The sequence below is a fragment of the Lycium ferocissimum genome, chromosome 10 (genome assembly GCF_029784015.1).
Source record: "Lycium ferocissimum isolate CSIRO_LF1 chromosome 10, AGI_CSIRO_Lferr_CH_V1, whole genome shotgun sequence".
Classification (NCBI taxonomy): Eukaryota; Viridiplantae; Streptophyta; class Magnoliopsida; order Solanales; family Solanaceae; genus Lycium; species Lycium ferocissimum.
In genome coordinates, this window is record NC_081351.1 from 18,121,531 (window position 1) to 18,184,739 (window position 63,209).

A 63,209-nucleotide genomic window follows, 5' to 3' on the forward strand; every position below is an offset into this window, starting at 1 on the left:
TAACGCATATCATTACTAGATGAAAGTTGCGATAAGATCAAGCAACGGAAAATACTATCACTCAAAGTGGACATCAACCAAATTCATAAACCGTCCAAACACACCCTTTTTCAACAAGTCCAATTGAGAGACACTCAAAAAGGACAAAATCAAACTCAAAATGAAAATCACCACTCCACATGCCACCTCCTTCAACCTGTTCAAACTTAACCAAGGGATGTTCCTCCTATAAAAGAAAATTAATGTCAACAACCAAGAATTTACATAAGAATAAACCAAAAATGAGAATGAAAATAATTAACATATACCATAATACAAAATCAGCCCCTAGACTGGTACACAAATATCTGCATAATAGAATAAAGAACCAAAACACATAAGATTGCATAAAAAACCAACATTATTAACAAAACAACACCAAAAACACATAAGATTGCATAAAAAACCAAAATTATTAACAAGACAACACCAAAAAACCAAAACACACATAAATTAACTTAATTCATAAAGTTATGCCTGAATGCATAACTTCGCCAAAAATAAGAACTCGCCGAACCCAAGATATGTTGCCTCAGACAAACACAGTCTTCATGAAAAACCAGGTTACTAAATGACGAGTGTCTAGAGTATATATATTTTAACTCGTACTCTATCAAATAATAGTATAGAAAGATGTCAAACCCACAGAGATTGGTTTATCTATTCTACGTAATTTCATTCTTGTTTTAATTATTATTTGAGAAAATCGAAGAGTTGGGGGTGAATTAACTAATTAATAATTTAAAAGAGAATTAGAGAAATTATTCCTTTTTGGTTTTCAAAATTATAATAAAAGGTGTTGGGTTTCTGACTTCACTTGATATATCTATTATAAAGTAAATTCTTTTATTCTTCCATTTCTATTTCTCAAAAATGTATACATGCCTCTCACGATTACATTTATATATTATTACTTAAGTTGATCAATTAATTGCACTTCTCTCGGTTATACAAATTAATTATCAAAATAGTAGTATTAAAGAACCAGAAATATATGCTTGAACTGAAACATGCTCTTTTTAGTAAGTCCCTTTCGGTTACCTTACTTGCTATAACTAATTACTACACTATCCGCCTCTCTCGATTACAAATAAGTGTAAAATTAATTATAACATAAAATAGATAGATGTTACTAAATAAATGTTAACATCCATCAATACCACAATTAACTATGTTACTTCTTCCACCTCTCTCGATTACAGAATTAGTAAAATGTTAATTTGTAGTATAAATTAGATAGACATTAATAAATAAAATAACATCTAACCGTAAAGCGAGATAAAAGTTAATTAGAAAGCTTCAAACTCAAACATGTGAAATTGAGGAATAATATCTACTATTATATAGAAATATCAAGATTCGTCAGTCTCCCAACACAAGAAAAGTTACTCCATACTGGAGTTAGTACCGATAATGAAAATATCTTTGACTGGAGTTATTACCGATAATGAAAATATCTTAGTCCATTAAATAAGAAAATAGAAGAAATATTCAAGAAGAATAATTCCGCTATTTAATTAAAAGCAGGAACTGGAATACTTTTCAACACCGAATAATTAAAGAAATAGTAGGAGAAGAAGGCTTCTATGAATGGAAAGAATTATATTTGCCTCTTCTCCTCCGAATTGGTGTCTGAATTCCTTTCCCCATTTTTTGTATCCCAGCAGCTAAAGCAATCTCTATTTATAGTCTTTCAAGGTCATATATCTCTAGATTTGGCAACTTGTAGCTTGTAACTTGCAATTTGCAATTGCGTTAACTTTAAATTGGTGTTCACTGCAGATTGTCTCCAAGTTGGCAAATTGCAACTTCATGTTTTAAAATTGGTTTCATGACCTACAAATTCTCCTTTAAATAATAGCCCACTTGCTTTAAAGTTGCATGTGTATGGCAATAGGCTATAACGTATAGTAGCCTCTCTTTTTTTTTTTTTTTTTTTTCCTTTCCAGCTTTTCTTTTTCCATTTTGTTTTTGTTTCAATTTGACGGGTCCCACACTAAAGAAAATTTGCACAAGTGGTTTCCTCTTTGCAGGCTTCCTTTTCTCTTCCTTTCTTCTTCATTTTGATATCTTGAGTTTATTTATTAGATTATGGTATTTCCTGCATATAAAACATGAAAATATTAATATTAAAATTAAATAACAACTTAATTTATATATGTATTTTTTCCTCATCAAATACCCCCACACTTAAATATTTGTTCATCCTCGAGCAAAGAAAATTATTAGTTATAGTGGCTAAATATTTTAAGTAAAATGATGAGAATTTTTAGAAGAGAAGAATTGACTAAGATGATCCCATGAGTTCGGGTAGGGGTGTACATGGACCGGGTTGGTTCGGATTTTTTACAAACCAAACCAAACCATTTGTGTCGGGTTATTAAATCTATAAACCAAACCAAACCAATAAAAGTCGGGTTTTTCGATATCAATTTTTCTCGGGTTTTTCGGGTTTTTTCGGGTTTCTCGGGTTTTTCATAGTATCTAATGAAAAGCACGAGGCAGCTGCTTCTAAAAAGAGTTCTAGTACAAAATATCAACATATAAGATGGAGGCAAAACAACGTTTGAAGTTTTAACTTCATAATATAACTAAAATGTCAAATGGCCGTAAAATGTCGATGTAGCAAAACAAAAATCCAAATCGGTGCAATATACTACAAAGAATCGAAAGGAATCACTGCAAATCTTGAAGATTGGGCAAAAATCCAAATCACTCCTCCAACTGTGAAATTTGACAATTGAAGAAATCGAAAAGGAAGCATGTGCATTGCCTAATAATGAAGTGTAATTCAAGAAGAAAACTAAATCTAGAAAAGATACTAAGGCAAACAAGAAAAGATCTAAATTGAGCACTAAATCCGTAGTCAACCTCCAATGTCCTTTGCTAGTAAGCCTTTAAACAATAAACAAACAAATAAATTCTAAACTATAGGTCATGATAAACTTTTTCTTAAAGTTCAAAATCCAATTTAAAGTCCAACATGATCCAAACCGTAATTGTTTAGTTCTCTACACTTCTATGCCAATTCTAAAACAAGATAAATCATTTATATTTCGTACAAATTTCGATGCCAGAAAATCAAGCAAGCAAAACTCTTGGATTTCTCGCACTTATACCCAAAAAATAATATCGGTAAAACCAAAGAGAGAAAACAATTGCACCAACAGAAAACAATATCGAAAAACACAACAGAGAAATAACGTGCAAAAAGGAAAACAATATCAAGAAAACCACAGAGAAAAAAATTGCACCAAATAGAAAACAATATCGGTAAAACACAAAGAGAAATAAGTGCGTAAATCCAAGAGGTTTGCAGTGCAGAAAGGCTGTGGTGACAACTTATTGATATACACGAAATATATACACTATGTAATTAACACACCAATTCTCACACAGAGATAGTGCATCGTGAACGAAACCGGCTAATCAATGCTCAAAGTAGTCTCCATACTCGCAAGAAAAAAAGAATAAATTAATAAGTAAAAGAAAAGCTGGCTAATCAATGCTATATGTCCATGATTTCTTTCTCCATTCATAAAAGAAAACCAACGACTCTTTGAGAAATAAGTAAAAGAAACCATATATGCATTTAGGCATAGATTCCAAATATTTTTGCTTCAAGCATTACCGAGTGCTGTAACCGATTTTCTCAAATATCCACTTTTTAAACAAGTATTATATGGTATTGGAATATTGGTGCAATTCAGTTTCTGCATGGAAGAAGGAAGCCAAAGCAGAATTGCATATCTGCTGACTGCTGCAGTTCATAAGTACCATTGAGCAGGATAAAAAAATAGGGTCATGCATGCAAATATTCATCAGATGCTATTTGACAATACCTTCATCAACTTGCTCAATGTTCTGGACTTCTTCCAAACCGTCCGTGAAAATTGTATTCTTTAGAAGGTGATCGTAGCCATTGTTGAGTACAAATTAGAGCTTCTACTGTTTTTGGCGATAAAGAACTCCGGTAAGAATCAAGAATTCGACCACCTGTACTAAATGCCGACTCAGATGCAACCGTGGAAATAGGAATAGAAAGAACATCTCTCGCAATTTTTGAAACAACTGGTATTTACTAGACGAAACTTTCCACCAAGACAAGATATCAAAATCTTTATTCTTCACCACATCATCCATCAAGTATATCTCGAAGATCAGCTTTTTTGCAATATTTCCTCGTTTGCCAAATGTTTCTCCCATTCGATTTCTAACAAATCATCGGTTTCACTCATGCTAGTATCACCTCCAATATTGTCATTAGAAGAAGCATCAACGACAGAGTTATTGTAAGAATCATACAAACGCGTTAAAACACTTGCCACATCTTCCGACTTTAATCTTCCCAACAATGAACCATATGCTTTGGAAAGAGTGAAGTTCACATACTTCATCTTATATCCGGGATCTAACACAACAACAAAGCAATAACATATTCATATCCTCAAAATTTCCCCAATATTTCTCAAATTTACTTTTCATCCGTCCGCCATATCAACCAAAATAAGATCTTCGCATGTAGAATATTTTTTAATAGAACTTCGAAGAGTGAAAAATTCACGGAGAAACAGTTGGAAGTAACATACAAAGTCCCCGAAAATTTTGTGTGGTCCGGTAGAAAAGATCAAGAAACTTGACAAAAGCTCTCACATTCTTCCAATTTTGCGATGGATTTCCTCTTAATGCACTTATTTCTCGACAATACTTTTGGTATTTATGGTCATCCGTATACATTCTTGTAAAGGCTTTTTCAAATTTTATAGCTGTATTTAACATTGTATATGTCGAGTTCCATCTAGTTTCAACGTCAAGACTCACAAGACCATGAGTGTCTATCTTAGTTTTTTCAACAAATGACTTAAAAGAAGCAAACCTTGAAGGAGAAGATCTAACATATTTTACCGCATTCCTTACACGAGAAATGGGTTCAATTTGTTCATCTAACCCTTCTTTTACAATCAAGTTCAATATGCGAGCACTACACCTAACATGTAAAAATTCATTTCCAAGTATTACCCCATTCCAATCATCCATTAGCACCTTCAAATGCTTAATGGCGAAATCATTGGTCGCATTGTCTATGTTATTTCAGTAAACAAGTTATCAATGCCCCAACCCAATAAACATTCCTCAATTCCCTTAGCAATAGTCTCGCCTTTGTGATCTGGTGTTGGAAAAAAATTCGTAATTTTCTTTTTTAAATTCCATCGGTCATCAATCCAATGTGTGGTGACAACCATATAACTCAAATTTTGGAGTGATGTCCACGTGTCACTAGTAAGGCAAACACGTTGGTCCTTGATAAGATATTTAAGCTTATCTTTCTCTTCTTGATAAATCCTCAAGCAATGCCTTGCAACAAGAATACCGAGAAGGTAGTTCAAAATTTGGTAAGGTTTTAGCCATCAATTTCCTAAAGCCTTCTCCTCTACAACTCTAAATGGTAAGCTCATCAATAATTACAAATTCCGCAATGGCCCTCCTAATTTCATCTCGCATTATACACTACCCTTTCATTAGAACCGAAAGCCCTTCGTCCACCCTTCTTTAATAGGTTTTAATGTTGTTTGTCTCTTATCAACGATTCTAAAGGGAGATTTGTTACATTTACCTAGATGTGACCATAATGTAGTAGTCCCATTCTTGCTTTCGGCAGCGCAAACGTTTTTGGACAAGAATTGCATTTCGCCCCTAATTTTACCTCCTTTAGCTTTAAATTTGGAGAAGTGATCCCAAATCTCTAAGTCTCTACCACTATTCCCATTTAGAAGGTTCTTTAGGAGTTGTTCTTTTTTGCTTTTTAGGAGGAGTGCGTCGATGAGGAATGTTCTTACCTTGTTGTTGTTGAGATTCGTGGCACAATCGGAGGGTTGTTGTCAATCACTAGCGATTTAGTTCCAGAAGTTGTAGCTTCCATCGCCAAAGACAATTTCTGTATATAATAAAAAAGTTGTAATTTGTAATAAATCAACAAATTGATAGCAATATAAATAAATTTGTAAAACGTTAAAGCTAATTAGGAAAAACAAGAGAGCTTACTAAAGACATGGCTACTTGAAACCGTAGTTAGAAAAAGCCAAATCTAGGCAAACCCCCCTCTCCGGCTCCAAATATAGGTTCTAATTAATTGCACACAAGAAGCTCATAATTAAGTAAACATCACTAATCTCACTCCATTCAGATAAATTAATAAATTAACATCTTTGCACTAAAAAAGCGAATTGAGTTTCGTTTGTTACATTAACTAATGAAACTCATGACCACTTTAGCATAATTAATAGACGAAAAGATGCGACCTCTCTCAAGTCTCCATGTAAGGCTCGAGTGCAAATGGTCTTAAAATAAAAAATGTTTCGTTATCGATTAACACGTCAAGGGTTCAATCCCTGCTAAGTTCAAACCAATAAAATAAGTACTAGTCAAGAGGTTTACGGTGTAAAGTTGAGTCTTGTAGTAGGGTTGTCGATTTGAGAGGAAAGCAAAAGAGGGATCTAAAATGAGAAAAGGAGAAGATGAAGTTTGTGAAATGAGAAAGGGATTTGAGAGGAAAGCAAAAGAGGGATCTGAATATCTGATTTTGGGAGAAGGGTTGTGTACTTGTGTAGCCGAATTGGGGATTGGGGCTTTTGGGCTTCTGATGTGTTCATTTCCTTAGACTTCTGGTGTGTTCATTTACTTAATGGGCCTTTTTTTTTGTATATTATTTAGATGGGGCAATTCGTTGCACTGCCCTTCTTTGGGGTGGTCTTTAAATTTTGCCCTTCATATATGAAATTTTTAAATTTTGCCCTTCGCTAAATCCCATGGGTTTCGAGTTCGAACCCATTATCCAAAATTTTAAAAAAAATTTGCAAGGCAGTAGTTTAAATTTCGCTATGCCCCCATCGGCATACAACGTGAAGGAATTAAGCAAAGTTATGCCGGGACCTGAGCATACTTATGCCTTGTAAATGCACTTGGCATAAGTATGCGGTTCAGATAACTTTGATAATTCCTTCACAAGTTTATGCCGGATCCCATATAAAAGTTTGCCCTTTAAAGTATGCCCCATCGCATAAACTTGTTAAGGATTTACCAAACTTATGCCGATGGGGGCATACTTATGCCTTATGGGCAAACTTTGCCTTGAAGCATATATATGTATTTTTTCAAGCATATAAACCAAAGTTACATGGAAAAGTATTATCTCAGCAACCAAATGTCCATCCCGTATACAAATTCACACTTTGCCCGGCAATACAAAGTAGTTAGCAATTGTTGATAGACTTCAGAAATTTGGCATTCAAGTGCCACCTGATTGCATCTTCTGTGGGCAGACCCAAGAAACATTTTCCCATCTTTATTTTGAATGCTCCATCACAAAAGGACTGTGGTACAGATTGTTGGTATGGCCGGGGTACACTAGAAGAATAGGGGGCTGGCAAAATGAAATCAAATGGATCTCACACATTGCTAGACACAAATCAGGCCACTGCTCCATTACTTGCTGCATTTTTGGTATGCTAGTGGCATTGGTTTGGAGAGAAAGGAACCTACTCGCATTTCAAAATACTCAGCTTCTTCCCCGATAGACTTTGCGAGAGATTGCACAACATATTCACATCCAAGGCAGAACAACTTCAAATGGCGAGAGAGCTCTTGCTTCTATGAATTGCTATCCCTAGCTAAGTGTAGTTGATTGAAACCGTCGTTTTTTTTTTTTTAATGTAATAGTTGCTCCTAATTTGACTTATACAAGTTAGTGAGTAGGAATTTTACCATGTACTGGTGAAGGTCGGCTTTAACTTTGCTGTAAAAGTTTTGGATGGAATAAAATAGACTTTCAACCAAAAAAAAAAAAGTTTGCCTTATAAGGCAAAGTTTAAATTTTAGAGGCCCCCCTCCGCGTACTTTAGTTATGTTTAACTAAAAGTCCGTTTAGAGGCAGACTTTGTCTTGAGGGGCGTACATTTAGTTATGCGGCCGATCCGGCATAACTTAACTTTTTCTTAAAGATTGATCTTTGGATCCGCATACACTCCTCGCCCCGCTTGCGAAATTATTTTTATTTTATGCGAGCGGGGGTTCGAACCCGTAACTTCATGTATTCGCCATCTTTCCAAGCAAAGGGCAAAATTTAAAGACCACAAATATGAAGGGCAAAATTTAAAGACCACAAATTTGAGGGGCAAAATTTAAAGACCACCCCAAACGAAGGGCAATCCGTGCAAAAAAATGATTTAGATGGGCTTCTTTAAGTCCAAATCTAAATGTAAGAAAGAAAACAAAAATTATAAAAAAAATTAAGAAAATATTTATAAATTACATTTTAATAAATATTTTTATGTATAACATAATTTAAAAGTAGTATATCTATAATCGGGTTGGTTTGGATTCGGGTTGACTTTTTTTAGTTAAAACCAAACCAACCCTATAATGGTCGGGTTTTTTTTCCGAACACCAAACCAAACCGAACCAAACCACTAGTCGGGTTTTTTTTTCTGGTTTGGTTCGGTTTGTCGGGTTGGTGCGGTTTATCGGTTTGCCCTGTACAGCCCTAAGTTCGGGAACCTTCAACCATACTCATATTCAGTTATTGAGAACTGAAATAACAGTATTTTCTAATCCCAAGTGTGTCTCACCAAATGAAGAGATATGCCCATATTTCACAAAATATATCTATTATAGAACAAAGAAGGGCGTATGTAGAAAAAAAAATCCACTCACTCTCAACAAAGAAGTATCTCATGTTACCGGAAATAACCATAAGCTTGACTATCATGTGGTTCTCCACTAATGTAGGTGTCTTTAAGTTGAGATCATGTAGGGCTTTTATAAGGTTGTAATGTAGGCTTAGGAACGGATATGATACATATAGATAGGAGTGACTCAAATTCCCTTTAGACACTACACTTTACTTTCTCGCTTAAGCACAACTGCCTTCCATTTTCTTTAAACAATCAATCTCTTGTTTGTCATTTTTTTTTCCTTTCTTTTTCAACCTTGACACATTTTTTCTTATTTCCCTTTTTAAATTGAAGTGCCAGCATCTCTTTGTTACTCTTTTCTTTTTCCTTTTTTTTTTTTCAAATTTTCAACAACAATTTTTTTTCTCAGGTAACATCTCAAAAAGATCAACAATCTTAAACAATTATCCTTTCACCTGTTTTTTTTCCCCATAATTCACATTTAATTTTCAGCATTCAAATCAATTCTTGAAGTGCCTAAAAGGAAATAGGGTGAAAAAATAACAAGTAGTCACATTAAAAAGGCTAAAGATTAAAGCTCGGTGAACAACAAATAAGGGGAAATTCATTTAGGCTCAACGGGTTTAGCTAGGGATAAAAGTCATCAAGGTAGGTCAATTTAGGCATGGTTTAACAAGGAAGGCCTACTTTCATTTCTCAACTCAAAAACAACCTAAAATTTCGACTCAATCCACATTCAAGGCAAGTTTTAGATTTCCAAATAAGCATGAAAACTAGGTAATATATATTGACCACACAATGTACTTGGAACTAGCGAACACCGTGATTTCAGTCACCAATAAGCAAGTATGAGTTTAGAAAGGTAGTCATACAACCCATGAATGATACTCAATCAAATCCGTCTTTTTAAATCTCATGATTTTCAAATCAAACCAAGTTTAACCAACTTATTTACCAAAACAAAGAAAATAACTAAAATTCCTAAAAAGTGTTCGGTTCAAAATATTACGACCATGGCAAAGAACCGAACAAGAAAACCATGGAAGTACATGAAATAATTTATTTTACAAATAAAGCAACTTAGGTTTTTTTTAATATAAAGACACACACTTTTTTTTTTTTATGGTTTTTAGTTTTAAGTTAAATTATAACTCATAAATAAATAAAAAAAATCACAAAAGGCTTTTTTTTGGTTATAACACAAATACATAAAAGGAAACATATATATACTTTTTATTTTATTTTATTAAAACACACATACATAATATATATAATACTCCTCTACCCCACGCTTTAAATAATGTCATGTCCCCATGACACACTATTTAGAAGTAAAAGGGTGTAGAAAGGCTTCCCTGAATTTTTTTCTTTTCCGGGAGAACTCCACTCCTAACTCTGAGTCCATTCCTCTTTTCTGATTCTTGCGTCGTCTCTTGGAGTTTATTTGGCCGAGTACAACACAAGGTATTTTATCCATACATGCATTCTGCTCCTTTTTAGTTTTTCTATCCTAATCTCGAGCGGTAAAAGAACATTGCAGTGTGATCCCTAACTCCATCTTCCATTTTTTACTATGATCAGTCCATGCATTTTCCTGAAAATCTCCAATAATAAAATCCACAGAATCATATTGATCAGAGAAAATTGCCAAATGATGGAAAAAGGGGTATTCATCAACTTCATTCATGCTTTTGACCTCTACATTCTCATTTACTTCAAAATGAGTAAATTTATGTGGATCGGAAAAATAGGGTATGCACTCATCACACACGTTAAGTTTGATTCAACCAAGCCTTTATCTTCAGTCTTTTCGACTGGATCAGACTCCTCTGCTTGAGTAGTAGATTCATTCACGTAATGCTCATTTTCTTGACTTGGTTCATTTTCACATGAGGTTGTTTCATTTAAGTTTTCACCACCGTAATTTAGGGAGATTAGCATACTGGCCAAATGATTTACTTGCAGTGTTAGGTTTCTAATGGCTGTAAGGTTCCGTGCAAATTTCTCATCAAGATTTTTGATGGAACTAAGCAGAGATTCTTTCAAGTTCATATTTTCCTCTCGAGGTGGTTGATTTTCAATAGTTTGATTCCATACAAAACTTGGATAATGATTGTATTCCAGATTACAATCATACCCATAGGAATCATCACACCTTGAAACAATGTAAGATTGTTCATAAGATGAATCAAAAAAGAAAGGATTACTTGCTTGGCGTTCATGAACAAGGTGACTTCTGTCGTAATAGTCACAAGCAGCAGACTTTCGCTGATTTTATTAATTAGTGCTTCAATAACATCCTGTTTATTGAAATCACAATAGAAGAAATCACACTTGTTTGACATTCGAAACTTTGGTGGTTGTCTCCACATAACTCACAGATAATAGGCTTTTTACAATATTTTTGTACTAACTCTGCAAGTGTTTCCCTTGGTCAATTGAAATTCATATTTAAAGTGTGTGGAGTAGATTAATATTCAGGAATATTATTATCTTCAAGTCTTGCTCTTTACACTTGTCAGGTACTAGAAAACAAAATAGTAGAAGAAATAAATAATAGATGATATATCTATTAAAAAAAAAAATCTCAAATTAGTAACAAAACAATTAATCTATAGTAGATGTTAACCAATCCCCGGCAACGGCGCCAAAAATTTGACGAGTGTCTGGCGTATATATATTTTAACTCGTACTCTATCAAATAATGGTATAGAAAGATGTCGAACCCACAAAGATTGGTTTATCTATTCTACAGACGATTCTTGTTTTAATTACTATTTGAGAAAATCAGAAAGAGTTGAGGGGTGAATTAACTAATTAATAATTAAAAAGAGAATTAGAGAAATTATTCCTTTTTGGTTTTCAAAATTATAATAAAAGGTGTTGGGTTTCTGACTTCACTTGATATATCTATTATAAAGTAAATTCTTTTATTCTTCCATTTCTATTTCTCAAAAATGTATAAATGCCTCTCGCGATTACATTTATATATTATTACTTAAGTTGAACAATTAATTGCACTCCTCTTGGTTATAAAAATTAATTATCAAAATAGTAGTATTAAAGAACCAGAAATATATGCTTGAACAGAAACATGCTCTTTTTAGTAAGTCCCTTTCGGTTACCTAACTTGCTATAACTAATTACTACACTATCCGCCTCTCTCGATTACAAATAAGTGTAAAATTAATTATAAACTAAAATAGATAGATGTTACTAAATAAATGTTAACATCCATCAATACCACAATTAACTATGTTACTTCTTCCGCCTCTCTCGATTACAGAATTAGTAAAATGTTAATTTGTAGTACAAATTAGATAGACGTTAATAAATAAAATAACATCTAACTGTAAAGCAGATAAAAGTTAATTAGAAAGCTTCAGCTCAAACATGTGAAATTGAGGAATAATATCTACTATTATATAGAAATATCAAGATTCTTCAGTCTCCCAACACAAGAAAAGTTACTCCATACTGGAGTTATTACCGATAATGAAAATATCTTTGTCCATTAAATAAGAAAATAGAAGAAATATTCAAGAAGAATAATTCCGCTATTTAATTAAAAGCAGGAACCGGAATACTTTTCAACACCGAATAATTAAAGAAATAGTAGGAGAAGAAGGCTTCTAAGAATGGAAAGAATTATATTTGCCTCTTCTCCTCCGAATTGGTGTCTGAATTCCTTTCCCCATTTTTTGTATCCCAGCAGCTAAAACAATCTCTATTTGTAGAGTCTTTCAAGGTCATATATCTCTAGATTTGGCAACTTGTAGCTTGTAATTTGCAATTTGCAATTGCGTTAACTTTAAATTGGTGTTCACTGCAGATTGTCTCCAAGTTGGCAAATTGCAACTTCATGTTTTAAAATTGGTTTCATGACCTACAAATTCTCCTTTAAATGATAGCCCACTTGCTTTAAAGTTGCACGTATATGGCAATAGGCTATAACGTATCGTAGCCTCTTTTTTTTCTTTTTTTTTTTTCCTTTCCAGCTTTTCTTTTTCCATTTTGTTTTTGTTTCAATTTGACGGGTCCCACACTAAAGAAAATTTGCACAAGTGGTTTCCTCTTTGCAGGCTTCCTTTTCTCTTCCTTTCTTCTTCATTTTGATCTCTTGAGTTTATTTATTAGATTATGGTATTTCCTGCATATAAAACATGAAAATATTAATATTAAAATTAAATAACAATTTAATTTATATATGTATTTTTTCTTCATCACTAAACAAAAGACAACACCAAAAATCTTAAACTAATGTTCACAGGCAAAAATAAACAGATTCAACACATTGAAAACCAAAAGACATACAAAATAACTTCATTCATACAAAATATTACCACCAAACTTCAAAAAATGCCTAATTTTTTTCCTATAATCAGGAAAACATATAAACTTTCATAAAAACCAACATTATTAACAAAAAAAAAACACCAAAAAATCAAAACACATACAAACTAACTTAAGTCACGAAATTATGCCGGAATAGGCATAAATTCAGTTTTAAAAAATAAAAATTCTACCGGAACAGGCATATGCCGCCTCACACATACACATTCTTCATAAAAACACCAACAACCTAAAACAGCTGTTCACAGGCAAAACTTCAAAGATTCAACACAGAGAAAACCAAAACGCATATCAAAATCAACAAAAACATAATATGACATTCAAAAAACCAAGATATAACATGGGGAACGAAACTAAAGTTCAAAAAATCTACAGACACTTTAACAAAACACGTTAAAAAATAATTTTAAAACAAAAAGGATCAATTAAATATAAAAAACGATGAAGACAAAGATATCAATTCAACAAACAACAATTTAACATAAAAACAAATATTGAAATGAGCAAAAGATCCAAATTCGTACCTAAATTTTTGAACAGATAAGACAGACATAAACAGAGGAGGAACGAAGAAGCAAAAAAAGAAAAGAAAAGGGCAAATAACGAAAGAGAAAGGGTTTTAATGGGGTAAGGGTAATTTCGAAAAACTTTCATTAAACAGTGCGTGTGAAAATTAAAGGCATAAATGAGGGGCAAAATATAAAGACCAGCCCAAAAGAAGGGCACTCTGCGCAAAATCGGACAAATGCTGAGACGCTTAGACGCTAATGGGTAAACATAAAGTTTAGCCTTTTACGTACGATGTTGGCTATTACTATTACGGGTAAACTTTGATAAATTGGGCCAAATAGGTAGACTCGATGGCCGAAAGGAAAGTATTTGACTGTGAACTCAGTTATTATTGTGAGTTTAAGTTTTGTGCATTATCAGTGCACAAAATCTTTTACACCATCAAGTAAAAATTACCACAGTAACTAACTAAAATTTAGGAAAAAATACATTAAAGTATCCTAGTTATACTATAACCAAATTAGTTACTGTTTCCTATTATAACGTAAATGAAAATCTAATTTTTCCATGTTTCTCACTCAACAAAATTGTCAGAATTACTGAAGTAATTCTCCACGCCTCAATATTATTAAACTTGCAATAAGTTATTCTTCCATGCTTCAACCATTATTGATCTTGGAGAGTTTCTTCTTAAGGGTTTGCAATCACATGTTTTTTAATTTATTTCTTCGACTGCTTTGCAAACAAACATCAAATTTTCATTTTTAAAAAATTTTATTTGTAAGTTAAGAAGCATCCAAAATTGCAAATATCACATAAACATCTGCATTAAAATTAAAGTGAATTATGTGTGCTTCTATCATATTAAAGAGAGTACTGATATAGAAAAGACAAGCAAAGAAAGATAATATGGAGGGAGTGTTTTGGAAGAGAAAATTGGGTTAGATGGAGATGTTTAAGGAAATAGATGAGTCCAAAAAGTTTTTAAATTTGAGGGGAAAACCGCATAACTTGAAAATTGGGAAAAAATAAAAGAAACTTGAAAAGAATGGGTAGCCTGTAATAGCAGGTCAATTTTACCTGATGGTGTAAAGTATTTTGTACACGATAAATGTGACTGAAACTTAAACTCTATTATTATTTTTAATTTGAGGTTGTTGTAGGAACTCATAAATTTCAAATCCTGAATCCGCCTGTGATTCAGGTAGCCGGAGAAGTGCAACTAGAAATTGCTAATTTATACATTTAATTTAGGACTTAAACCATGTGACATTAAATGCAGTGTCTGAACCTTTCAATTTATGTCCATAGTTTGGGGGGAAAGGGCGTGAGATGCTAAGAGATTTAAGCTAATAAAATTACAACTTCCTATCTGCAAAGCATGATTAATCCTAGTGATTGGTGAGAGGATAAGAAATTACAAAATAGTGCTCTTACGAATTTGTAATTTTCAACGAGATTAGTTCAATGCAGCCAGATATATTCCAGATAAAGTCAACCTTATTTTGGCACCGGAGGATGTGATTTAGTCGTTTTGGAGGATCGAGCTCATCCTAGGTAAGAGAGTAGGTAATCGGTGAAGTAATTGAAGTACGCGCAAATAATTTTAAACACCGCCATTATTAAAATAAAAAAAAGAAAAGTAAAAGAATCATCTCTTATTTTTTTTTTTTTTAAAATTACATAGAGGATCATGGAAGACAAGGAGGAAGGCTGACAACAAGAATTTACCCCATACCTATTATGTGAAAAACTCTCGCCAGTACCACTAGATTGTAGTCTTGATCGGGGGTAGATACAATGTAGTAAATACGGGTTCGGCAGAATCCAGTAATTTTGGCTTAAACTTTAATATATTTAAAACTCAGTAAGCAAAAAGAGTTGTGATTCAGAACACATAAACTAAAACCTGGCTCTGCCTCTGGTCTTGGCAATAAGCCATTTTTGATTGGGTTCAAGATTAAAATACATTTCTTTGAAGTAGGTGAGATTTTAGTAATCTTGGCAGTAATGCATATTTAAAGGTTGATCTATAATATTTAAATCTTCATGGCCTACTTTCCAATCAGTTAATTATTGGATGTCAATCTATTAAGTTAATATTAATTGGATATCAATCTGCAGGGGTATTTATTGTACTTCAACTTTTTGACCCAAACATTCATTTTTTTTCATCTGAAAATGGTTCCATGGTTCTGTATCTTCACTATCTTTTCTTCCTTATTCTACTACAAATCAAGTGCTGAGCTCATAAGTTCTCTTCCTGGACAGCCTCCAAATATTGTCTTCAAACAGTACTCTGGTTATATTGTTACAAATTCCCAACACGGCAGAGCTCTATTTTATTACTTTGTTGAAGCAGAATCAGAAAATGCAGCATCACTTCCCCTTACTGTGTGGCTCAATGGAGGTATATTTCTTCTAATGACCTTCGTTTTCAGAGTTAATTGCCTGAATGGTCACTCAACTTGTGGTAGTTAGTCATCAAAGTCATCTATCTTTTTGTTTTGTTCTTCCAGAAATCATCTTCTTTTTAACCGAGTTCACTTCAATGGTCATCTTAGCCGGATTTTGTATTTTTCAGAGATGACGTGGCAAGTTTAAGTTTAAAAAATGCCCACTCACTCATATTTTCTCTCTCCCCTTTTATTCCAAAAAATGGCCAAACACTCATATTTGAGAAGACTTATGAGCGCGTAGGCTATTTTTTTACTGTCCAGTTTCTAAATTAGTATTTTAACTATTTTAAAAAATTTAACGTACCATGTTATTAATTTTCACTGAAAAGTACAAAATCCGTCTAAGATGACCACTGAAATGAACTAGGTAAAGTAAGATATTTTTGGAAGACCCCAAAAAAAAAAAAAAAAAAAAAGATAGATGATTTTGATGATAATTACTACAAGTTGAATAACCGTTTAGGCAATCAGCTCCTAGTTTTCACTTGAAGAATTGAACTAAAATTTACTCCGTCCCAATTAATGTGGCGTACATTGACTAGGCATGGATTTTAAGAAATAACAGAACACTTTTGAAACTTGTGGTCTAAAATAAATCATTAATATTTGTGCGACTATAAATCTTTTCATTAAGGGTAAAAGGAGAAGTTTTAAGTTAAAATATTTCTAAAAATAGAAATGTATCATTCTTTTTGGGACAGACTAAAAAGGAAAGTGTATCACATAAATTGACATAGAGGGAGTACTAATTTGATTGAATCCAAAATCTTAGGCCCTGGTTGTTCATCTGTGGGTTACGGTGCATTTATGGAGCATGGTCCTTTTCAACCAGGGAAACATGGGAGCCTGATGAAAAACAAGTATTCTTGGAATTTAGGTAATGTTTCTTGTTTTTTTTTTTCTTGAAAGATCATATTGAAAAAGATTTTGTACCCAAAAATTGGGTAACAGTTTTTGGTATTTTTTATGTTCAGTATCAATATTGTAGTATTTTTCTAACAAGAGTGACTGATTTTGATTGCTATAACACGAAACAGAATCGAACATGTTATACGTGGAGTCCCCGATTGGAGTTGGATTTTCATACTCGAATACAAGCTCAGACTACACCAATTGGGATGATGCTGCAACAGGTACACCAGTTCTCCAGAAATAGCAAATAATATTTGGTAATTCAATGCAATTGAAATGTTTGATTTTGCTCTTTTTAATCTTTATAGCAAAGGAGAATCTCCACTTCATCCTTAACTGGTTCAAGAAATTTCCCAAATATAGAAACTCGGATTTGTTCTTAGCTGGGGAGAGTTATGCAGGTTAACATATATGTACTAATTTATGTCGCTCGGACTCTCCAAAAGTGCTCTCGCACCCGTGCCGAATCCTCAAAAAATGTACTACTTTTGGAGGATTCGACACATCCCCGTCGACATTTTTGAAGAGTCTGAGCAACAAAACTTAACTTGCCTATGTCTATTTTGTTCCTTTGGTTGCAAAGATTCATTAACTGTTTGGTTTTTTGGTTTTAAGGTCACTATATTCCACAACTTACAGTATTGCTGCTTGACTACAACAGAAAGCCCAATGTTAAACCAATCAAGCTTAAATCAATTGCAGTAATGTTTACATTACACCTTGAACTATTTGTTGATAATTTGTTACACATTCAAATATTCTCTTAATCCGATGAATTTTGCAGCTGGGGAATCCACTACTAGATCTTCAAATAAGTGTGAAATCTGGTGAATATCTATGGTCGCATGGTGCAATTTCTGATGAACTGCTTACTATGAAAAGAACAATCTGTAATGAAACGAGGATGTTGCTGGAATCGATACATAATAATATGTCTAACGAGTGCTCGGAAGTGTCGGAACTCACCAATGAGGAGATGGGAAACGATACAGATATGGGCGATCTGCTTGCGCAAACGTGTGTATCTTCTAGTGCAGCAGGACAGCTAGGAGCCCTTGGAAAATTTGCCACAATACATGGAAAGGTATGAAATATACCTTTGGAAAAAGGTTCAAGTATATCCCTAACGTTAAGCGATTTGTCTTACATTTATCCTTCGCTTCCTGTCGGTCCATGATAGCCTCCACCGTTATCTTTCGTCTCAAATATGGCCCTCGCACTAATGGTTTTCCACCATGAAAAAGTTAGTCTAACTTGGCTAATGTGGTGGAAGCCACATAGGGGTATATTTGGACTTTTTCAATTATTCAAGAGCATTTTTCAAATTATTAGAGGTGTATATAAACTAATCTAATAGCTTAGGGGTAAATTTGGATGTTTAATTTGTCTATGTGGCTCCACCTCGGCAAATGTCAGAGCTAAGCTAGATGGCCATTAATGGGAGGAGCAAATCTGAGACGAAAGATAACGGTGGGGCTTTCATCGACCGATAGGTAAATGAATGGAAATGTAAGATAAGTCTCATACTTCAGGGGGTAAATTTGAACCTTTTACCTTAACTTTTCCTTTTTGTAATTGGAGCTAACTCCCTGAACCTATTCTTTCCACAGCTTGTTAAGAATGTAGGAAAAATTGCTGATCCATGCCTTAGTGATAGGATAAATCTGTACCTTAACAAGCCAGAAGTTCAAAAGGCACTGCATGCCAACGCCACTCACCTGCCATATACCTGGAATTTTTGTTTGGGGTCAGTTCTCTCCGCCTTTTACTTTCTATCATGCTAAAGCGTGTGCATCTCCTTATTTAAAAGCTTAAACTGTTAGACAGAAAACGCGTTTAAACATGTCTGTAAGTCAAAATCTCAAAAAACTTGCAGGCAAATTCACTATAAGATAGGTGATTTAGCGATTAACGTTATACCTCTACTGTCAAATATCCTAAAAGAGCATATCCAAGTTCTGCTTTACAGGTTAGTTCATTACTACATTTGAAGTTACTACACTCAAATTTCATCCTATCTTCACAATTGTAGGAAAGGGAAAGGGCCAGAAATATCCCTGAACTATTTGAAATAGGTCAACTTCACCCATTCGTGTGTTTTTGACATAAAAATGCCCTCACTGTTAGTCAACTAGCTCAAAATGGCACCCCCAACTAGTTGTCTAACAGCGAGGATATTTTTGTGCCAAAAACGTAACAGAGGGTAAAGTTGACCTATTTCGAATAGTTCAGGGTCTCTTTGGCCTTTTCCTTGTAAAAACTATGTAGTACTTTTTAAATTTTGTTAAAGCTGCTACTCTGTAATAAGATTGTGCATGTTTTGTTTTTTCCCCAGTGGAGACCAAGATTCAAAAATCCCACTGACCCAAACTAGGAAAATTGCTAAACTGCTTGCTGGTGATTTAAAGCTAGTTGCTTTAGACAACTATGGTCCTTGGAATGATGGCTTGCAGGTATGTGACTACATCCACTGTTTTCAATTTTGGATCATATCGAAAATAGAATATTAAAAACATATGTTTATAACAAGTGCGTTCGCGCTAGAACCTGTTCGTATGAACTCCTTGATCCACGAAGGACATGGACATCTGTAAGCCAGTGATAGATTAATCTAATCAAAAGAAGATATAATAAGAAAATCAACTTCCTTTTTTCGGATAAAGCATTAATTAAGAATTCATTCTAGGCGGTCCATGTGATAGATTAATCTGTTTTCCTTTTCCCTTCATAATAATAATAAGGTAAGTATCCAGCTCCTGATATAGAGTTGCTATTCCAAGAATCAACTAAATTCAGAAAGTTAGGTTCGTTAGGGGTGACAAAATTAGCCCATGAAAACATGATTCGCCCAATTCATTTTTACCGGCCCATTTGTTGGCTCACTCATTTTAACCTGTCCAATTCAGCTCATCTGAAAAATTGGGTTGATATTTAACCCAAATTGACCAATGAGAACTTGTTAAAATATTTTTACTTTTCGTTTTTTTTATATGTCATATATAACCATAACAAGGGAGTTTTTTTATGGGGAAATTTCATAAAAGTATACTTCGCTAACTTACATTGCAAAAATATAGCCCAAAAACACTTTTATACAATGTTTTACATTTATATACAAAAGACAGGTACATTATGTATATAGGTGTATGAAAGTGTATAATGTGTAGGTATATACACTAAAAATATAATTATACACAAAAAATACGACTTATACACATTTATACATAATTATACAATATTGTATAAGTGGGTATAAACATAGATCTGAACTGATTTTGAATAAGAATTGCACTTTTATACGAGACAGATACATTATGTATATAGGTGTATAAAAATGTATAATAGTGTATAAGAGGTGTGTATACACTCACATACACTATTATACACTATCATAAAAAAACTAACTTCAACACCACCAACGGCGGAGCAGTAGCAGTGGACTTTCTCCCTCTCCGTTCATCTCTATCTCTCCCTCAACGAGATCACGCTGGAGCTTCGGCGAAAACAACCAGCCATACCACCTCGCTCACCACCACCAGATCTGAGTGGATTTTCTAGTGATCGAGAGAGAGGAGGCGCGACAGAGAGAGGAGGAGGAGGAGGAGGAAGTGGGTCATTTTTTGTAAGATTTAAAAAGGTGGGTCAATTTTGGTAGCATCGTTACCCTAATTAACATCAAACGTAATTATTCCTTTTTTTATTAGGTACTTTAAATATTATAAAAGAACAAACAAAAAAATTAAGATTTAGTAAAAATTAGACGAGTTAGGTTATGAGCCGCTTTATAACTCATTTTCAGGCCAAGTTGACGCGCTCACTTATTGACTTAGCCCGTTTTAACCCGTTCAAATTCAATCCAACCCGCTCATTTGACACCACTAATTTCGTGTATGTGTAATTTGCAGATTGGAGGATGGAGTCAATCATTTGGAGGGCTAAGGGAAGGCAAAAACGTTACATATTTAACATTTGCAACAGTTAGGGGTGCGGCTCATGAAGTACCCTTTACTTCTCCTTCACAAGCTCTTACACTCTTTCGAGCATTTTTGAAAGGACATCCTCTGCCGCGAAGGAACAACACCATTCGAGCCCAGAAGCTGCATAAACCTATCGATCTGATAAACCTCTAATCGATTGCAATATTTAGATTTCGACAATAGAATTTCGAGATTTAATTTTGTATCCTTGTACTCTTTTCTTTTTTGATCGTGGATTTTGAAAGTTTAAAGTTATATTACTTTATAGAAACAGAAAAGGGCCAAATATACCCCTGTACTATTAGAAAAGGGTCAAATATACCCTTCGTTATATTTTGGGTCCAAATATATCTCTACCGTTATACTGTCAGTTCAAATATATCCCTCCTCCGTTAAAGTTGTCCACCTTGGACATCCCATCCTACATGAGAATGATATTTGATGAGGTGGATGCCAAGTAGCATTGCCACCTCATCACCCCTAACTCATTTTACTCCTCCCTCTTCCACTACTAAAATTTTCATCCCTCCACCACCATTGCCACCATTACCGTGAATCAATTGTCATTGGCCTGACATTTAAGTCCAGAAAACCATGACAACATAGGCCAACTGAATAGTGTCATTTAATTATGAACCTCGCAAAATCAAAGTATGTTTCTGCTTTAACTTTTGCTAAAGAAATAGTCTGAAACCTTTCCTTACCCTGATGGAGCGGCAGCTTAATAATTGTTGAACCAATGCCATTTAGAACCCAAATAAGCTATTACTGGAGAGCAGATTATGGAAAGAGCAAAACCATGAATGTGGTACTCAAATAACAATGTAAAAACATCAGCTTTGCCGATTCTTGATAATTTTTTAGGACCCAAAAAAGATAAGAAGGTATAAGATAATATAAATGAGACCCTTATGTGGACTTGTGAAGGAACTCAGCAAGTGTGTTGATGTGCCTTGATATGCCGTGGTATACACTACTGATATACCAACAGCAGTGGCATTAGTCATTAGGCTCGATTAGTTAGTTGAGTAGGAAGTTAGTTAGTCTTCTAATTGTAATTATGATGAGGCGATTAGTTACTTAGTTTGTTAGTCTTAGCTGTCACTACATTACAAAGCTAGATCAATTGTATATATAGCACACGATCATGTACATTTGAGAGTAATGAAAATATATTAGAAATTTCCCAACTGCCTTCTTCTTCTTCTTCTTCTAGTTACTGATTCTCAGTAACTTCACATGGTATCGGAGCTATGCAATTTACAGATCGAGAGGATTACTTCAACAATGAAGTGAAGAATTCGAGGTATCTGATCAAGAGGATTCTTCTTCTTCTTCTTCTTCTTCTTCTTCTTCTTCTTCTTCTTCTTCTTCTTCTTCTTCTTCTTCTTCTTCTTCTTCTTCTTCTTCTTCTTCTTCTTCTTCTTCTTCTTCTTCTTCTTCTTCTTCTTCTTCTTCTTCTTCTTCTTCTTCTTCTTCTTCTTCTTCTTCTTCTTCTTCTTCTTCTTCTTCTTCTTCTTCTTCTTCTTCTTCTTCTTCTTCTTCTTCTTCTTCTTCTTCTTCTTCATATGGTATCGGAGCCATGCAATTTACAGATCGAGAGGATTACTTCTACAATGATGTGAAGAATTCGAGGTATCTGCAGTTGCAATCAATTTTTTTTTTTCATTTTTTACAAAGTTTTTTTTTGGCGCAAAAATGACAAGTACAAATTCGAGTAGTACAGTTGCAGGATCGATGATCACAATCATTGATCATCATCATCCTTTGTATTTGTATCTATCTGATGCACCAGGATCGTTATCTGTAGAAATCACATTAACATGAATGGACAATTATACACTATAGAGTAGAGCAATGAAGCTAGCTTTGCTTGGGAAGAACAAATTGGGATTCATTGATGGATCAGTGAAGAGAACAGATTATTAAGGAGATCTCGAGAGATTATGGGATCGCAGTTGTAGTTTCGTGGTTAATGGGCAATGTGAGTAAAAATCTGCTCAGTGGAATATTGTTCAACACAGATGCACACTACATATGGAAGGATCTTAAGGAGAGATTTGACAAAGTGAATAGGTCAAGAGCATTCCACTTGCATAAAGGTATCTTCACTCTCACTCAAGGAGTTTTACCTGTTTCTATGTATTATTCAAGGCTAAAGGATTTGTGGGATGAGTATGACTCAATTGTCCTACCACCTGCTTGTGATTGTCCTAAGTCAAAAGAATATGTGGATCATCTACAATACCAGCATATGTTACAGTTTTTAATGGGGCTTAGCGATAGCCAGGAGCTAGATTCTTATGATGCAATAGACTCCAAATGTAAATCAAGTATATGCAATGATTAATCAGGATGAGAGCCAAAGAATTGTTGCAGGATCAAGCCAATTAATGCAGGATGTGATGGAGCCATCTGCTATGTTTACAACCAGGAATGGAAATGGCAATTCAAGGCCAAAGAGACCTTATAATCCAAATTCCTCAGGACTTTTGTCACATGAAAGGACATGAGAGCCGACGTGTCAAATTGATGAAATGCACCTTTCCGTCATAGAATCTGCACAAGAGAAATGTTACAAACTTATTGGCTATCCTGAAGACTTTAAAGGAAACAAGAAGGCAAATGCAGTAATAGGAGGTGACTTGCAGTTGAATGAGCATGCTGCAGTACAGCAGGAGTTGCATTATCAACCACACAACTTACTGCGGCGCCAGTAGCACAAAGAAATGCAAAAAGATAGTCGGTATTCCCTTATCAACCGCCTCAATTTATGATTCAATATTCTCCTTATCAACAGCTAGGACTGTCTCAAAGATGGGGTCAATATGCACAACCAGGATCAATTCCATATGCACCTGGTCAAATGGCTCAGTTCACTCCAAATCAGCATCAACAATTGCTTGGGATTCTCAATAGTAACAATCACAAATCAGACAAATCTGAGACTAGTGCCAATGCCAACATAGTAGGTAACTATGTTCTTGATACTGAAAGTGACTTTATTTTGAAATGAATTGTGGATATAGGTGCTACTAATCACATGATTAGTCATCAGAAATTCTTACAAAGTCAAGGTTTGATAGAAAATGCAGGCAAGGTGCAATTACCAACTGGTGACTCAAAGACAGGTGTCACATATTGGGAATTACCAACTAGGATGAGGTGATGTCCTTAGAAATGTTCTTTGTGTCCCAGATTTCGTGTTTAACCTTATGTCAGTCTCAAAGATGACAAAGAAACCGAATTGTTCTGTCTCTTTCTTTCCTAAATGCTGCAGATTTCAGGATCTCTTATCTGGGAGGGTGAGAGTGATTGGTAAAGAGAATGAAGGACTCTATATACTAAATCTGAGCACGTATGTTCAAGGAGGAAGAGCAAATAAGTGCATGGCTATCACACAAGAACCTGATGCAGCAGTGTGGCATCAAAGATTGTGTCATGTGCCCATGAGTGTCTTGAGGAAACTGTCTCTTTTCAGGAGTAATAAGCAATTTACTTTGAATAATTGTGAAGTTTGTCCCTTTGCTAGACAAACTAGAGCCCCTTCCCACATAGTCATAGTAGAACTATTGATATTTTTCACTTACTGCATATGGATGTATGGGGGCCATATGAGGTTGAAACATATAATGGTATGAGGTACTTTTTGACCATAATTGATGATCATTCTAGATGGACTTGGATTTTTCTGATGAGACTTAAATCTAATGTGATTATGCTGTTAAAACATTTCTTTATTGAAGTAGAAACACAGTTTGGTAAGAAAATCAAAAGAGTTAGCTCAGACAATGGCACTGAATTCTTCAACCAATACTGTAAAGAACTGTTGCTCAGTAAAGGTGTCATACATGAGAGCTCCTATCCATACGCCCCTTAACAGAATGGTGTAGTGGAGAGGAGACATAGACATATCCTTGCGACTGCAAGAGCAATTAAGTTTTAAGGCAGCTTACCTGATAGATTCTGGGGATTGTGTATAGAAGCTACAGTGTATGTGATAAATAGGGTTCCTTCTACTGTATTAGGTGACAAATCACCCTATGAGGTCATGTATAAGAAGTCTCCTACCTTGACACACCTGAGGATTATTGGTTGTCTATGTTATGCCACTAATCTCACCAAGTAGGATAAGTTCAGTCCTAGAGCTGTCAAGGCAATACTTATCGGATATGGGACTTCTCAGAAAGGATACAAACTTTTTGATATGGATAATAGAGTATTTTTCATGAGTAGGGATGTAGTGTTCATGGAAACCATTTTTCCTTTCAAAGGTTGTGCTCTTGATCAAAGACAGTCAAGCCACACCTCATAAACACTTTTCCTTTAATGACTTAGTTCCTAATCCTACTCCAACTCATACTGTTCCACCTGTTCCAACTATAGTTACTGTCCCAACTATAGCCGATCCCCCTATTTCTCATACCTCAGCTATTGATCCTGCCACATCACCTATTCTACCACCTACCACTCATGATGTGAGAAAGTTTACAAGACCCTCTAAACCACCCATATGGCATAAAGACTATGTCACTAAATCTGGTTCTGCAAGTTGTAATTACTCAATTGGTTCAGTCATAGATTATACTGGCTTATCTCAGAAGTATCAAAGTTTTGCTTCCCAGTTTCCTTTGGAAGTTGAACCTACTAACTATATAGAGGCTGATAAACATCCCAAATGGATAGAGACAATGCAGACTGAACTTTAAGCCCTGGAGGATAACAAAACTTGGGAGTTAGTGTCACTTCCTCCTGGCAAGAAGCCAATTGGCTGCAGATGGGTTTATAAAGTGAAATACAAAGCCAATGGAAAAGTTGAAAGATTGAAAGCTAGACTTGTTGCTAAGGGTTACAACCAGAAGGAGAGGATCGGAATACCCGAGACATTCTCTCCATGAGTCAAAATGGCTACGAAGAAGATCCGATTCTTGTTGCTAAGCAATCGAACATTCGGCAAATGGATGTCTACAATGCCTTCTTGCAAGGTGACTTGTATGAGAGGTGTGCATGACTATTCCCCGAAGGATTACGTGAGAGAAGGACAAGAATCAAGTCTCGGACACTCTTGAAGTCACTCTATGGCCCCAAGCGAAGCTTCTGTGCAAGTGGAACATTAAACTCACCACTGCTTTGACCTCATCTGGTTTCCATCAGAGTACTAGAGACTACTCTTTATTCACAAAGTGCCATAAAGACAAAATTGTCCTGACCTATGTTGATGACTTGTTGATCATTGGTAATGATGATCATTTGATCCAGGAGACAAAGAGAGCCTTGCAAGCAGCTTTCAAAATCAAAGACCTTGGTGAGCTTAGATACTTCCTTGGCATTGAGTTTGCTAGAAGCAAAGATGGCATTTTGATGCACCAAAGAAAGTATGCATTGGAGCTTATTTCAGATATGGGACTTGCAGGGTCCAAACCTACATCTACCCCCATGGAAGTGAACCAAAAGTTGACTACAACAGAGTTTGATCATCACATACCTTCAGAAAATTCAGATCCACTTTTGTCCAATCCTACAGCTTATCAAAGAATTATTGAGAGGCTTTTTTACCTCACAACCACTAGGCCTGATATAGCATTTGCTGTGCAATGCTTGAGCCAATTTATGCACTCTTCAAAAGAGTCTCATATGGAGGCAGCAATCAGGTTTGTCAAGTACATCAAACAAGCACCTGGATTGGGGATTTTGATGAACTCACATAGCCTCAATCACTTGAGTGTACACTGTGATGCAGATTGGGGTTCCTGTGTGAACAGTAGAAGGTCTATCACTGGATATTTGGTCAAGTATGGTTCATCTCCCATTTGTTGGAGGTCCAAGAAACAAGCTATCAAGCTTCTAGGAGTTTAGTCACTGAGTACAGGCAATGGCATCCTCGATTCTTTGAAGTTGTATGGTTAACAGGCCTGTTTCATGAGTTAAGAGTGGAGATTATGCTTTCTATTCCCCTGTCAAGTGATAGCAAATCTGTACTACAATTTGCAGCCAACCCAGTATTCCATGAGAGGACTAAGCATATTGATATGCCTTGATATGTCGTGGGAGGTGTGAAGGAACTTAGCAAGTGTGTTGATTTGCCTTGATATGCCGTGGTATACACTACTAATATACCAACAGCAATGGCATTAGTCATTGGGCTCGATTAGTTAGTTGAGCAGGAAGTTAGTTAGTCTTCTAATTGTAATTATGATGAGGCAGCTAATTACTTAGTTTGTTAGTCTTAGCTGTGTCTTAGCTGTCACTACATTACAAAGCTAGATCAATTGTATATATAGCACACGATCATGTACATTTGAGAGTAATGAAAATATATCAGAAATTTCCCAACTGTTTTCTTCTTCTTCTTCTTCTTCTTCTTCTTCTTCTTCTTCTTCTTCTTCTTCTTCTTCTTCTTCTTCTTCTTCTTCTTCTTCTTCTTCTTCTAAGTTCATCCATATTAACTTCACCAGTTATCATTCTCGGTAACTTCCACGGCAGATTGCAATCTTATGGGGGTGAAAGGAGTGGGTGGGGAAGGAGGAGGCAGTTTGTGAAGTGTGAAGGGATTTAGTGGTGGAAGAGGGGAGGAGTAAAATGGGTTAGGGGTGGTGAGGTGGCAATGCTACTTGGCATCCACCTCATCAAATTTTATTGCCATATAGGATGACATGTTCATGGTGGACAACTTTAACGGAGGAGGGGTATATTTGAACTAATAGTATAATGGCAAGGGTATATTTGCACCCAAAGTATAACGAGGGGTATATTTTGCCCTTTTTCAATAATACAAGGGTATATTTGACCCTTTTCCGTTATAGAAATGTGTTCTAAAACTAAATTACTTTATAAAAATGTGTAATACATTTTAGGCTTCAGTCATCGACAGACCCCTGAACTTGTCCTGATATTCCATTTAGACCCCCTAACTGAGACGTTGACCATCTGGACCCTCGAACACAAGCTAAACTGTGCCATTTGAACACATCGTGCCAGCTTGGCACATGCGTGCAATACATTGCTTTAAAAAGAGCGTGGGAGACCAAATTTTTCATTTTTAAAAAAAAAAAAAAATTTTAATCATAAAAATTAATTTAAGAAAAAATCTATTTAAATAATTAAAAAAAAAAACTAAAAAACCCAACCCATCCTCTCCGATCTGAAAACCTAGCCCATTTCGCCGCCGTCGCTCCACTTTAAAATCTATTTAAACAAATCTCCGACAAAAAGCGGCACCATTTTTTTTAATTATCTAAATAGATTTTGAAGTGCAGCGGCGGTGGCGGCAGCGAGGGCAGCGAAGTGGGCTAGGTTCAGATCGGAGAGGATGGTTTGGGTTTTTCAGATTTTTTTTAATTATTTAAATAGATTTTAAAATATATTTTTCTTAATTTTTTTTTGTTGACATAACTTATTTTTATTGGTCTATTTTTCCATATCACAGCAAGTGAAGCTTACGCACCACACTTGATCTGGACTGTGTTCAAATGGCACAGTTTAGCTTGTGTTCGAGGGTCCAGATGGTCAATATCTCAGTTGGGATGTCTAAATGGAATATCAGGACAAGTTCAGGGGTTTGTTGATGACTTTAGCCTACATTTTAAGAAGACTAAAAGAAAAAATAATATCACATAAAAAGAAACTGAATAGTATTTTGATATGTTCTCAATAGAAAAGGGGTGTCAAGTGATGAACCTAGTTGAAATATTAAATGGAGTACTTAAAAAATAGACTTTGGTGATATTAAGCGGTGTTGCATATGAACGAGTTTAAGATCTCTAGTTAGTTGTTTTCCATTGTACCAAAAAAAATAAAAGCTACACTTTACTCTCAGAATTTACTGTTTAGCCTTTTTCAGATCTAGAGTTTTTCCTTTTTCTTAAATACTGTTAAAATTACCAATAGAAAGTTCAGGTCTTTAATTTCATGAAATTTGAGGAAGAGTATAAATATTTTCTTTTTTGAAATATGTATCTTTCAAGACCCTCAAATAAAAAATAACCACAAACTATTTAATAAGATGTATCAATTGATAGTGTTCTTTCATTTCTATTTGTACTTGTTAAAAGTTATGATATTTAATAAGTATATAAGAATTTCTCATTTTTTATGATAATGTCGGTAATTGGTGTTTCGATCACATGCGCATTATTAACCAATTTTCAATCTTTTATACCATTCTATATACTACTGAATTAATGCACCTGAATTAAGATGGTCCAATCTTTCAACACGATAAGTGAAAGCTTTGGACGTTTTGCCAAAGCTTTATGGTGTAAATTTTTCTTGACCGTCCCTTGATAATGCAAGGAATTTGTTAGTTTTATCATGATGATATATAGAGTGGCTTTTATTTCCATAAAAAAATATGAATTCGAGAGGAGAAAATTACAAAACCTGAAAATGCACTTAAAACACATTAAAAACTTGCAGGAACTAAGAGAATGTCTCGAAACTAATCTCTTCAGGTATGTCAGAATTTCAAGTATTGAATTAGTCTTTCGACTTGTTGCTTCCCTAGCCAGTTGACTGAAAATTGATATCAAAATAGTGCATGATTTTCTACTTGAACTCCACAACTGTTGTCTTCTTGTATGTCTGCCACTAATTTGTAATTGATCTACATATTGTTTGTATAGACTACTAAAAGAAAACTATACAAGTTTTAGTTTTTATTCCATGTGTCAACTGAGAAACTTTTGCAAACATTCTGGAAGAATATATGGTAGTATAATTTCGTGTACTTCTGATGATAATTTATTTTAGAGGTATATTGCATGAAAAACAAATCATTGAATATATCTTCCAAGCAAAATTACGCGATGTAGCTAACTTAAACATCGTATTTATGATACATACAGATACTTCCCGAAAATTACCAAACATAGTTACACTTTGGATTTTTTAGCAAATACCCTCTTTGTAGCTTAATTGCTTCAGTTGATTCTGCTACACCACGATAGCTCAATAGCACTGGACTTCAAATTATTGGGCATCTGTTCGTGCAAATTCCTTTGACCCTATTGTTGGGCAAAACGGCCCAAAGATACTCTTAACATGATGTGATATTGTCCGCTTTGGGCCAAGCCCGCACGGTTTTTCCCAAAAGGCCTCACATCATTAAGAGTATCCAACTCCTTATAAGTAGCTTCTTTTTCTTTCCAGCTACCAATGTGGTACTTTGTTCGCACACCCAACAATCTCCCCCTCTAACTAAGTTCCACATGGCTCATTATCATACCATGGATTAGAGACATCGTCAGAGTATTTACGGTCATCGAAGCCCAAAGGCTGTGTATGTGTCTTCAAAGCTACGGGTAAAGGTCGTTGTCACAACCCCAACGAGGAGTATGACAGGCTCCGACCCGTAGGCCGAAAGTCACGACTTAACGCTTACTTGACATCACCTACCATAACTCAAAGAACACTCGCACGCGAAAAAGGCCCAACATAGAAATATCCGATAATTCAACACACACACACACACACACACACACACACATATATATATATACGCAGACCGACAAGGTCGCCACAATATAAAGTATATCACAAAGCCGGCAAGGCTATCAGAAAATATCCAGAACCCAAAACAAGGCCGACAAGGCCATACATAATATTTACATATCCCACTATGTCTATGAGCCTCTAAGAGTGTACATATGAACATATACTACAATAGCAGAAAAATACCAAAAGACAGCAAGTCCGGAGAAGTGGCACTTGCTAACACCGCTAAAGTTGGAAAGTCCTACTGCGGTCGCTCCTCAATAACCCCCCGTCGGTGCTCGCAAGACGAAATGCGGCGTCCCGTGCAATGGGACGTCGGACGGATAAAAGTAATCTTGAGTAAGTAAGGCTGGAATTAATAACATAAGTAAAACAGATACAAAGACAATAGAAGTAACCCGTCATCTGAGAATGTACAGTATACAATGCATGAGTTTAAAATCATAAGCAAGCACACACACACACACACACACACACACATATATATATATATATATATATATATATATATATATATATATATAGTATCATCATCATAACGTACCCGGCCTTTTCAGGACTCGGTGTATAAGTACCCGGCCCTTTCGGGACTCGGTGTGTAAGTACCCAGCCCTTTCGGGACTCGATGTGTAATACCAACTGATCAGTGGTTGCACAATAGGTGTCGTACCCGGCCGACTATAGCGCAGCTCGGTGTAGTAAAATAGTGCATACATACATATATACCATGCATAATAAGCCAGTAAAGTAACAACGGCCTTTCAGAGTGACATAAGGTCACAACCTCTGAATGAATTATGGAGCTCGTATCGGATCCAAGGAATTAGCTTAATGGTGATAAACATAATAATATGGTAAGAATCAATCAAATAAGTAAGGCATTAAGATTTGAAATACATAGCATAGGAATGGAGTGAAGTTGTTATGGAACGCTTATGTTCATGTTCTAGTTGGGTTCGTGCCAAAGAAAGAAGGAAACGAACACCTTACATACCTTATCCGTCAAGCCACCACTTAAAGAATTCCTTACACCGATGCTTGCCCTTCACCCGAACCTATATATCGAGAAATACATCTTTAATCATACTTTCATCATATTTCCATCAACTTATAAGCACTAATTATTGAAGACTAATTTGAGTTACGAAAATTTGGGCAAAGATCTCCCTTATATCACATACTTCCTCCAAATACCAAAACAACTCCCAAACAATACCAACAAAATCAACAACAACATCCTTAATATTCTACAAGATAAATATGTATATTCTCATCCAAAACTCTCTTCAAACCTCAATCCATAAACCAACAACATCAACACAACAAACTATAACTCTTATTCTTGTAAATATTCCAAAATCAACGTTGATAAAGAGAGAGATTCAATGATTCATACCTTATATTTACTAAAGTAGCAAGATCTTCAATATTTACTTTGTTTCCAAGCCAACTCCAACACAGAATGAAATTATAATCGAGACTACACGTTGTCCGGACCTTGATTAATATGCCGTAACTTGAATTTTACTCAAAATCCTCACTTTTTATGTGATATAAAAGATATTCTTAGTTGCTGAATTTTCTTGAAATTTTTAGAAGTTTTTGATGGAAAAAATGGGGTTTTTAACCTTTTTATAGTGGCTCAAAGTCGGCAGTACTGTAACAGCGCTGTAGTAGTGTTGTTTCTGTTATGTCAGCCTAAAATGTAACGTCCATAATTCTCTACTCCGATGTCCTATCGATGAGAGGGTTGTTGCGTTAGAAACTAGACTCGACGAACTTCATTTTAGGATTTTAAAACGCCTTAAAACTCCTAATATGCATGAAGATATACCTCTCCAAAGTTGATCCAAAATTCTATCCTTGATTCTGCCAACTTTTTTTTTTCTTCTTTCAAATTTTTGGCAAACTTGTTTTTCCTTGATTTGCTTGGTCCCAGAGTCTTCCATAGCTTATTATATGAACTTAAACCCTCGTAACCATGAGATAAATGCATACAATCTCCCATATCCTAGGAAATGCTCCACGTCTACACTTAAACAACTAATGCCTAGTAGATTTCACGTACAAGACTACGAGGTGTAACATTCTCCCCCCCTTCAAAGACATTCGACCTCGAATGTCGGAATACCCGAGGGTTAATAAAATTTCCACGGAACGTTAGTAAAGTATCTCTCGTGATTAGAGCACCTCTAATCTCCTACATGTCACAAGTCCTAATCACAAGTCCTACATGATACCGTAATCAATGACACGCAGTCATACAATGATTAGAATAATATTCCTCATCTTATTGACTCTTAAGGGGGGGTTTAAATATAACTCTTACCTTGTAAGTGATTTGCGGATATAGCAGAACCTTGCAAGAATTCTTTCGGAGTAGTATCATCTGTGACGGGGAATAAATGGGGATACTTGGACTTCATTTCTGCTTCGGCTTCCCATGTCATCTCTTCCCTATCTTTACTCCTCCATAGAACCTTCACTGAAGTCACGTCTTTGTTTCGGAGTCTGCGGAATTGTTTGTTGAGAATAGCAATTGGTTCTTCCTCGTATGTTAGATTTTTTGTAACTTGTATATCGTCAATACGCACGATTCTGGATGGATCTCCAATACACTTCCTAAGCATGGACACATGGAAAACTGGATGAACCGCTTGCGCTTCGACGGCGACTCCAATTCATAAGCCACTCCGGCCTACCCTTCGGATGATCTTATAAGGTCCGATATATCGGGGATTAAGTTTCCCTTTCTTACCAAATCGCATCACGCCTTTTATAGGTGATATCTTCAGAAACACCCAATCACCTACTTAAAATTCTAATTCTCGTCATCGTACATCTGCATAAGATTTCTAATGACTCTGAGCTGTACACAATCGTTCCTGATAAGCTTTACCTTTTCAATAGCCTGATGAACAAGGTCTGGCCCAAATAAGTTTGCTTCTCCGACTTCAAACCAACCGGCAGGGGACCTACACTTCCTACCATATAAAGCTTCATACGGAGCCATTTTGATACTGGCATGATAGCTATTGTTATAAGCAAACTCTATCAAAGGCAAATGATCATCCCAACTTCCTTGGAAATCCAAAGTACACAGGCTCGTAACATATCTTCCAAAGTCTGAATAGTCCGCTCGGCTTTCCCGTCGATCGCGGATGGAAAGCCGTACTAAGATTTACTCGAGTACCAAGACTTTCCCGAAAAGATTTCTAACTTTGCCGTAAACCGTGCGCCTCGTTCGAAATAATTGACAATGGAATGCCACGAAGGTGCACAATCTCCTTAAGATATAGCTTAGCATAGTCTTCAGCAAGATAGGTTTTTACTGGCAAGAAATGAGCTGATTTAGTTACCCTATCAACAATCACCCAAATAGAATCGAATTTGCGGTGAGAACGGGGCAATCCCGTGACAAAATCCATATTAATCACTTCCCACTTCCATGCTGGGATCTCCATTTCTTGTAATAAGCCATTGGGTTTCTGATGTTCGATCTTTACCTGTTGGCAAGTGGGGCATTGAGCTACAAAGTTAGCAATATCTTTCTTCATATCATTCCACCAGTAAAAGCCCTTGAGGTCATGATACATCTTGGTGGATCGGGATGAATTGAATACGGGAGTAATGAAATTCTCGACATGATCCCGTCCCCAAGCCCGGCACATTTGGAACGCACAAACGACCTCGATGTTTGAGAAACCCATTTGAATCCAGTTCGAAGGCTGAGATCCGATTTTGCTGCACTCCCTCCTTAATATTAACTAACACTGGATCTTCATACTGTTGAGTCTTTACATCTGAGGCAAGAGTCGATTGGGATATATTCGTAAAGCAATTCCAGTGTCTTCCGAATCTAGTAAGCGAACTCCCAAATTTGCTAAGCGATGAAGTTCTCTAGTCATTTCAATTTTTTTGTCGGCACATGCAATAGGCTTCCCATTGATTTGCGACTTAGGGCATCGGCTACAACGTTAGCTTTTGCCCGGGGTGATATAAAATCTCGGCATCGTAATCCTTTAGCAATTCGAGCCATCTTCGTTGCCTCAAATTCAATTCCTTTTGCCTAAATATATATCAAGGCTTTTATGGTCCGTATAGATATCGACATGAACTCCATATAAATAATGTCGCCATATCTTTAGCGCGTGAATCACCGCCGCCACTTCGATCATGGGTTGGATAATTTTGCTCATGTTTCCGTAGTTGTCGGGAGGCATAAGCAATCACCTTACCATTTTGCATCAACACACATCCCAGGCCGGTGCGTGACGCATCACAGTATACAGTGTAACCCTCGGTGCCTTCTGGAAGGGTGAGGACAGGAGCAGATGTCAACTTATCTTTCAATTTCTGGAAACTCCGCTCGCACGCTTCTGACCATTGAAACTTGGCCCCCTTCTGAGTTAATTTTGTAAGGGGAGGCGCTATAGAAGAAAATCCCTCTACAAATCTTCGATAATATCCAAGAAGACCCAAGAAACTTGACTTCCGAAATGGTTGTTGGTCAGGCCGGGCCAACCTTAACCCGCTTCGATCTTCTGATCATCAACTTTAATACCTTTATCAGACACAATATGGCCTAGAAAATCTACTGAAGTTAGCCAAAATTCACATTTGAAAAATTTGGCATACAGCCTTTGATCTCGCAATGTTTGCAACACCTTTCGGAGGTGATCAGCATGTTCTGTCTCCGAACGAGAATATACCAAGATATCGTCAATGAACACTATAACAAAAACAACCAAGAAGGGTCGAATATGGTGTTCATTAGCGCCATAAACGCCGCAGGAGCATTTGTCAATCCGAAAGACATAACTAAGAATTCAAAATGCCCATATCTCGTTCGGAAAGCTGTCTTCGAATGTCTTCCCCTTTTACACGTAGCTGATGATACCCTGACCTTAAGTCAATCTTCGAGAAGCATTTAGCACCCTGTAGCTGGTCAAACAAATCATCAATTCTAGGCAATGGATATTTGTTCTTAATAGTCACCTTATTCAATTGCCGGTAGTCAATACACATTCTTAGTGAGCCATCCTTTTTGCGCACAAATAATACCGGTGCTCCCCACGGAGAAGTACTGGGCCTAATGAAGCCCTTGTCTAACAAGTCCTGCACAATTGCACCTTCAATTCGCGCAACTCGGCGGGGGACATACGATAAGTGGGGAATAGAGATGGGTTGAGTGTCCGGATACACATCAATCGTAAATTCAATTTCCTTTCGGGAGGGAGGCACAGTAATTCATCGGGGAATACATCCTGAAATTCATTAACTACAGGAACGGATTGCAAAGTTGGCGGTTTAGCTTCAGTGCTCCTAACTCGAACCAAATGATAAATATATCCTTTGGAAATTATTTTTCGCGCCTTAAGGTAGGAAATAAACCTACCCTTTGGTGCTGGGGTATTGCCCATCCATTTAAGAACTGGTTCACCCGGAAACTGAAATTTCACAGTTTTGGACCAACATTCCACATTGGCATAGCAAGAGGCTAGCCAATCCATTCCCATAATAGCGTCAAAGTCCACCATTTCTAACTCCACTAGATCAGCAACTGTTTCACGACCACATATCGTAACCACACACCTACGATAAATTCGTCTTGCAATAACAGGTTCCCCGACCGGAGTAGAGACCAAGAAAGGCTTGGACAAAGATTCGGGCTTTATACCGAACTTATCAGCAATATAAGGTGTGATATAAGATAGCGTGGAACCCGGATCGATCAATGCATAGACATCATAAGAACAAATGGATAAAATACCTGTCACAACATCTGGAGACGACTCAAGATCCTGCCGTCCTGCAAGTGCATAAATACGATTCTGGTTGTTTGCGAAGCGACACCGACCTCTTCCCTACCTCTACCTCGCCGGGGTGGAGAAGACCCTTGTCCAGGAGGGCGAACAGAAGATGAAGAACCTGCGATCGAACCTGTCGGCTGAGCCGGGCCTCCTCTACCACGAGATGGACAGTTTCCCATAACATGACCAGGCTGCCCACAAGAGTAACACACCCCCATACCCTGGCGGCACTGGCCAAAGTGGCCCTTACCGCACTGATCACAACGGGGCAGTGGGGCCCTCGCCTGGCTCGATTCTCCTCTGTAAGAAGGAACTGAAGCTCTCGAGCTTCGACTCGGTCCCGCAATGGTGGGTCTATCAACGCCGCCCTGCGGAACTTGGAAGGTGCACTAACCGGCCGAAGGATCGATCTTCTATAAGAATAGGGCCTATAATCTTCACGATAAGCACACGAATAACACACAACGGACCTGGCCCGCTTATAACTGCCCCTACTCGGGTCTTGCTCAGTCAGCTGTCGGCGTTCAAGGTCCTTCAAATTCTGAGCATATGCCTGAATACGAGCAATATCCATGCCGCTTTGCAGTGAGGCCGTCATACAATCTTTAATCAAGTGAGGCCCAAGTCCCGTCACAAAACGATGCATCCCATCTTCCATTTCAGCTACCATCGCCGGGGCGTATCTAGCCAAGGAGTTAAACTTCAAACTATATTCCCGAACACTCATATTATTCTGATGAAGCAATAGAAATTCATCAGCTCTAGCTCTGCGAACCTCAGCGGGCAGATAATGATCCAGAAAGGCTCTGGTGAATTCGACCATGCGCCGCGGTGCGTTCGGCCCTCTCGATTGCTGCCAGGACTCATACCATACCGCGGCCACATCCCACGGTCTATAAGAAGCTAGCTCCCGCTGATTCTGTATCAAAAGCATGTATTACCCTCAAAGCGCGGCCCATTCGATCTATAAAATTCTGAGGGTCATCCTTCGGGTTTGTCCCCGTGAACACCGAGGGTCCAAAGTATAAAAGTCACGTACGCGGGAACTAACGACCTATCCGGAAGGCCGGCCCCCGAGTTTGAGTAGCCACCAATCTAGTCAATAACCCCCGGAGTCGCATCTCGCAAGTCCCCGTTTGTATTCGGCGGGGGGGATGGGGCCCGGAGGGTGAGGAGCCGGAGAGGGGGAGGCGGAGCCCTATCCTGCTCTTCTGCACCTGATGGAATAGAGGTAGCATGCAAGGGGGTAGCGCTCTGAGCCTCGCTATGCCCTAACTCAGCTGGCGGTACTCTGCTCGGGCCTTCCCTAGCAGTGCCCAGTATTCTGCTGACTTTCTTCTTCCTCGGAGGCATCGCTGAAAATTAAACACGAAAAGATTAGATAGTTGCATTCTTAACTTGGCTTTATCACATGATCTAGATCATGCAGAAAAGTATCTTCCTAAATGCCCTGTAGCCTCCTGGCTATAGATATGGTGCACGACATATCGATAACCCATGACTCTACTGGACACGGCTCATAGACATCCCTAGGACGAATCGCCCGATACCAATTTGTCACACCCCAACGAGGAGTATGACAAGCTCGACCGTAGGCGAAAATCCACCTAACTTAACAATTACTTGGACATCACATACCATAACTCAAAGAACATAAAAACATAGACACACACATAATTCAACACATATATATATATGCGGACCGACAAGGTCGCCACAATATAAAGTATATCATAAAGCCGTAAAGGCTATCGAAAATATCCGGAACCCAAAACAAGGCCGACAAGGCCATACATAATATTTACATATCCCACTATGTCTATGAGCCTCTAAGAGTGTACATATGAACATATACTACACTAGCAGAAAAATACCAAAAGACAGCAAGTCCGGAGAAGTGGCACTTGCTAACACCGCTGAAGTTGGAAAGTCCTACTGCGGTCGCTCCTCAATAACCCTGTCAGTGACCAAGACGAAAAAATGCGGCGTCTGTGCAATGGGACGTCGGTACGGATAAAAGTACCGAGTATGTAAGGCAAATTAATAACATAAGTAAAATGGAGATACAAAGACAATAGAAGTAACCTGCTATCTGAGAATGTACAGTATACAATGCATGAGTTTAAAATCATAAGCAAGCATATATATATATATATATATATATATATATATATATAAATAGTATCATCATCATAACTTACCCGGCCTTTTCAAGACTCGGTGTATAACGTACCCGGCCCTTTCGGGACTCGGTGTGTAACGTACCCGGCCCTTTCGGGACTCGGTGTATAATACCAACTGATCAATGGTTGCATAATAGGTGCCGTACCCGGCCGACTATAGCGCGGCTCGGTGTAGTAAAATAGTGCATACATACATATATACCATGCATAATAAGCCAGTGAAGTAACAACGGCCTTTCGGAGTGACATAAGGTCATAACCTCCTAATGAATTATGGAGCTCGAATCGGATCCAAGGAATTAGCTTAATGGAGATAAACATAATAATATGGTAAGAATCAATCAAATAAGTAAGGCATTAAGATTTGAAATACATAGCATAGGAATGGAGTGAAGTTGTTATGGAATGCTTATGCTCATGTTCTAGTTGGGGTCGTGCCAAAGAAAGAAGGAAACGAACTCCTTACATACCTTATCCGTCAAGCCACCACTTAAAGAATTCCTTACACCGATGCTTGACCTTCACCTGAACTTATATATCGAGAAATACATCTTTAATCATACTTTCATCATATTTCCATCAACTTATAAGCACTAATTATTGAAGACTAATTTGGGTTACGAAAATTTGGGCAGCATCTCCCCTATATCACATACTTCCTCCAAATACCAAAACAACTCCCAAACAATACCAACAACATCAACAACAACATCCTCAATATTCTACAAGATAAATATGTATATTCTCATCCAAAACTCTCTTCAAACCTCAATCCATAAACCAACAACATCAACACAACAAATTATAACTCTTATTCTTGTAAATATTCCTAAATCAACGTTGATAAAGAGAGAGATTCAATGATTCATACCTTATATTTACTAACGTAGCAAGATCTTCAATATTTACTTTTTTTCCAAGCCAACTCCAACATAGAATGAAATTATAATCGAGACTACACGTTGTCCGGACCTTGATTAATACGCCGTAACTTGAATTTTACTCAAAATCCTCACTTTTTATGTGATATAAAAGAGAGTCTTAGTTGCTGAATTTTAGAAGTTTTTGATGGAAAAAATGGGGTTTTTAACCTTTTTATAGTGGCTCAAAGTCGGTAGTAATCTTTAGCAAATACGTAGCTTGATGTTGTTTACGTTCGTCACCCTAAATTGTAACTTCCATAATTCTCTACTCTGATGTCCTATCGATGAGAGGGTTGTTGCGTTAGAAACTAGACTCGACGAACTTCATTTTAGGATTTTGAAACGCCTTAAAACTCCTAATATGCATGAAGATATACCCCTCCAAAGTTGATCCAAAATTTTATCCTTGATTCTGCCAACTTTTTTTTTCTTCTTTTAAATTTTCGGCAAACTTATTTTTCCTTGATTTGCTTGGTCCCAGAGTCTTCCATAGCTTATTATATGAACTTAAACCTTCGTAACCATGAGATAGATGCATACAATCCCCTATATCCTAGGAAATGCTCCACGTCTACACTTAAACAACTAATGCCTAGTAGATATCATGTACAAGACTACGAGGTGTAACAGTCGTAAACCGGCCCGTAGACGGGCAAAGGCACTGAGCTAGGCCCCACGCCACATCCGCCATCTTCATACTCGTCCCGCCAAACCATTGGCTCTGATACCAGTTGTTGGGCTAAAATGGCCCAAAGATACTCTTAACATGATGTGATATTGTCCGCTTTGGGCCAAGCCCGCACGGTTTTCCCCAAAAGGCCTCACATCATTAAGAGTATCCAACTCCTTATAAGTAGCTTCTTTTTCTTTCCAGCTACCAATGTGGTACTTTGTTCGCACACCCAACACCTATTGGCATCCGGCAGTTTTCTTCTCCTGCACGATTTTATCCCCTAATTGGAACTTCTAACACACCTAGCCAACACCTTCATTTCTTCGTCTTAGACTGTGGATTTCATGAATGTTACGTTGTACTACGTATCATAGATCTGGGTTGTTGGCGCCGGCGATTTGGAAAATTAAAAACCTAGAATTCGTTGAATTGGTTTTTTTTGTTTATTTGTATCTTATGGGTCATCGGATACAATGTATCTCACGAAATGGAAAAACGGTGACATACAATTTGGTGATGATTGGTGTGGTTTCAGGTGGTGGATAAAGGTGTATCTCATAAAATAGATGTGGGTAGTGGAAAAGTTTAGAGCGGGATATGGTTGATCCAGAGAGAGCTATGGATTTTTTAACAGAAATTCAAATAAAAAATAGGCAGAGGGAGTTAATTGTAAATGCAGAGATATAATGAAGGGCCAGGATTAGAAGTAATTAAATGAGGCTCAACGACTGTGATGTAATCAACTGAGAATAAATATCCACGAGGAGAGAGAAATCATCAACAAAAATCTGATTTCCTAACAAACTCTCCCAATTTTTTCTTCTTCTGCTTCTTCTCAATTTCAGATGGAGCTCACAAAAATGGCTACTATAGTTGTTCATTTTCCATTTTAGTTGCTTTTCCCTTTTTTGTTGTAGCTGCAATTCCGCTGCATATAATAGAAAACGTCCCGAAAAGATCGCGTGATCTTAATTTCTGTTACTTTTTTTATTGGAATTAATCTGAGTTCATAACAATTGGTGTCAGAGCCTTTGATTCTGCAACCTATTGTTCTCGAAATCATGGTTGAAGGTACAAGGAAGAAACTAATAAATGAGAACTAGGCTTATCAAGATGAGCTACTGCTCGAATTATGTAATGGCCAGCAGGCCTTGGGTGCTACACAAGTCGGAATACAAGGCGCATGGAGCAACTATTAGATCGGTTGCTTGCGATGGAGAGGAGACCCAACAGAGGCCCTGAGCAGGTGCAAGGGATTGAGGATGGATAGCTTCCCTTTCTAGTTCCAGAAGTTCGACCAGCTAGGAAACAACGGGGACTGTTCCTACTTCTAAATGAGAACTACTGAGCTTTGAAGGCTCTGGATAGATATTTCAATTTTTATAAGATTTTTGAGGAACAAGGGTGGAAGGACATTAACAGCAAATATTTTCAAAGTTGGTTCATTAAGAGCAAATATTTTTAAAGTTGGTTCCAACTTATTAGTTTCCATTTTCAAAGTTGGTTCATTAAGTTCATCAAGAGCAAATATTTCAAAAGAAATTCTAGAGTCCCACTCCAAGTGTTAGCAATTGCTATCCTCAATTCCTTAATTTTAAAATGAGTTTCAAATTGGAAAGGATGGGTGCCCCTTTGACTAGAAAATCTTGCAATAACAATGTAACTACATTCTTGTTGATTGGTCTTCACATAGTTGAAGTGAAGACATCACTGAAGGCCCTAAATGCTCAGCAAGCCAATGCCTGAAAGTATAGTTTGAAGTTGTGCAGTCAACTTTCTGAAGTTCCCTCTTTATTTTTCTATACTCATCAATGGAAAAGTCAGGAACTTTACTAATAGTAACAAGTTCAAGCACACCAATACAACTGGTTGGAGAAGAAAGGTTGAAAATTGGCAATAATTTGAAGGCTTCAATACCAATGGATTTTGCCAAATCACAGAGCAAATAGTACGATTGGTTTGAAAAAGTGGAAGAGAGATTTGCCATTTTTTTGGCAAATTTTTGGTGGACTCTTTCGTATATTATGGAAGTTGGGGAGAATTCTCTTCGCATGTTATTGAATAAGAGGTGAGCAAAGCAGAAAGGATGCTGCCATCTCATGCACATTATTAACCAAATTTCAAAATTTTATACCATTCTATAGATTACTGAATTAATGCACCTGAATTAACATGGTCCAATCTTTCAACACGATAAGTGAAGGCTTTGGGCGTTTTGTGAAAGCTTTATGTGTAAATTTTTCTTGACCGTCCCTTGATAATGCAAGGAATTTGGTAGTTTTATCATGATGATGTATAGAGTGGCTTTTATTTCCATAAAAAAATTTGAATTCGAGAGGAGAAAATTACAAAACCTGAAAATACACTTAAAACACATTAAAAACTTACAGGAACTAAGAGAATATCTCGAAACTAATCTCCGGGTATGGCAGAATTTCAAGTATTGAATTAGTCTTTCGACATGTTTCCCCGTACCAATTGACTGAAAATTAATATCAAAATAGTGCATGATTTTCTACTTGAACTCCACAACCGTTGTCTTTTTGTATGTCTGCCACTAATTTGTAATTCATCTACATATTGTTTGTATAGACTACTAAAAGTAAACTATACAAGTTGTTTTTTTTTTCCATGTATCAACTGAGAAACTTTTGCAAACATTCTGGAAGAATATATAGTAGTATAATTTCGTGTACTTCTGATGATAATTTATTTTAGAGGTATATTGCATGAAAAACAATAGACCCTTGTGGTCCGGCCCTTCCCCGGACCCCGCGCATAGCGGGAGCTTAGTGCACCGGGCTGCCCTTTTTTTTTATTGCATGAAAAATAAATCACTGAATATATCTTCCAAGAAAAATTACACGGTGTAGCTAACTTAAACATCGTATTTATGATACATACATATACTTCCCAAAAATTACCAAACGTAGCTTTGGATTTTTTAGCAAATACCCTCTTTGTAGCTTAATTGCTTCAGTTGATTCTGCTACACCACGATAGCTCAATAGCACTGGACTTCAAATTATTGGGCATCTGTTCGTGCAAATTCCTTTGACCCGATCGGCGTCCGGCAGTTTTCTTCTCTGGCACGGTTTCATCCCCTAATTGGAACTTCTAACACACCTAGCCAACACCATCATTTCTCCGTCTTAGACTGTGGATTTCACAATGATAAATAAATATATCTGTCTTAGACCGTGGATTTCATGAATGTGTAATGGTCCAAGTATGGATCTGAACTAAAATTAAGTAAAGGCGAAAACGAACAATTTTTGTGGGACAATTTTCGATTTTATATCACCAAATGGAACTCAAATACAATGAAATTGAAAGACTAATAAATTAAAACTAGATAGATGAGGAGTCCACCATTGTCATCATGAATCTGCCAAGAAGAAAGAAGAAGGAGAATCAGATTTAGAAGAAGAAGAAGAAAGGAAAGAGAGAAGGGGAGAATGCGTGAGAAAGAAGAAGAAGGGAGTTAGAAATGACCCGTCCAAAACTAATTTCTCTCTCCTTTCACTTTCAGTTATAACAACCCCTTCGATGACATGGCAAAATCGTGGCCCTCTAAGTTCATTAATTAACTTCTAATCCTGATGGTGCAATTTTAATGTTAGTTGCTCCTTCTTACCCGACCTTCGATTTCGATCCTCCACAAAGAACAATTATTCTACTCATTTCCTTTTATTTAGTCTAGTCATTACAATTCCCACTGCTTCAAACAATCCTTATCCTCAAGGATTAATTATTAAAATCTAGGAACTGAGCCTTAATGCACTGATAATCTTCCCAAGTAGCATCCTCAGGAGGTAGGTTGGACAATTGGATTAGCACACGAGCCACTACAACATTGTTTCTTTTGATCAACTGCCTTTGTAGTATAGCAACAGGCTTGACCAAGAACTGGCCATCATCCCAGTGTTGGGAAGTAATGTTTGTACCACCACTCTGTCACTAATCTTTTTCTTAAGCAAGGAGACATGGTACACAGGATCAACCTTACTAGCCTAAGGCAATTCTAATCGATATGCAACATTCCCAATCCTGGCCAGTATCTTATATGGCCCATAATACTTGGAATTGAGCTTCAAACTTCTCCTTAAGGCAATAGAAGATTGCCTGTATGGTTGTAGCTTTAGATAGACCATATCTCCCACCTGGAATTCCCTGTCAGACCTCCTTCTATCAACATAGTACTTCATTCTCTCCTGAGCTTTAGTCAAATTATCCTTTAGCAACTGCTACATCTGTTGTCTTTTCATTATTGTATCTTCAGCTGCTGGAACTATAGTTTTAAGCCAAGGTCCTAAAGATAGGTGAGGAGGTGAGTAGCCATACAATGCTTCAAAGGGAATGCATTGTAAGCTGGTATGGAAATTGGTGTTATACCACCACTCAGCAGCTTGAAGCCAGTGCTTCCAATGAGTAGGCCTGCTAGCAGTCATGCACCTAAGATAGTTTTCAAGGCACTTATTCACCCTCTCAGTTTGACTATCGCTATGAGGGTGATATGAAATGCTATAGTGTAATTGTGTTCCCAGTAACTTGAATAAAGCTTGCCAAAAATTACTGAGAAATATTCTATCTCTGTCTATAACAATAGATTCAGGCGCGCCGTGTGAGCTATGAATCCTTTCCCAAAATAATTCAGCAATAGTGGAAGCAGTATAAGGATGAGCAAGAGCTATGAAGTGAGCATACTTGGTCATCGTATCAACTACTACTAAGATCGCATCCTTGTTTCTTGATTTAGGCAGTCCTTCAATGAAGTCCATGCTAATATGACTCCAGGCTTGATTTGGAATAGGAAGGGGCTGTAGCAAGCCTGGAGAAGCTACATTTTCTTCCTTGCTTCTGAGGCATATGTCACAACTAGAAACAAAGGCTATTACCAGCTGTTTCATTCCTGGCTAGTAGAACAGCTGAGACAATCTCTTAAAGGTGCCAAGTTGACCTGAATGACCCCCATAGGTGATTCATGGAAAATGGTGATTAACTGGTTCCTAAGACCACCAAAGGCTCCAACATATAGCTTTCATTTTCTTTTGAGAACCCCAGATGAATAGTGTCAAATACTTGGACCATGTAAGTCCACAGATACTTGGGAAATAATTTCCATAACTTGAGTATCATTTTCATAGCTTGAATTGATTTCAAGCATCCAAGAAGGGACAGGTATGCTAATAGCCATCAACTACCCTTTGTAATGATCAGTGGAAGGATCAGTTTCATGTTGTCTAGAGAGGGCATCAGCAACTCTATTTTCAGCCCCTTTCTTGTACTGGACCTCATAATCTAACTCCAATAATTTGGTCATTCCCTTCTACTGAACTGCAGAAGTCACCTTTTGTTCTAACAAGAACCTTAAACTGTGGTGATCAGTCCTGATCACAAAGTGTTTAAATTGTAAATAGTGTCTCTATTTCTCAACAACATTCAAGAGTGCCATGTACTCTTTTTCATATATAGACTTGTCCCTATGTTTCTGAGCTAATACTTTACTCAGATATGCCATTGTTTTTCCATCCTGCATTAAAACTGCACCAATTCCTCCATGACTTGCATCAGTTTCTACAACAAACTCCTTAGAATAGTTTGGCAAACTCAAAAAAGGAGTAGTAGTCATAGCTTTCTTTAGAGCAAAGGAAAGCTAGCTCAGCCTCCTGGTTTTATTTGAATGAATCCTTCTTAAGTAAATCAGTAAGTGGCCTACATATAGTGCCATAATTAGCAACATACTTCCTGTAATAGCCTGTTAGTCCCAAAAACCCTCTAAGAGCCCTTAGTGTGGTTGGCCTAGGCCAGTCAACCATAGCTTGGATTTTAGAAGGGTCAGTGGAAACCCCATCTGCAGTGATCACATGGCCCAAATACTCCACTTTAGGCAGGCCAAAAGAGCACTTAGATTTTTTTGCCAATAAGGAATGTTTCCTTAGAGTATCAAATACAACAGTCAAACGTTTTACATGGTCTTCTATAGAAGCACTGTAAATCAATATATCATCAAAGAATACTAGTGCAAATTTCCTGAGAAATGGTTAAAAAACCTGATTCATTAATGCTTAAAAAGTTGTTGGGGCATTAGTCAACCCAAAAGGTATGACTTTAAACTCATAGTGTCCCATATGTGTCCTGAATGCAGTCTTGTGCACATCTTCAACCTTCATTCTGATCTGGTGATATCCTGCCCTCAGATCCACCTTTGAAGAGATCACAGCCCCATAAAGTTCATCTAATAGATCAGCAACAATGGGAATAAGGTACTTATCCTTGATGGTAATGTCATTTAACCCTCTATAATCCACACAGAACCTCTATGTCCCATCTCTCTTTTTGACTAGCAAGGCTGGGGAGGAAAAGGGCGATTGGCTTTGCTGAATGATCCCATTAGTGAGCATCTCTTTTTGATAGTAGTTATACCTGTAAGGTCTCAAACTGACTGGAAGAGCCCCAGGTTTTAGTGGTATTGAGTGATCTAGCAGGAGGCAAGGTTTTGGGTTCTGAAAACACATCAGTGTAAGACTCCAACAGTTCTTGTATTGCCTCATCTATAGGGTCTTGGTTTGATTGTACCAATGCACTCATCATGAATAAGTGAGCAATAAGAGCTTGCCCCTTCTTCAACATCTTGCCCATAGTGCCACTAGAGATCATGCTAAGCTTGCTCTCTTCAGATATCCCATGCAGAACCAACTTGTTATTTTTTCTTCCAATAGTGATACAGTTCCTTTCATGGTCAAACTTAGTGGGATTGTGCTTCTTCATCCAGTCATTACCTAATACAATGTCACACCCTCCTAAAGGTATAATAAGCAAATTCTCCCTAAATGGTCTCCCTTGCATTTTCCAGCTAAACTCCTTACACTGAGAACTAGTCATGACATAGTTACCATCAGCAACAGTCTCTCTCACTGGAGAACAAGAGCTAGAACAATAACCAGTTTCCTTGACAGTGTTCATGTCAATGAAACTGTGAGTAGCTTCTGAATCAATCAAAGACTGCCAATTTTCTGTTTTTGACAATACCCCTCACTAATATAGTGTTAACTCCTTGATTGTCTCCTGATACGGCATTCAGGCATACAACTTCCATAACTTTTTGTTCAATATCTCATTTTATAATTAGGACAACAACATTTTTCTCATTTCCAACCTCAAAGATCTCAGGTACAGCACTTGGTTCACCCAACATACAGTTCAGTTGTTGTTTCTTACACTAATGCCCTGGTGTGAATTTTTCTCCACATCTGAAACACAAGTGGTTACTCTTCCTATAGTCATACTCTTCAGGAGTTAACCTAAATCCATTAGGTCTAGATGCATTAGGTAAAGTTCCCTTAGCAGTAGTGAAATTGTTGGGCTTAGCAAATAGTTTAGTAACTGGTTTGGCTTTCTTCTCAGCCACTTCAATGGCCTTTTCCTGCAGTCTTGCTTGTTCTATAGCTAGCCTAAGAGTGGTGTGCTTTTGAAGTTTGAATCCTACACTAACTTATTCCTTCAAGGCTCCAATGAAACTAGACAAAAAGTGAGATTCATCTAGGTGAGGATTTCTTACCAACATATGAGCCTTCTTATCTTCAAACTGTGCCAAAAATTCATCAACAGTCCCTATTTGACTCAGTTTGTTGAACTCTTCCACTACATCTTCTAATACCTCATCACTGAATTTGACAATTAGTTCCTCTTTGAACTCATCCCAACCAACTTCTCCCTTGTTCAACACCAGTGAGTGGTACCATGTCTCAACTACCCCATTCAAGTAAAGGGCAGCAGCTTCCACCTTAGAATCTTCCTGAGTTCTATATAGCTTAAAATACCTTTCATACTTCCTAAGCCACACTTTAGGGTCCTGACCTTCGAAACTTGGTAATTCCCACTTAGGAGGAGGGGTTTGAATTGCAATCTGAGGTTTGACTACTCTTACCTCTTGCACAGGATTGGGTAAGATCCCATCACCTTGAGCTCTTTGTTGGGGTCTTTCCAAAGCAGTCAACCATTCCAATATCAACTCTAAGGTCCCTTGAATTCCTCTTTGTGTCTGTTGAAGTGCTTGTTGACCAGCAGTCAACTCATTCAACACCTCCTCATGCTGAGTGAGCTTATCATCCATGGTATACATACGTGTTCCTTCTGCCATAATTCAACCCATAAGCTGCAAAATCGACTACTCTAATACCAATTGTAATGATCCAAGTATGGATCTAAACTAAAATTAAGTAAAGGCGAAAATGAACAATTTTTGTGGGACAATTTTTGATTGTATATCACCAAATGGAACTCAAATACAATGAAATTGAAAGACTAATAAACTAAAACTAGATAGATGAGGATTTCACCATTGTCATCATGAATCTGCCAAGAAGAAAGAAGAAGGACAATCAGATTTAGAAAAAGAAGAAAGGAAAGAGAGAAGGAGAGAATGCGTGAGAAAGAATAAGAAGGGAGAGAGAAATGACCCATCCAAAACTAATTTCTCTCTCCTGTCACTTTCAGTTATAACAACCCCTTCGATGACGTGGCAAAATCGTGGCCCTCCGAGATCATTAATTGACTTCTAATCCTGACTGTGTAATCTAAATGTTAGTTGCTCCTTCTTACCCGAGCTTCAACTTCGCTCCTCCACAACAACAATTATTCTACTCATTTCCTTTTATTTAGTTTAGTCATTACAGAATGTTAAGTTGTACTACGTAGCATAGATCTGGGTTATTGGCGCCGGCATTGGGATTTGGAAAATTAAAAACCTAGAATTCGTTGAATTGGGTTTTTTTGGTTTATTTGTATCTTATAGGTCATCGGATACAATGTATCTCACGAAATGGAAATACGGTGACATACAATTTGGTGATGATTGGTGTGGTTTCAGGTGGTGGATAAAGATGTATCTCATAAATAAATGTGGGTGGTGGAAAAGTTTAGAGCGGGATATGGTTGATCCAGAGAGAGCTATGGATTTTAACAGAAATTCAAATAAAAAATAGGCGGAGGGAGTTAATTGTAAATGCAGAGATATAATGAAGGGACAGGATTAGAAGTAATTAAATGAGGCTCAACGACTGTGATGTAATCAACTGAGAATAAATATCCATGAGGAGAGAGAAATCATCAACAAAAATCTGATTTCCTAACAAACTCTCCCAATTTCTTCTTCTTCTTCTTCTTCTTCTTCTTCTTCTTCTTCTTCTTCTTCTTCTCAATTTCAGATGGAGCTCACAAAAATGGCTACTATAGTTGTTGATTTTCCATTTTAGTTGCTTTTCCCTTTTTTGTTGTAGCTGTAATTTCGCTTCATGTAATAGAAAATGTCCCGAAAAGACCGTGTGATCTTAATTTCTGTTACTTTTTTATTGGAATTAATCTGAGTTCATAACAATTGGTGTCAGAGCCTTTGATTCTGCGACCTATTGTTTTCGAAATCATGGTTGAAGGTACAAGGAAGAAACTAATAAATGAGAACTAGGATTATCAAGATGAGCTACTACTCGAATTATGTAATGGCCAGCAGGCCTTGGGTGCTACACAAGTTGGAATACAAGGTGCATGGAGCAACTATTAGATCGGTTGCTTGCGATGGAGAGGAGACCCAACAGAGGCCCTGAGCAGGTGCAAGGGATTGAAGATGGATAGTTCCATTGGTATTTGAAGGCTTCAATACCAATGGATTTTGCCAAATCATAGAGCAAATAGTACGATTGGTTTGAAAAAGTGGAAGAGAGATTTGCCATATTTTTGGTAAATTTTTGGTGGACTCTTTCGTATATTATGGAAGTTGGGGAGAATTCTCTTCGTATGTTATTGAATAAGAGGTGACCAAAGCAGAAAGGATGTTGCTATCTCATGAGGGAATCCATAGTTGGATTAGGCTATCTTGAGATATTATGCTCAGAGAATTAGGACTTTGACAATATAGTACGAATAACATTTTATGCGTAGCTTCGAATATTACTTTAGAATTACCCGCTTTCACAACAAAATAAAAGGAAAAAGTAAAAGAAATATCATACAAAGTGAAAGGCAGGAAAGGAGGAAAAAACCAACATGAAAGAGAGTGTACAATTGAAAGTGTTTACGGCAACACAAAGACTAAAAAATTGGTTGCCCAACTCAAAGTTGAATCATTGTTTTAGCAAATCATCTATAAAATTCAAAATCCTGAAGCAAAACTCAAGCAATCTAGAAAATACAAAATCCAAAAACAAAAAATAAAGCATTTAGCAGATTGTTGGAATTAAGGAAGATGAGTTTTGGGTGAAAACGTTTCCAAAGGGTGCAAAGTAAACATAAGTCTTAGTTAGTGTCTCAAAATAGACCCTAATAAGTTCAGATGAACCATGGGACATGTACACAAAATAGTACACTTACAAAACCGTGTATTTACATAGAGAGGAATATAGTTTGTTACAAGGTTAGACACTAGGACATTTCCTAGTGGTAGAATTGTAGATAATTTTTTTTGCTTTTATAGTTTCCTTATTTAGCAAATACTTGTATAAATAGATAGGGCCTTGTACATATTGTTCATCGAGAAATACAGAAAATTCTCTCAATTTAGTCTAAGTTTTCTAACATGGTATCAAAACAGTAGTATATTCTGCTCAATAATCCTTCTTTTCTTGCTTGATAATCTTTGTTTCTTGTTTCGAATCTCTTATTTCACAACTTCAAAATGGCAAACAACTCTTCTTCTTCTTTTGAAACAACCATCACTGATGTACAAACTATCACTTATGAAGTTTCTCACCAGTACTTTCTCCATGCCTCATATTCACCTGGTATGGTTCTTATGAACACTCCATTTGATGGAAGAGGATATCCAGGGTGGAGGAGGCATGTTCTTATCTCACTCTCAGCAAAGAACAAGTTGGGATTTATTGATGAAGCTTGTCCAAAGACCAGCAGAAACAGACCCATCATTCAAGGTTTGGAACAAATGCAACAATATGGTAACTTCTTGGCTTTTGAATTCTCTTTCTAAGGACATTGCAGATAGTGTCCTTTACTCAAAAACAGCCAAAGATCTGTGGTTTGATCTTGAACACAGATTTGGTCAATCAAATGGAGAAAGCTCTATCACCTGCAAAAGGAATTGGCTGATTTAGTTTAAGGAACTAATCATATAGCAGGGTATTTTACTAAAATGAAGAGGTTGTGGGATGAAATAGATACTCTAAATAGTAATGTCTTATGTTCTTGTGGATGCACATGTGAAGGAAAAAAGAAAATGATTCAGTTTAAAGAAGATGAGAGGCTCATTCAATTCCTTATGGGATTGAATGATACTTATGCACCAGCAAAGAGTAACATATTGATGATTAACCTTTCCCCAATAGTGAACCATGGTTATTCTCTCTTAATGCAAGATGAAAATCAGAGAGAGATGCATGTTTCAGGAGATGGATCCTCTTTTATGGTAGGAGGACGGTCTTTTCCCAAGAATCACACTCAAACCAATATGCAGCATAAATCAGGAGTTTCTAGGGCAAGTACTAGCTATAGAGGAAAAGGGAATGGCAACCAATTTTGTACTTACTGTAAAATGACTAATCATACCATTGAGAATTATTACAGGATAATAGGCTTCCCATCAGACTTCAAGTTTACCAAGTCTAAGAAATTTCAAGCAATAACTAAGAGCAACTCTGTTGGCATCAATGAAGAGCAAGAAGGAACTCAGAGTATTGTGCAAGAAGTTCCTCAAATTTTTTAGCAACTTTTACCTATTCAGTTACGCCAACTTGTGGAGTTACTGAAACACATGCCAATAGGTCAAAGCAGTGGTTCTGAAGTCATTACAAATTTAGCTACTGGTAAACACTTTTATAATCAATCTTTGTGTTATTCAGCACAAAATTCTAACTCTAGTTCTTGGATAATTGATTCAGGAGCTTCTCACCATATGTGCTTTAATCCTAAGTCATTTTTGATATTATTTTCTCTACCTAAACCTATTCTTGTTAAGCTTCCTAACTCTATCACAGTAAAAGTCCCTCATGCAAGAAATGTGTGTATTTTTCCAGGTCTTACAATAAAGGGTGTTCTTCATATTCCAAGTTTTAAATATAACTTAATCTATGTACACAAGCTCTGTGTCACATTCAAATGTATAGTTTCATTCACATCTACTGGATGTATTTTGCAGGGCCCTCTCATGAAGAGCCCTCAAGTTTTTGGTGAAGCTAAAGATGGGGTATATCTATTGGAACCTGTTCAACCAAAATCTAGAAGTCACAATGCAGTTTCATTACCTAAGAGATCTCAATTTCATTCAGTTTTAGATGTAGTTTCTTTACCTAGGAGAATTATTTCTTATCCTGCTTTTGTTTCAGTTTCTTTACCTATTCCAACAAGATCACAATCTGATGTAATGTTATGGCATGTAAGATTGGGGCATTTTTCTTTTAATGCAATGAAATATATCAGTTCCACTTCATTCAAGTCCAATTTTAATCTTCCTTGTTCTGTTGTCAATTAGCTAGGCAATCTAGATTACCCTTTCCAATCAGTTATGTCAAAAGCAAAGCAATCTTTGAACTAATACATATAGATACTTGGGTACCTTATAAAGTTCCCACATACAATGGTTATAAGTATTTCCTAACTATTGTGGATGATTTCAGTAGGGGAACCTGGACTTACTTATTAAGCACTAAGTCTAATGTTTTTCCAGTTTTAAAACAATTCCTGAGTATGACAGAAAAACAATTCCATGCTAAAGTAAAGATGATTAGATCAGACAATGCCTTGGAGTTGGGCAAGAGTACAGATACTGCATTATTTCTCCAAACACAAGGAATTCTATACCAAACTTCTTACATATCTACACCCTAACAAAATGGGATTGTGGAAAGAAAGCACAGACACTTATTGGAAATTGCAAGAGCTTTAATGTTCCATTCTAAAATTCCAATATGTTACTGGGGAGAATACATTTCAACTGCAACATTTTTTATCAACAGGTTTCCTTTCAAGGTATTGAAAGGTAGAACTCCTTATGAATTACTTTATGACAGGATTCCTGATTATCATATGCTAAGATTATCATATGCTAAAAAGTTTTGAAAGTCTGTGAGCTTCTACACTTGCTCAGAACAGGGGTAATTTTGAGCCAAGATCACAAGCTTGTATATTCCTAGGTTATCCTATAGGACAAAAGGGATATAAACTACTGAGTTTGTCTTGAAAGAAAGTGTTTACTTCAAGAGATGTTCATTTCTGTGAACATATCTTCCCATTTGCTACATTTCCCAAAACTAACTTGTCTAATGAATTTCCTTCTATTTCTTCTATTTTTTCTGATAATATTACTCAAGATGCATTCATCTCTCTTGATCAATCTGAGTCATCACGTATTCATCCTTCACCTATCAATACACCACTACGAATCAAATCCTCACTCTCCTACTAATACACCTTCTGAATCCTCACAAACACCTGATTTAGCTCCATTATTGAAATAGTTCCCAATACTAATGATACTCCATCAGATCCTATCGCTGAATCTACTCCTAATTCTACACCACCTAGTTCTCGTATCCCTACTTTTGAAAACTCACCTATTCGTGCTCCAATGCTAGAACTCTTCACTAAACCTACAAAAACTGTTCCTATACCTGCACAACCCACTAGAATATCAAACAGATCAAACAAAAGTGTTTTGCCATCACATTTATATGATTTCTTGTGCAACAATGTGTTTGTCACAAATCTTACTGCTACATGTCTTGCAGTACCATCTGTACCAGAAATTCAACCTTTTACTTCATTATCTTCTCAAAACCAGTCACTCCTACATTCCATTTCCCAAATTAAAGAACCTACCCACTATTCAGAAGATTGTAACCATCCTGGATGGCAACAAGCTATGCAATCAGAGTTAGAAGCATTAAAACAGAATCCCACTTGGGACATTGTGATATTACCTCATGGTAAGAAAGCTCTACCATCTAAATGTGCCTACAAAGTAAAACAAAATGGAGATGGAAGTGTTCAAAGACTTAAAGCAAGGCTTGTGATGAGAGGTGACATTCAAAAGGAAGGTGTGGATTACAATGAAATATTCTCTCTGGTAGTTAAAATGACTACCATTAGATGTTTATTGGCTATTGCAATAAAGAAGGACTGGCCAGTGTCTCAATTTGATGTTAGTAATGTATTTCTACATGGGAATATTAAGGAGGAAGTATATATGAAGATTCCTGCAGGAATTGAATCACCTAGTCCTAATCATGTCTGCAAACTCAAAAGATCACTGTATGGGCTCAAGCAAGCCTCTAGACAATAGTATGCGAGGCTTGCAGGAGCATTAACATTCAAAGGATTTGTATCATCTCTCAATGACTACTCACTTTTCTTCAAAAAGACAGGTTCTTTAATCTCTATTGTGGCAGTTTATGTTGACGATATCTTAATTCCTGGTGACAATTATGCTGATTTAGTTGATCTTAAGGATTTTTTGTTCATTCAGAGTTTCAAATTGAAGATCTTGGACCAATTCATTATTTTTTAGGGATGGAAATCATAAGGGAAAAGCAGGGATTCATCATCACTCAAAGTAAGTTCACAAAAGATTTACTTACAGATTTCAAATGTTCTCATCTCCCAACTATATCATGTCCTCTTTGATCCTTCAACTAAACTCACTGCTCAATCAGACACCCAGCTTCTCGACCCTACCATTTATCGACGTTTAGTTGGCAAACTTAACTACCTCCTCCACACAAGATCTGACCTTTCTTTCACAGTCTTGACACTAAGTCAGTATATACAGAACCCATCTATTACACATTTTCTAACTGCTCTAAGAGTTCCTCGACATCTCCAAATCAGCCTAAACCAAGGACTTTTACTCAATTCCAATTCATCACTTTCTCTTCTATCCTTCCGCGATGCCGATTGGGCGATATGCAAAGACTCACGGAGGTCGGTGAGTGGTTTTTTCATTAGTTTAGGTGGATCTCAGATAAGTTGGAAATCCAAGAAGCAAGCTTCGATTTCTTTGTCTTCCGCAGAGGCTGAATATAGATCGATGAGAAGATTGATTGCTGAGCTCACATGGTTGCTTCGACTTCTCTCAGATTTGTCAGTTCAACTTTCAATTCCGGTTCCGATCTACTCAGCTAGTCAAGCGGCTATTCATATAGCTCGCAATCCCGTATTTCACCGATGGACGAAGCATGTTGAACTAGATTGTCACTTCGTTCGTCAACAATTCTTGTCTGGGTTGACTTCCATCTCATTTGTGCATTCAAAATCTCAACTTCCGGATCTATTTAACCAAGGCTTTATCTGGACCTCAGATTCAATCGATTCTCGTCAAGTTGAGTCTCTTTGCTCTTCCCTCCAACTTGAGGGGGGATGTTGGAATTAAGGATGATCAACTTCAGAGTTTGAGAAAGAAAAATGGAGTATTGAATTCAACAAGGAAGAATAAAGAAGATGAAGATGAGTTTTGGGTGAAAACGTTTCCAAAGGGTGCAAAGTAAACATAAGTCTTAGTTAGTGTCTCAAAATAGACCCTAATAAGTTCTGAACCATGGGACACGTACACAAAATAGTACACTTACAGAACGGTGTATTTACACAGAGAGGAATATAGTTTGCTACAAGATTATACACTAGGACATTTCCTATTGGTAGAATTGTAGATAATTCTTTTTTCTTTTACAATTTCTTTATTTAGCAACTCATATCTATATTATTTTAAAAACATGAATATAAATGTTGGTTGACCAAAATATCCTTCAATTATTAAACGACTTTTATACCCTTTTAAGTTGAAATTTCTCTAAACAATTATTTCATATTGGATAAAATTGTAATATTACCCTTTTCCTAAAATTTAGGACTTTGGATTCAACCAAAAATAAAAGCACGAATATAAATGTTGGTTGACTAAAATATTCTTTCACAAAAACTCACAAGAAAGGACATAATTGAAAATACTACATATTAGGATGAAGAGTTGAAGTAGAATAGGTTTCTAATCCTATTTCAAATAAAATTCGGTTATCAATTTACGTGTGCTGCTTTTCTAAAAAAATCAATTTAAAAAAAAAAAGTAAATTATAAAAAGAAATTGATTGGAATTCTTCTTCAAAATTTTGGAGGAAACAACACGTAAGAATACACGAAAATGTTTCAAATCCTATTTCTTTTTGTAAGTAGATTCTTTAGTATTTATATTTTTCTAACTGTATTTCTTTTACTACAATTATACACAAGAAGCTTTATTTATCACGAACTTTGGAATTCAATAACTAAAAAGCATTATTGTTCCTACGTATATTCTAAATTGTAAATAATAAGCAGTTGCTTTCATATTTTAATTTTTATTTGTCAATTACTTGCAGTAATGTTAAAAAGACACCCGTGCAATTATTAATTAAAAAGTATCTCGAATCGTTCATAAACAGACGACCGCCGAAGCTGAGGCCAACGATGCCGAGGTGATAGTTGGAAATACAGGTGAATTCCTTTGCTTTGGAATTGGGTCGCATAATGAAATTCAGTCGAGTAGTGGGTAAAACAATTGGGGCGGGTCTTTTTTATTTTTGAGCTGGCATGTGTCATTCCATTAAAAATAAGGGTATATCAGTGTTAAAGTATAAAATGAGGGGTATATTTGGAACAAAAGTATGATGAGGGTATATTTAAACCATTTCTAATAGAACATGGGTATATTTGGCTCTTTTCAGTAAAATAAATGTACATAATGTTGACACTCAATTTTGTCCCTCCTTTATTTCAATTTATTTCCTTGGGCTTTTAAATTTATTAACGAGCTAAATACTTTGTTTTCACTACTATTTTTTATTACTATTAACATCGTTGCTTTCATTACTTTATTACAAATTTTAAGTGGTTCGTCATCATTTCAATTTAAATTTTGTACTCATTAAATTAGTCTTACTTTATTAAATCCTTTAATTTCTACTAATGACTATTTACCTTCACATAATATACATTGTACTAGATATTAAATTAGAAACCCAAAATGAATTAATTGAAGGAGAATTTAGCCCAAAATCTCGGCCACATTTTAGCCAATTTTCGGCCAGCCCCTTACCCTTATATCCGAATCCAGCCCAACTTAATATTCCACCCGACCCGGCCCACTTGTTATTTCTCCTAAACCTAAAACGCAGCCACGGTGTCATCTTCTACATTTTCATTGCAGCCGCACAGTTCCTTCCTCTCTCGTTCTCTCTCCTTCCTCCTCTCCCTTCCTCTATTTTTAGCCAAAAATCAGTCCCTCTTTTGCCTTACACAGTCCGTGTCCACCCCGTTTCCACACCAAATTGTCGCGACGCCTGAGTCGCCTGTCGTTGACAGAAAGTCCTTTCCATTTCTCACTCCAAAACGTAACAAATTCAAAAAGAACAGAGGAAATCGAACCATTTTCGGTAACCCCGAATCAAATCACGTGAATGGCTTCAACGTTCAGATGAGTAGAGTTTGACTCGATTTTTGAATTTTAGATTTCAATCCCGCCCAAATCAAAACCCTAGGTCTGGATTGACACCTATAAATATCACTCTAGTTCCATAGCCGAAGGGGGGGACTGATTTTGGGAAATGGTTCGAGGACAACAGTTGGGGGGGAACACGGTTTGAAGGGAACACGGATTGGGGATTTTGGGGGAGATTGGGGATTTTTAGGGAATACTTTACGACCCCCGACATTTCTATTTCTTTCAAAACCTAGGATTGCGTTCAAATTCGGTTCTGTTTCAGTTGGGTCAATCGCTGTAAATCCCACTTGAAATACTCGTATTTTCAATCACTATATCCGGATACCCGCTTGAAATATTAAGCGAGTTTTACTCTATCGTTGCTTTAACATCGAGTGTAGACAGAGACCTCGACACCCCAGTTCATTGCGCACGAAAGAGGTAAACTTCGATACACTTATCGCCTTTAGTTTTTTTTTTAGTTTCTGTTTCAGCGAAATTTTTGGATTAGCCGGCTATCGGTTTAGTTGTGTAGTTTCTTTGTCACCATGTGATTTGCTTGATGTTTGGGAGCTGTTAGAATAGGATATAAACTGCTGAAATGAATTGGAAGGACGTATATCGCAGTTTGGATGCTTAGATTAATTTCCAAGATTTAGAATCTGTTTAAAGTCACACATATATGAGATGTACAGTGAATATACGTTTGATATACATCTGATATACATGCCTTGGTGTGTATATCTTAGGTATATTGTGTATAAGACTGAAACAGATCAGCATTATCTCTCTTTTACTCTATTTGCTCAAATGATATGCCATGACCTAAATATAATCCGCTGGGTTTAGATACGATGAAATGGTGTCATAATATGTCGATATTGTTTACTGATTTGATTTGGTCTATGGTTTATGTTCTATGGTCAGCTCTATCATGTCTGTTTGTTTATCTTCCGAAACCCGACGTCATTATGTGATCATTCATGCTGGTCATGTTTTGTAATGGTAGTATTTTTAATCAGTCACTGTGTCATGTGTAAGTGCAGCCCAGTGAGGTCAATCTCAGTCCAAACTATTTTTCTAAATTAGTTTGTCTTATGTATCCTTAGTATAAGCTCATTATTTCATAATAGTACATTCTGTTTTGGATCTACCGATGTTAGAACAAGGTTGATGAATGGGTTTCAGTCCATTAAGTGGCCTGATTCGGCTACGTATTCATCTTGTTCCTAATGCTTAGAACCAGTGTAATCATTAACGCGCCTATGTCAAGATGCCTATTTGATTTAATTGCATTCTGTGTCCCATGATGATCTTCAAGTTTGGTAAGTTTAAATTGGATACGGATGATAGCTAAGTTCTAAAGGATGGTGCAAGGTTTGAACTAAGCATCGGACGAGTACATTTCATCTTGTTTGGTATTCAATTTCAGCTTTGTTTTTATATGATTAGTTTAAGTCTTTTGGTAGATGTTATTAAATTTGGCATGCCACTTTATTCAGATCAGTACATTTTTAGATCAGATTAGCTGTATTTGATCCTGCAATATCTCACTATTAACTCAGTTGCTAGAATGGTCAATATCAATCTGCCATTTAACATGTTTAGCCTATTGTCTTAGCTTAAGTATTAGATTAATTCTGTTGTGTTTTCTAGAGTAAACTGGTCCAGTAGTTTGCTTCATAATTACTACTATGTGTGCAAATTGCCTCTTGACATTTGTATTTGTTAGTTGGAGTTGGTGTTTCAACCTGATTGCGTTATGTTAATGGCCCGAATGAATATACCATGAACATACACAGTATATGCCAATCTACTGATTTGTTTGAGTCTAATCTCTACATGTTTAATCTCATTCGCTGATTATACACTAATCCTTTTCTTTTGTTCTTATGCATGAACATCGCATATGGGTCCCTCGGACTCATCGTCTCCCGCCTTCGGTGTTGGGCTAAAAGCCCAACAAAATCTCCTTATCGAGTCAGCCATCTGTTCGGCGTCGATTAGAGAACAAAATGCGGGCCGAAGCCCAACAAGAACATACGGAAGGATTCTAAATGGGCTGAGCCCATTTCCATCATCTTACTCCTCTACTTTATTTTCTATGCATTTAATTTATATTGTATGACTAACACTTTACTTGTTTTTTTTTTTTTATATTTGCCTAGATTAAGTGAGCCTTAGCGGAATTAGTGGGTTCGATTTTAGCAAAATGGGTAGGAAGAAACAATAATTAACTCCTTAGTTTCATTTTTCTCTTTCATATTAAATTACTTATAGCATCAATCATACTTTTGTAATTGATTCCTAAAATGGTATGACTACATGTTTAGCTAAGGGAATCACGATTCATTCTCACTATCTTAGAAAATTCAAACGTAATGAATAGGCCAATATGAACTAAAGTATATGTTTTCAAGATTTACCCGCCTATATCTATTTTTAGCCGAAATTGGTTAAACAAAGTTAATAAAAGAGAGAGAAATTCACTCCCTTTTACATCTCATTTACAAAAAATAAGTTTAGATTTTCTACATCATAATACAGTATAATCTTTATCTAAATTCATGTTTGTTGAATCTCCTTTACAATATTATTCTAAAAATGCTATTATACTTTCGTTTAAAAGCCTTAATAACATTTACAAGTCGTATTTCAAAATAGCATTGGAAGTACTCTTTTATACAAATTACTATTTTTTTACAAGTCTTATTTCAAATAGCATTTTTACATCTCTATCTATAACTTTAGCCATCTCTACAAAACTATTTTCTTTTCTAAAATATTTACATTTAGCCTAGTTAACTTTAAGTCCGGTCGGATTAACCATTATTAATGGAACTTAGAGGATGCCTAATACTTTCCCTCTAGGTTAGTTGAACCCGTACCTAGAATCTTTTTGGTTTCGTAAACTTTAAAACAGAGTTTAACTTTAGAGAATAACTTTAATTAACTATAGGTGTCCTAATTCACCATAAATAATTAGGTGGCGACTCCATAACTTTAATTAACCCCGGAATTACCCGGATGTTGTAAACTATTTTGACCCTGGTTAAAATAGGGTATGACACATAATTATAAATAATATTATCTAATATTTCATCCGTCCATGACACTCTTTATTTTTTAGTCAGTCCCAAAAAGAATGACATTTTCTATATTTAGTAATAATTTAACTTAAAGTACCTATTTTACTCTTAAGGAAATGATTTACAGCTAAACAAATATCTATCACGTCTCATTTTTTACCACAAGTTTCAAAAGTCTTTATTCTTTCTTAAACTCCGTTTCAAGTCAAAGACTCCACATAAATTGGGACGGAGGGAGTATTTTTTACTATGATTGAGATTGTGTGAGAATAACGTGCAACTGCACATTTATAGAGATTAGTATTATTAAAAGTAGGAAGCTCCTATCTTCAAAGTTGGATTACAATTTTGCCCTTGCACTAAATAAAGATGTAGTAATAAAACATCTAATTAAATGTTAAATATCTATTGGGTATTTTTTCTTTAAGTTTTGTCATTCAATTACTAAAGAAACGTTTCTTAATCAAACAGTTATGAGGCCAATCAAGAGTTGTAATGGATGAGGTAAAAGTTCATTGCAGAATGAATAAACAATTGATCATTATTCATTACATTACATTACAACAAAACGGACAGTTTTATATACACTTGAAAAGCCAATTAATGTACATAGTACGACCTTAAATGCGATGATAATGAAAAGGAATTTTTCGGCCCATTTTCTTATTTCTCCTCACGTTCAGGAGCATGGAGCAACAATAAATGCAGCCCTTTATACTTTACCATTACATGCTAGCCTTTTCATTGCTATACATAATTAGGAGAATCGGAGGAGTTGCATTGAGCAATAAAATGTAGACTAATTAATTAGGAGAAATAAATATATGAAAGTAAAGGTTCAAAGAATGGAAATCAGAAAACAGCTAGAGTTGTTATTTCTTGAAGGCTTAATTTTGTCATTGTAATTATCAGTGCTCCTATTGCAAGAAGGGTGATTTCTTTGTGTGTAATATCTAACAAACATAAAAACGTTGGCGGGATGTTTTAATTGGCTGGATGTTTTTATGCAGTTATCTGGAAAAAATAAAAGGGCAATTCGCAAAATTGTCCTTCTTTTGGGGTGGTCTTTAAATTTTGCTCCTCATATTTGAAATCTTTAAATTTTGCCCTTCGGCTAAAACTCATGGGTTCCAGGTTCGAACCCCCACACAGTCAAAATTTTAAAAAAATTCGCAAGGCGATTTTAATTTCACTATGCCCCGGCATACACTTGAAGAATTACCAAAAGTTATGTTGGACTAGTCATACTTATGTCTTATGGGCGGACTTGGCATAAGTATCGTGTCCGGTGATAACTTTGGTAATTCCTTCACAAGTTTATGCCGGGTCCGGCATAAAAGTTTGCCCATTAAAAGTATGCCCCCACCGGCATAAACTTGTTAAGGAATTACCAAAGTTATGCCGGACCCGGCATACTTATGCCAAGTCTGCCCATAAGGCATGAGTATGCCGGGTCCGGCATAAATTTGATAATTCCTTAACAAAGTATGCGGGTCGCATACGGAGCGACCCAAATCTTGCCTTGCAATTTTTTTTTAATTTATGCTTCGAGCGAGGGTTCGAACTCAAAACCTCATGATTTACGCGTGAACACTCGGAGGTTAACGATGCGAAGGGCAAAAATTAAAGACAGAAAATATGAGGGCATAATTTAAAGACCACAAATATGAGGGGCAAAATTTAAAGACCACCCCAAAAGAAGGGCAATCCGCGCAAAAAAATGAAAATAAAATTTCTTGATTACATAAAAACATACTTATCTAACTAGATATAAATTTGGAAAAATAATAATTAATACCATCTTGATTATGTAAATGGACACTTTTGGACCAAAATAAAAAGGCTAAGAGGACATTTACTATGGACCGTAGGGATTATTTCTTCTAAAACTTCTTAATTATAGTACCTAACATAGTTTCCTGAGTTTCAACTGCAAAAGTAAAATCTGAGGATAGTCTCCTAAAATTTCTACTGAAAAAAATTGAACTTCAAGATACCGTCCTGAAGTTTCAATTGCTCTTTATTGAAGAGAGGAAAATTTTACCAGTTCTTTTAAATTGATCTCATTACACATACATTGTACCGTTTAGTTATTCAATTCCCCAAGTCAGACGATACCTCATCTTTTACGTGCAATAATCAAGGTTGATGGAATAGATTCACCGTTCATATAAGTTTTACTTACATTTTTCTTAAATCATTATATTTTATATTATTTTCTTCCCCCGTCTCAATAAAAAAGTTTGAAGTGATTAACATATTCGCACGTGTCCAAAAACTAGTACTTGTATAAATAGATAGGCCTTGTACAGATTGTTCATCAAGAAATACAGAAAATTCTCTCAATTTTGTCTAAGTTTTCTAACACAGATACTAGCTAGCATACAAGTTAGATGAAAAACTTTGCTTTATATATATTTTTAAATTTTTTTTTTAATCTTTGCTTTATATAGAGATATAGTTTGTTATATGTAATCATTTGATACATCATGTAAAATATTTTTATATTTATCTGTATATTAGATATTAAATTGTTGTACAGAGATATAAAATGTTAGATAAATAAACTAAACATTAGATGGATAAATAGAAAAGAATATTAAGAATAAAATGTGAGATAGATCTTATTCATATTAATTAA

The 63,209-nt window shown here is 36.4% G+C and overlaps 4 protein-coding genes across 5 annotated transcripts; 2 read left to right on the forward strand and 2 right to left on the reverse strand.

Annotated features, from left to right (window-relative positions):
• The first annotated feature begins 15,695 nt into the window (after positions 1-15,695).
• Positions 15,696-21,286, forward strand: LOC132032650 (serine carboxypeptidase-like 45). Of its 2 annotated transcripts, XM_059422311.1 has the most exons (10): positions 15,697-16,002; positions 16,824-16,928; positions 17,089-17,184; positions 17,272-17,364; positions 17,579-17,664; positions 17,748-18,047; positions 18,574-18,710; positions 18,840-18,932; positions 19,299-19,416; positions 20,869-21,286. In XM_059422311.1, the coding sequence occupies exons 1-10, from the start codon at positions 15,774-15,776 to the stop codon at positions 21,091-21,093; spliced, it is 1,482 nt and encodes a 493-aa protein (XP_059278294.1). In that variant the 5' UTR covers positions 15,697-15,773; the 3' UTR covers positions 21,094-21,286. The 2 variants fall into 2 exon arrangements, with proteins under 2 accessions (XP_059278295.1, XP_059278294.1); XM_059422312.1 differs by lacking the exon at positions 17,272-17,364 and having other exon boundaries at positions 15,696-16,002.
• Positions 21,287-25,844: 4,558 nt separating this feature from the next.
• On the forward strand, positions 25,845-26,796 carry LOC132034676 (uncharacterized mitochondrial protein AtMg00810-like). The gene is made up of 2 exons (XM_059425052.1): positions 25,845-25,925; positions 26,095-26,796. The coding sequence occupies exons 1-2, from the start codon at positions 25,845-25,847 to the stop codon at positions 26,794-26,796; spliced, it is 783 nt and encodes a 260-aa protein (XP_059281035.1).
• Positions 26,797-34,958: 8,162 nt separating this feature from the next.
• LOC132034677 (uncharacterized) lies at positions 34,959-37,068 on the reverse strand. Its single transcript, XM_059425053.1, has 3 exons — positions 36,466-37,068; positions 35,831-35,882; positions 34,959-35,164 (listed from the first exon to the last, which is right to left on the reverse strand). The coding sequence occupies exons 1-3, from the start codon at positions 37,066-37,068 to the stop codon at positions 34,959-34,961; spliced, it is 861 nt and encodes a 286-aa protein (XP_059281036.1).
• An 8,631-nt stretch (positions 37,069-45,699) lies between these two features.
• LOC132034680 (uncharacterized) lies at positions 45,700-48,167 on the reverse strand. The gene is made up of 5 exons (XM_059425054.1): positions 47,586-48,167; positions 47,297-47,492; positions 46,451-47,040; positions 46,142-46,299; positions 45,700-46,057 (listed from the first exon to the last, which is right to left on the reverse strand). The coding sequence occupies exons 1-5, from the start codon at positions 48,165-48,167 to the stop codon at positions 45,700-45,702; spliced, it is 1,884 nt and encodes a 627-aa protein (XP_059281037.1).
• Positions 48,168-63,209: the final 15,042 nt, after the last annotated feature.

Coding starts and splice junctions, on each gene's coding strand:
- LOC132032650 (XM_059422311.1), top strand. CDS start 15,774: ATGGTTCCATGGTTCTGTATCTTCACTATCTTTTCTTCCTTATTCTAC. Junction 16,929..17,088: donor CAAGTATTCTTGGAATTTAG/GTAATGTTTCTT, acceptor AACACGAAACAG/AATCGAACATGTTATACGTG. Junction 19,417..20,868: donor CTTGGAATGATGGCTTGCAG/GTATGTGACTAC, acceptor TGTAATTTGCAG/ATTGGAGGATGGAGTCAATC.
- LOC132034676 (XM_059425052.1), top strand. CDS start 25,845: ATGGCTACGAAGAAGATCCGATTCTTGTTGCTAAGCAATCGAACATTC. Junction 25,926..26,094: donor CTACAATGCCTTCTTGCAAG/GTGACTTGTATG, acceptor GGTTTCCATCAG/AGTACTAGAGACTACTCTTT.
- LOC132034677 (XM_059425053.1), bottom strand. CDS start 37,068: ATGGTCGAATTCACCAGAGCCTTTCTGGATCATTATCTGCCCGCTGAG. Junction 35,883..36,465: donor CTTTGGCCAGTGCCGCCAGG/GTATGGGGGTGT, acceptor GTGAAATTTCAG/TTTCCGGGTGAACCAGTTCT. Junction 35,165..35,830: donor CAATACCCCAGCACCAAAGG/GTAGGTTTATTT, acceptor TTTTTGTTATAG/TGTTCATTGACGATATCTTG.
- LOC132034680 (XM_059425054.1), bottom strand. CDS start 48,167: ATGGCAGAAGGAACACGTATGTATACCATGGATGATAAGCTCACTCAG. Junction 47,493..47,585: donor ATAAGAAGGCTCATATGTTG/GTAAGAAATCCT, acceptor AAACTTCAAAAG/CACACCACTCTTAGGCTAGC. Junction 46,058..46,141: donor ACACATATGGGACACTATGA/GTTTAAAGTCAT, acceptor ACCATTTCTCAG/GAAATTTGCACTAGTATTCT.